This window comes from Camellia sinensis, chromosome 14 (genome assembly GCF_055761805.1).
Source record: "Camellia sinensis isolate YWXY chromosome 14, ASM5576180v1, whole genome shotgun sequence".
Lineage (NCBI taxonomy): Eukaryota > Viridiplantae > Streptophyta > Magnoliopsida > Ericales > Theaceae > Camellia > Camellia sinensis.
Window position 1 is genome coordinate 115,692,712 of NC_138974.1, and position 72,089 is coordinate 115,764,800.

The 72,089-nt window shown below is 37.6% G+C and overlaps 2 protein-coding genes and 1 long non-coding RNA gene across 4 annotated transcripts; 2 read left to right on the forward strand and 1 right to left on the reverse strand.

Moving 5' to 3' along the window:
- Positions 1–41,038: 41,038 nt before the first annotated feature.
- On the forward strand, positions 41,039–44,895 carry LOC145807993 (uncharacterized). Of its 2 annotated transcripts, none has more exons than XR_014351452.1 (2): positions 41,039–41,199; positions 43,717–44,895. XR_014351452.1 is itself a non-coding variant. In XM_082907201.1 (2 exons), the coding sequence occupies exons 1-2, from the start codon at positions 42,080–42,082 to the stop codon at positions 44,052–44,054; spliced, it is 1,428 nt and encodes a 475-aa protein (XP_082763327.1). In that variant the 5' UTR covers positions 41,571–42,079; the 3' UTR covers positions 44,055–44,895. The 2 variants fall into 2 exon arrangements, 1 of the variants encoding a protein (XP_082763327.1); XM_082907201.1 differs by lacking the exon at positions 41,039–41,199 and adding an exon at positions 41,571–43,169.
- A 1,135-nt stretch (positions 44,896–46,030) lies between these two features.
- LOC114287095 (uncharacterized) lies at positions 46,031–53,094 on the reverse strand. The gene is made up of 10 exons (XM_082905221.1): positions 52,718–53,094; positions 49,474–50,432; positions 49,244–49,384; positions 47,750–48,605; positions 47,450–47,536; positions 47,048–47,351; positions 46,868–46,952; positions 46,690–46,779; positions 46,315–46,566; positions 46,031–46,199 (listed from the first exon to the last, which is right to left on the reverse strand). The coding sequence occupies exons 2-10, from the start codon at positions 50,428–50,430 to the stop codon at positions 46,056–46,058; spliced, it is 2,916 nt and encodes a 971-aa protein (XP_082761347.1). The 5' UTR covers positions 50,431–50,432; positions 52,718–53,094; the 3' UTR covers positions 46,031–46,055.
- Positions 53,095–53,418: 324 nt separating this feature from the next.
- Positions 53,419–55,972, forward strand: LOC145807485 (uncharacterized). The gene is made up of 3 exons (XR_014350620.1): positions 53,419–53,465; positions 53,642–53,695; positions 55,750–55,972. It is a non-coding gene; the product is annotated as an uncharacterized LOC145807485 (long non-coding RNA).
- Positions 55,973–72,089: the final 16,117 nt, after the last annotated feature.

Genomic DNA, 72,089 nt, shown 5'->3' on the forward strand with positions numbered 1-72,089 from the left:
CTAGAAGTTGCACCAATGTCAAATGACCAGATAGCTGCTTAGGAAGGCAAATCTCAGATTTCATGTGGAATTACAGTTGGTGAATCCTGGAATCGTATTGAAAGCGGGCATGGAAATAAAGTTTGCGAACATGTTAATTCAGGATTTCTACTTAACTTTTAGGTCCTGTCTAGATTATGGATTTTGGGAGGGTTTTGTGAAGGAAAATGAAAAGTTGAGCGAAATGTTAATGAAATATAAGCTCTTTTTTTATTTTTTTATTTTTTTCTCTCTTTACTTTTCTCTCAGCATATAAATGATCCAAACACAGACTTATGCAAGCATGTGATTTTGGGGCTAGAGGGAGAAGGTATTTGCCTTTCTATGTATGAACTTGTTCCTTTTCTTTGCCTTGTGATGGTGCTTGAAGCATTGACATGATATCTGCCAAGTTTGCCCCTTCATCCCTGCTGTTGTACAGTTGGTGATGCTTTATGTAGGCTTCTGTGAAAAGCTAATGATCTCAAAGGGAGTTTTATGTTAAGGGAAAGTGATCTATGTAAATAGAACTTGCAATTTTGCAGACAGGTTGTTGTATATGAAGCCTGATGTACCATGTTTCTTTCCTGCATTCTTATGTGTTCTTACGTAGCCTCAAGTTTGATAGTTAACCTCAGTGTTTTGAGTTATTTCTGCCTGCAGCCTGATTGACATCCATTCTAGGTTTTATGACTACGTTTTGAGTTATTTCGGAGGCTCCAGCTTGAATGAGGAATTTCCGCACGGTGTGGTGATTCCTTGTATGGAGACTGGCCATGAGGGCGGCATGAAAAAAATTTCAGCTCCTGTAGGAAGGATGAAGAGTGAGGATATACCTTGCTCTTGTTTCTCTCTCCTCCTTTCTCATAATTACCTAATCGCCAATTTTTTTTGTTGATAAATCAGAGGACAAACCTAATCTTCATTAGCTATCTGACCATTTTAAATCTCATGACTTGGATGGAGGAAGATGAACTCTTCATTAGTACACAGGATTTTTTATGAATCCTTGAAGCCATTAGTTCTGAACATGTATTTTGTTGTCACTATTGACTAAGTATCTTTATGGCCATTTCAGGTTGAAGGTTCTCAAGAAATGGCCTCCATGACAGGTGCTGTCCCGGCTGTGGAACAAAGGGAGGAATATGATCCTTTGGCTACACCAGATGTTGACAAGTAAAACTTGGTTACAATTTGCCTCTAGGGCATTCCAAGATGCACATCAGTATTACCACATGTACTCCAGCATTCTGGTAGTGAAGCAGGAACAGATTCAAAGGGAATCTATTTAGGTGTATATTTCGGCTGGCTTCTCAGAGCTTTACCTTCCAAAGAATTTATTTATTTATTCTGCGGATCAAAAAATAAATAAATAAAGATTTTGAGGAGAGATTTTGATTTTTTTTTGTTGGTCATTTTACCAATTTGCATTCTTGTTCTGTGTTCTTTTCTTGGAAAAGAGTGGGATGTAATATGCACTAGTTAGCAATGTTTATGGTCTATTTGGGTTCCTAAGATTTTTTAGTTCAAAAGTCATTACGAAAGTTAAAAAAATTTCAACTCATACAAAAAAATTACAAGATTTATTCTTATTTATTCTTTTTTTTTCAAGTTAAAAAATTATTTATAAATATTTAATTTTTTTATCTCATATTTTAGTTATAAAGTTATTAAAAATAATAAATTACAAATGTATCTCTTAAGATTTGCTTAAAATACAGAATGATCTTTGTGATTTGAAAAATTACAAATATCTCTTTGTCGTAATTTTTTATTTAATAGAATTAATTGAAAAAATAAAATTTTACACTATTCTTCTATACAATAATAAAATTATCTAAATTATTAATTGAAATATTTTTTTGATATCACTAAAAAGTATTAATTTACTTGATAATTTATTAATAAAAATAATCATTTGTTATGAAATATGAAACTCAAGTGGCGGATGTAATTTTCAGAAGCAGACAATTTATATTTTAAATAAATCTCAAAAGATATATTTATAATTTACATTTATTAAAAACAATTCAATTTTTATTGAAGAAGCTTTAAATATCTACTTGATTTTGGTACTCGAGACAAGAAGCACCATGTGTACTGGTGCTTGATATTATTTAGGAGAATGGTAAAGAGTCACAATTTTAAACTCACAAATAATGATATACTAAAGGAAATTGAATCTTATATTATTGAGCAGGTAATAAATAATAAAATTGATATCTACCCTCTTGTATTATTATGTGTCAAATTGTGAAAGCTTTTCGTGAGTTTTAAACATTTTTTATTATAAATTTCTTAATCATTAATTTTAATGTTGTGATTGAATTATAAATTTGTAGAAGAAATTAAAAATAAAAAATTAAAGCTTCCTTTAGGTAGTGGGTTAACTTTTTAATTTTTTGAATTTTTTGAATTTTTTATTCTGGAGATATTAGAAGTCTCGTTTGGATTGAACTTTTTTTTTTTTTAAAACTTTTTATGAGAGAAAAAATGAAATAATTTTAGATGTGATATCTTGTCCTATTAATTTTTTTCCCTTTTTTTTTTTTGGGTGGTTATTTTAACCAAAAGCCTCCCAACTTTTCATGCCAAACGAAGGCTAGACAACAAGGCAGAGAAGTTAAATAGATTTTCTTCGTTATTTCCTTTTTCTTGATAAATTGTATAGTTTTGTATAAGTTTTAGGCTTCGTTTATGATGCGGGTTGGTATTTTAGCTTTTTAATTCTTTTGTTATTTTAATCTGGGATTAAAAATTTTTGCTTAGAATCGACTTTTTGATTTTTTTGACTTTTATAAAAAAAAAAAAAAAATGATTATAGTTTAGATATGATATTTTACCTTATTAAATTAAAAAACCTATTTTCTATTTTTATAACTATTTTCCCAATCCACCCAATCCATCATGCCAAACCAGCTCTTGCAACTTTTGTTTTGTTTTGTGTTTACTTTACTTTTAGAGCATAAGGCTGAATTAGCTATGATTATTAGCACTCGTAGAGATGTAAAAATGGCCCGAGACCTATAGATGGCTAGAAATTGGCCCAAAACTCGAGGCGGGCCTGGCCTATTTCGGCCTGGGCCTGAACCCAGCCCAGTACCTTGGGCCTGGGCCCTCCATTTGAAGCCTGGCCCAACCCGTTAGCCCAGCCTAGCTTGGCCCAAAAAATTTCGAACCCTGCAAATGGTATGTACTTGATCTATAGTGATGCAATTGCTCTACCATCATTAATAATGTACACCTATGTTATTTAATAATATAAATTTTTGTAATATTTTATTTCGTTTTAAAATAAAAATTATTCATTCAATAAATGTTATATAATTAATGTAATATTGTAATATTGAAAGTTTCTGTAGACGTCCCCGAACGCCCCGGGAGAATGAGTCCCGTTCTGTTCATTTGGGGTTACTACAGTTCGGACTCGACTTGTGTCACGGTTCTTAATCTGAACCAAAGAGTCCAAATCTGGCAAATCGTTTTGAGAAACAGATTTTTGAAAAAGTAGTGCCAAACATGGACTGCTTTGCCAGATACAGATTCGCCACCTAAATATTTTTAAAATGGGGAAATTTAGGAAACCCTGACTCGGTGCCGAAGGCCACATGTCCGTCATCACCGGAGTTGTCTCGGCTCGGGAGCTTGGGTACGATCGGGGAAGGTCAGCTATGAGCACCCCCTTTTGCCCGGTCCGAAGACCGGCCTCTACTAACCGTGATATCCAATTTTGAAAACGCTATGTGTTCTTAAACCAATTATTAGCCTAGAATTACTATGTTATGCGCGCAGCAAACAAGTATAGACTAGATTGCCTAATTTGGAAAGAATCATTGCATATCCGTTTGTTTTGAAAATGCTTTGAAATTTGCTACTCGCAAGTAGGCTAAAAACACAGATTTCAATGAGTTTTTTCCAACTCAAACAATCCAACCTTCACCCACAGGCACTCAAAACATTTTAACACATAAGCATCTAGCCACATGTTAAGCATGCTGACATGGCAACATTCACACTCATGCGATATGCTAAAGCGGAAATACTTACATCGTACTCCGTGCCAAAACAAAGAACTCGTTAGCAAACATGCATGATCCAAGTCCATGTTAAGTGTCTAATGCAACGCATACAAAATGTTGCTAGAATAGGCTCGGCTATCCTAAACATGTCATGTGAAAATGCACAATTATCACATATTCAGTTTGGAATTTGAAATACGAATGCAGTTAGTGTGATGTACCGAGCCTAATGCATGTAATACAAAATGCATGAATGCACGCATGCATAGCATAAGGTATGCTGAATTTAAACATGTCCTAATACTAACCATTAAAGCGGGTAAGTAAAAGGGAAGAAAGAAGTGGTAGTTGGAAGACATTCACACACTCACCCACACTTTATTACAGATTTGCCCTCGCTCGGAGGGACCGAATAAATATTACAAATTAATTAACTACGCAAGCTAATTAATATTACAAATTGCCTAATTTAATTAACAAATTAAATAGACTAAGAAAAATAGTAAAACGCCTCGAGAAGCACGCCGCCATGCACAAGCTGCCTCTGTTTTCTTTTTTTCACTCCTCTGGAGGCTGTCAAAACCTCAGGGTTATATCCCTGGGCACTGGGGAGTACCACCGGCTGAGTGGGATCATCACCGGCACTGGTATGTGTCCATCGGCACAAAATTGAAGCTGTCGGCAGAGAAAATGTTGCCGGCCGGCACCTTACACTGCCGGTCGGCAGAGTATTCCTGCAGAACCTGCAACTGACAGCAACAGAGGGCAAGGCAAAGCATGGCAGCACAATTCAAGGCATGTATGCAATAATCATGTCCCTTATCATGTTTGCGACTCAAAGGGGCATGTGCCTCGATTCTCGGACCACCAATCACGCATTTCCATGCATGATGGCCCAAAGAACCAAGTATGCAACTTTGATTTCAAATGTATGCAAACCAATCAAACAAAACTCCCAATCCCTATCACCCAAGTCAAGGGACAAGGAATGCATGCAAGATGCAATGCAACCTAGGCATACAAGCTAAGGATGCAACATGGCATAGCAATGAACTCATGCAATTATGCAAGCATACATGTGGCAATGCAAATGGATGGCAAGATGGGCTTATACATGAATAGGCAGCTCTAATAAGGCCTAAAACAGTGGCCATAGTGCTAAAAAGTGAGGGCTAAATGGCATGCACACACACATGCACATAAGGACCAACACTTAAGCACAAATCAAACAACATTCAAGCACACTTGAAAGAGGGAATCATGGACAATTAGCATGCAACATAAGCATTGAAATCATGCCAAAACATGGTGCCAAACCAAGCAATAAATCAAGCCAAGCATGCAACGAATGGCCCAAATGCTCAAGGCAAGTCAATGGAGCATTGGACTACACTAAGCAAGACCAAACATGGCATGAACTCATTGACCAAAAACAGAGTTTTGGGACATTAATGTAAGGCCCGAAGGACCACTTAGATGGCATCTAAATGGCTCAAAACAAAGGCATACACAAATGGTCAAAACAAGGAGCATGCAACACATGCTTCCAAAGCATTAAAGAGGCATGCAAGGCAATCAAACAAGCATGGAAATGGGACTGAAATGGCATATAGGATGGTCCCAAATCACCAAATCGATGCAAAGATGTCATGCTACACATGCACAAACTCAAGGCTAACAAGCCCAAATACAAAGGAGCTATATCAAGCATGCCAAAATCAACCCAAACCACCTAGGACAGACCTAGAACATGGCAAGATAAGCACATAATCTTCACAAGACTGAGCCTAAAACATGCTCCAACAAAGGCTAACAACCTAAGACATGTTAAGGCATAAACAAGGCATTACATGGCAACTATGCTAAGCATGCATGGAGTTCCAAAACCAACTTTAAATCATGTTATATCATGGATATATAAGCATGAAAAATAAACCAAACATGCTCAACACACACTCAAGCATAATGCTCTCTCAAGAGGCCAAAACATGCCCTTTTCAAGGACAACAAGGAGAGGGGGTGGCCCTCTCCTTCTTGGGACTTCAAAGCATCATCTTCACCACTGAAATCCCTCAAGATTTCAGTGGTGAAGAGACCTCAACACCAAAATCCCGGAGCTAGCACAAAATGGCTCAAAATGAGGCCTTTTAAGGCCTAAGGGTGGTCAACAACCCTTAAACAACAAAACAATCTTAATAAACAATAAAGAGGGCCTAAAAACAGAACTTTTTATGTTATACAATAAGTACAAAAACAGCTCTAAGATAGGTATAAAATCAATGCAAAAATGGGGGAAAAAGGGACTAGATTCTCACCCTTGATGACCCCTTTACAAATGGTGCTCCAATGGCCTCCTTTAGCTTGAATCCAACACCAAAATCTCAAAACAAACCCTTTTGAACCTCAGCTCCAAGAGGAAGGTGAAACACTAGGTGTTTGTGTGCAATAGTAAGACACAAAACACCTAGTGCACAAATGAGAGGGAAAGAGAGATAGAGAATGTATCTAACTCAAACCCTAGAACCAGAGCTTCTCTCTGTGTTTTTCCCTCTCTAAAATGTCTAAAGCCTCCCCTCTTAGCCCCAAGAGAGAGCCTCTATCTATCTCTCTTGTAAAGCTTACAAGACAAGCTTTGCAAGAGGGAGATCCCTCCATACACGTGTATGGAGGGGAGCAAAAGCAAGACAGCTGTCTAAAAATATCTGCAAAAGCAGATGAACAGCAATCGGCCGGCCAAAAATGCCATCTTGGCCAAAAAGAGTGCCGGTCGGCAACAAATAGTGCTGACCGGCAACAAAGAGTGCCGGCCGGCAAACTACATTGCCGGTGGCATCAAACACCAGCCGGTGGCCTCTAGCCACTGCCGGTGGTGGGTGGGGATGGTCTACAAGCCTCACCCTGCCTCTCAAAGGCAAGATGCAAGTGTTTGGTGCAAAACCAGACACTAAACGGTTGAGTTCGGGGATCCCGAGGCAAGGCGCGCGAGCCGAGACCTCCGGGAACTCCAAACGAACACAAACATGGATAATCACCGAGTGTTCAAACGGTGACGTCCAAGTCTTGAGGACGGTCAAAAATGGGGTGTCTACAGTTTCATTTTCATATATATATAATTATTCATTTCGAACGAAAAAATTACATAATTGCATACTTTTTTAGTTCTAAGTTCATAATTAAAAAAATATAAGTAATACATAATTAAATTTAAATACCACCATGAAATATAACCAAACAAAACATCCCATTATTCTTAATTAAAATACTCTAACATAATTTTTCTTTTATTTTTTATTCTTAATAAATAATCTACATAGATAATATATTTATCGTTTATTTTTCAAAAAAAAAAAAAAAGCCCAACTAACCTCGGGTTCTTGCCTTAGGCCCAACCCATATTATGAGAGGGCTTGGGCTTGGGCCTGAGCCCCACTTTTTAGCCAATAACCCGACCCGGCCTGCTAAAAAAATGGGAGCCCATGAGGCCCGTTTAGATGGGCACGAGTCCACTCCTAGATGGACCAGGCCGGACTGAGCCATTATTACCTCCCAAAGCACTCGTAGACTTGCTTGTAGAAATCTCGAACATCTCAAAACTTACATTTACGCATCATCTTCTCGAGGGGCGGTCCAACCCTTTTGAGGGGTTTAGCAAAATTTTAATACGAGGCCTTTTGTAATAATATTTTATTAATACTCCATCCGTCTTAATATATTAGTCTTTTATTTTATTTTTTATTATCTCAAAATATTAATTTTTTTTCAAAAATTAAGGATAAAAATAATATGAATTTCATATTTTGTCCTCCTTTTAAATTCATTAATAACATAAAAAGTATAATTATGCCAATTGATATTCTCTAAAAAATATACTATTAAAGGGTAATTTTAGAAAATATTTTTTTTTAAAGTGTAATAACTGTACTATTAAAACAAGTTGAAGACCACTAATAGACCACTAGTGACGTGGCACCGACGTGGACCCCACTACTGACGTGATAGTTTGATCTCTATTTTTTTTTTTTTTCTTACACTGCCAACTCTAATGAGTGGCATTAGTGGTGCAAATTTAGAGCACTGAATCAGTTCTGAACTTTTTTAATTGATAATTTTTCTTTTCTTTAATATATCTTTTTTAATATCAAGTTTTTGGAATAACTAGATTTATATTTTCTATTAGACATTTATAATTTATAAATAAAACTAACACAATGTACAAAAAATATAAGATTAAAATCTATTAAATTATAAAAGTATAGAACAATAGAACCTCATTTATAAGTCAAAGTTCAACAAATGGTTATCCTTTGCATGCCTCATCAAGTAGATGAATCACCCAAGATCCAACAGTTCTAACATTCACAATTAAAAATAATTTTTTTTTTACTATAAAACCATATATAAGATTAAAAAAAAATTAAAATAAACTTTACCTGTGACACCAATAAAGGTTTCACTCCTTGTCAAATGTATATAAAGGAAGCAATTTTATTTTTTCACTTTATTTTTTGTCTTGTCAATATTTCAGAAGAAAAAAAAAATTCTGAGAGATTGCAATGAATTATTTGAAGACTGAACAATGAATTGCTATGAAGAGAGAAAGAGAGATGCTTTGAAGAGGGAGAGAAGAGAACCGTGAGAAGAAAGGGTTTGAGACAACTTTTTAATAAAGAATAATGAGATTATTTTATCAAAGTTGCTGGGTAACTCGAATGAGAAGTGTTCGAATGGCTCGAAATTGTTTTCCCTCCCAAAATATGATGCACGTGGGTTCCACGTGTTATGGTTTGGAGATATAACAATTCAAAAATAAAACAGAAAAGAGAGAAGAGAACAAAGAGAGAGGGAAACCAGACGAGCACAACGACCCTCGACCTGGGTGTCCATTGACGACCACGACGACCACCAACCTGGTGTTCACCGATGACCGTCGCTGACCACCGTCCACCTCTGTTTGGAATCTCCATGCCGAATGTATTCATAGGAGATTAGGTAAGTTCTTGTTCTGATTTTTTTTTGCATCTGAGATGCATTTGTGATGTCTGCAATTTTTTGCACCTGTTGAATTTTGTGATGCATGTGTGATGTCTGTAATTTTTTTTTTGGTTGTTCTAGAATCAGACCCTTTGTTAAACATCTGTCATGGTATTGATGCATTTCAGTTGTTTGACGAAAGTCCACATAAAAAAATTATAATTTTGTTCATGAAAAATACCCAAGTTCCAAGTGATAATAGTAAATTTTGATTCTTTTTAGAACTGGAGAACCTTGTCTTTATGCCTAATTTTATGTTCTGTTGGAGAACCTTCATGATCTGGGTAAAATATTAGGAAAATTGTATTATGTTTGATGCATGTTCTGTCAGAAAAATTGAAATTTTGTTCATGAAAAATCTCCCAAGTTGCAAGTGATAATAGTAAGTTAAGTTCTGATTATCTTCATAACTTACTACCATCTCTATATGAAATCTTGTCCTTATGCTTGATTTTATGTTCTATTGGAGAAAAAAATGGTTGTTTTGTTTGATTATTGAGGCTATTTAGTATAAAAAAATGTGAGGGTATTTGGAAGTACTTGTTATAGAGGGTTAGGATTTGCATTAGATTATCATCTAGGCTGGTTTGGGAAGTGAAACAAAATATGAAATCTTGTCACTACATTTACTTACACTTTATTTTCTGTCTGGTTACTGGTTATGCAATCTGAATTTTGGTTTCAAACTACACACTTCAATGGACATTGATTCAAACAATCCTTCATTGAATGGGACTAAGAAAGTTGAAGAACCGGAGAACAATCATTGACAAACCACCTGCATTATGTAAGCTTGCAGTGTCAAACTTGAGACATTTGGGCTGTGTTTGGTTAGCTTCTCCAAATATATTTCCACCTCTTGTTTTGAGTGTCTTGTTTGTTTAGAGTTTTCAAAAATTAATTTCACATCCACTTTTGAAAATTCTTTTCAAGATCAGAAAATTTTGGCTAACCGATCATCCCCCCGAACGTCTAGCCAGTTGACCGGAACAGTGCTATTTTTTAATTTTTTTTTTCAATTGGCACCTGTTATTTTTTATATTTTAAATAAATAAAAAATTTCAAAACTTTTTACAAATTTTTATGAGCTTTGAATAGAATTTTTGAGTTATGTATGTGGTTATGAGTTGTAAATTTTGTATCAAATATCATATGAGAGATTGCAATGAATTATTTGAAGACTGAACAATGAATTACTATGAAGAGAGAAAGAGAGATGCTTTGAAGAGGGAGAGGAGAGAACCGTGAGAAGAAAGGGTTTGAGACAACTTTTAATAAAGAATAAAGAGATTATTTTATCAAAGTTGCTGGGTAAGAGCATCTCCAACCCTGAACCAAAATTTTCACCAAATCTAAGTAAGAAAATGACTTTTTCCTCAATCTGATATTGAGTGCTCCAACGGTGCATCAAATCCCGTGGGTCAACCGGTTGGTCGACCGGTAAGGGTAAATTTTTTTTAAAAAAAAAAAACCCTTTTGAACTGTTTGAACCCACCGTTGTGAACCCACCGTTGTGGACTGGGGAAGGGGCGACCGGTTGGTTGACCGACCGGTCAACTGGTCAGCCAAATTTTTTTTTCCCTCCATTTTTGTTTCCAATTCTTTTTTCTATTTCTTTTTCCCTCCGTTTTTCCTTCCATTACATATCTATGTCTGGCGTATGAATTATGCTCTCACATAAATCCATTATCCATATGCCAGACAACTCCACAAAACTGATACAATCATAACTTGAACAAAATAGAGCATCATGAATACCTTCAAATCCATGATATTGACTTCATTTTCATCCTCCTCTTCTTCTTCCTCTTCCTCTGATGATGAATCTGATGATGAACATATCGTCACACTTGTAGGAGCTTATGAGCAGAACAATACTAATATGTTTCAGATTCTGAAGAGTGATTGCTCAAAGAAGGTAGGTGGTTCTGTTGTAGGTCATAAGTATATACACAGAAATAGAAGGCAGGGTCACGACAAATTGTTTGGAGATTATTTTGCTGCAAATCCTATGTATTCGCCTATCGTATTTCGGAGACGTTTTCGAATGCGTCGTCCTTTATATCTACGAATTTTGAATGCAATCCAAACACACAATTCATATTTTCTTCAAAAACAAGATGCTTTCCATGTACTTAGATTACCTCCCCTACAAAAAATGACTTCAGCGATGAGAATATTGTCATATGGTGTTGCAGCAAATGCAGTTGATGATTACATATGTATCGGAGAAAGTACTGCAATTCAAAGTTTGCAACAATTTTGTAATTCAATGATTGAAATATTTGGTGAAGAATATCTGAGATCTCCAACACCAACTGACATTGCTAGATTACTTGCTATTGGAGAGGTTCGGGGGTTTCCTGGCATGTTGAGAAGTTTAGATTGCATGCATTGGGAGTGGAAAAATTGTCCAAAGGCATGGCAAGGTCAATATGTAGGCCATCAAAAGAAGCCAACCATTATTCTTGAAGCAGTAGCATCTTATGACTTATGGATTTGGCGCATGCATTTTTTGGAATGCCTGTCTCACACAATGACTTGAATGTGTTGGACCGATCGCCTTTGTTTTCTAATCTTACCAAGGTAAAGCTCCCCCTGTTCATTACACGATTAACGGACATAATTACGATATGGGTTATTACCTTGCTGATGGTATATACCCTCAATGGGCAACACTGATTCAAACAATTTCTTCTCCCCAAGGAGCAAAGAGACAACATTTTGCAATGATGCAAGAGTCTGCCAGGAAAGATGTAGAGCGGGCATTCAGAGTCCTTCAATCTCGATTCGCAATTATAGGCGGTGCTGTACGTTTTTGGGATTTGAAAATGCTTGCCAACATAATGAAGACTTGTATTATTTTACATAATATGATTGTCGAAGATGAGTGGGAGGAGCACCTTGACTTCAATTATGAAATTTCATCAACCAACACACCAGTGCAACTTTCCTCTACTCCTACGAATGACTTCCAAACATTTTTGTCTCGTCATTTAGGTATTAGAGATAAGGATGCATATCCCTCCGTAATGATTTTGTAGAACATATGTGGCATCTTCATGGTGAACACTAAATTCATCGCAGCAATACATGTAATTTTGTTTCAAGTTTTGGAATCAAAGGTTGTCTTGTTTGTAATCTTCATGTTTGTCAGCACTATATGAACTAAGTAATTCAGAAGTTATGTGATGAGCTGCTGTTGGTCTGATTCAATCTTTAATATTCAGAATTGTGCAGTGTTCAATTCTACCCTGAATACGTCTCCAAATATCACATAAATTTAATAATCATGTCTTCAAATTTTTGTTGATGTGCCAGAAATCATAATATCACATCCATTTATGCACATTTCATAATTATGTCTTAAATGATAATTACTGATGTTGATATACATAATCATAATTTCATAATTATGTCTTAACTGATAATTAGTCTTCTTAATTTAATAATAAAACCTCAAAGTACTACATAATCATTATTTGTGCATAATCATAATTTCATAATAATGTCTTAATAATAATAAAACCTCAAAGTACTGCATAATCATTATTTGTGCATAATCATAATTTCATAATAATGTCTTAATCATTATTGATGTGCCATTGATTTTCTAATGTTGATCTTTCCATTCATTTATTACCTCACTTGACATGCATTCGACAGACAGAGTAAAAAAACACTTAACAAGCCTTCAACTATTTGTCTTCAATTATTTGAACATGAATGTGGATAAATGCATCCCACCTACAAATCATAATGTGTTCAATTATTTGTGCACACACTACACTACATACGTTTGAGCCACCTACCTTTCATTAAACACATACCATCTACCAGTCAGTGACTTCATTCCATCTACCATGCCTCATTTTGCACACACCTTGACTTGTTGAGTATTAATTTCCTCACCACCTACCTCAAGAATGAAGCCTCTATGTCAACTAACAGACCACTTCATTCCACCTCTATACCAAGGGAAACATCTGAATACCTCTCAGCACTGAATACCTTCATTCCACCTTCATTTCACTTTCACTTTTACTTTCATACCTTGGCCACCTTCATTCCACTTTCATTGAATACCACCTTCATTCCACCTTCATTCCACCTTCATACCTCTGCCACCTTCATTTCACTTTCACCGAATACCTCTCCCACAGATTGCATACCTCTGCCACCAAGGGAAACATCTGCATCAACAAAGGCAGGAACAAGCACAAGCAGGCAGCATCCAAAACAGCATCGAAACAGAGTAAATTTTGGCACGAGGCAACCGGTTGGTCAACCGGCCCTCTGTTTTTTTTTTTTTTCTTTTCTTTTCTTTTCTTTTCAGTGTATGCTGTCATTTTTCAATTTTAAAGCTGTATTTATTCAACTTGATTTTTATTTGTTCGACTTTAACCTTCTTAGGAGCATAAACTTCATGTTTGAATCAAATTATATGTTCAATATTTGAAAAATTAACATGATGCCTATTTTTCTAGGACTAACTTCTATGTACTGGCATATGCCTCATTTAATAGTTTCAGTATGCACTTCAGGAAATTGAACATAATATGACAAATGATTTAATAATTAGTATGCACTTCATTATACAAATTACATGTCATTACTATGCCTCAAAAACAAATATAATTTTTATTCTAGAATGGACATCCAAACAGATATAACAGAAGATTAGTTTTTTCTTGATAATTCAAACATTATTTTTATTTCTATTTTTATTTGCTAGTGCATGTGTGTTATATCAGTATGCATTCACAAAATACTTCTCCAGATCACATTTGACTTCTCATGTTAGTATGCATTCAAGAAACTCTCCTGAAGTTCACATTTGGCTTCTCACTACCTATCATGCACACTCACACACAGAACAAGATAATGATTTAAATTACACCACCAAATAAATTTGAAGCACTAAGGATTATTATTGTCATGTTAATTTGAGTACAAATTGCCAAGGGATTTACAAAAACAAAAGTTGAATTTTAGTACAAATTGGCAAGGGATTGGCAAGGGATTATTACTGTCATGTTAATTTGAGTACAATTTCAGACCTGATTTAATCTCATCATATGTAATTATGCACTTCAGTATGCAGTTCAGTTTATTGAACATGTAATATGAAAATGCACATGTTAGTAGGCATAATACAAGTTGGTCATGTTTTTCGATTTTAATAGGTATTGTAATATTAGAACTATATTCATTTCAATTCTAAGTTAATGTTTTCATAAAGAACACCAAGCCACCTGTAATTCACCTTTCATATGTAACACATATTCATTAAAATTCAACAGATATTGACATCATGCCTAGAACTAAAAGAGCGAGACCACAAGTTGGTGAAAGTTCCAACCCTCCACGACGCGAAGAACATCAGCGTCAAAATCAGTGATATCCTACTGATGATTTTCTCAGTGAAAGTCATGCACTAGCCTTTCCAAACTTCGCCAGCCAACCGATTGTAACAGGGAGGAGGGTAAATCTGCCATCTCAATATGATGCACTATTAGTTACTAAAGCAATGGAGTGGCAAAATTTAATTAATTTACCCCAAAAGATATATCCGCGGCTGGTATCTCTATTTTATGTTCACCTAAGAGGTAATCAAGAAGAAGATGGAAATTTCACTATTGTCATATGTGAAAGGAAATGGTATACAGTTTGATATTCCTACTTTGGCAAGCATTATTGGAGTTGAGTTAGGTGATGAAAACATCCATTTTCATACTGAGGCTGACTTAGCTAAAATCGTTGGTAATGCTACTGACGTATATACTAGTATTTGTCGGAACAGATTTACTGGGACTAGTTTACAAGCAAGACATTTGAAACCTTATCTTCGGATTTTCCACCGGTGGATTGTAGAAAATGTCACTCCAAAAAAAGGACATCATGATGCAATCCCATATTTTAATGCCTATTTGTTATACTGTTTTGAAGTTGGTCATAAGTTAGATTTGTGTTACATAATTATGAAAGAAATGATAATCGCAAATCAAGGTCAATTCACGGGCCAGTCATTACTGTTTGGGGCACTGTTGACCAAAATTTTCAAACATTTCAGGGTTCGGCTTGTAGATGAAACAGAGATGAAAATCAGGTCACCCATTAATTAGTATACAATGACTCGTGCTGGTGCAGTCTCTAATTTAATGGGAAGTGATAATGCTACAGACGATTCAGAAGATGAAGTCCTACCAGATGATGCTCCACAAGCTCCTCCTGCCAATGTGATGCCATCAACTGAACAACCTCAATATTGGACTGAGTTTTTGGCCATGGAAGAACAATGTTATAATGAACGCGTTCAATGGGAACAGCAAATGGCTAATCAGGTCAATTCGTTGGGTATTCAGTTTGATACATTTGCTACTGCCCAGAATTCATTAATTCAACAATTTGGTGAATTCCGTGTGGATATTGAGCATCGCGTAGATACGATTGAGCATCGGGTAAATGACATATACCATCACTACTACCATCCTCCTCCACCACCACCACCACCACATAATGACTGTTGATGTATTTCACATTATGTATTTGTTTTAGTTTTAGTATTTTGTTCTTTTAACAACCTTTTGTTGGGTCAGTTTGTTAACGAGGACGGCAGTAATTAAAACCAATTCACTTATGACATTGGCCTATTGATATATATACTTCATATTGTGGTTTTTCATTTTAATGCCTATTTGACAAAGGACATTATTATGTACATTCTGAAAATGCTACAAAAAAGGTCATTAACCATTTCTGATTTTGTGGTATAAATCTGGTTATAGTACTGATTGGCATATTCATTGACATATCATTTTAAAGAAGACAAGGTTAATTAAAAAAAAAAACGACATTGAAGTACAAGCCAAAGATCTCCCTATTCAAAAAAACATGGCAACAATTAGACATTGACCTTGAAAGATGGCAAAAATACATGGCAAAAAATCATAAAACTAACAAAACTAACCAAACTAACCAATACAAGTTAGATGTAATAATTTTAAATAATAAAACTAATGGATGAAACCCGCTAATACAGAACCTTTCAAGGCAATCTACTAGTTGATCGAAATAAAATCTGTCGTTGAAGATCTTCGTAGTACGCCCTTTGCATAGGATTTAAAATTGTTATGTCCATTGACATTTTTTTATGATCTTCATTTCGTTGTTCTTTTTCATTCATCATGGATAGGAGTTTTAGTTGTTCCTCCCTATCTTCGGCCCTTCTTCGACGCTCTGCAGCCTTTTGCTCACGGTCTATCGCCTTTTGTTCATCTCGCTCAATAGTTCTAGCGGAGATACTTGATAACACTTCAACAATTTTAGATTGGTTGGCAGCCATTTCATCAAATCTACTATCATGCGTTGTTTGATTCTTCAGCTTCTCTTTCGCTGCCTTAGTACCAATTGGTCGTGTTGATGTGTTAGATGGTTGTTCATGCACCGCATTATTCTGGTTGGATTGAGAAGCGTCAAATTCAGTTGGCAGATTGAAACATGGATCAGCATGTTGCGTGGTTCTTTTTGATCGAAATTCATCTCACTTACAACTTCGGCGCAAAATATCCCAACATGTATCAAATGTGAAGTGTTTTTTCTGTATTACATAATACATCCACTTCACTTCAGTGACCTAAATAAAAAATTATAAAGATTTCAATAACAAGTATATATTTAGAAAAGAAAATTGATATTTAATAACACAAATAAATTTTACCATATCTGCCTCAGTTGTTCCACTTTGTTTCCTTAGTTGAATTTGTTCAAGAAAACCACAGAATTTATTAATGGCCTTTTGCATGACAGACCAATGGTGAGATAAAGAAATACGATTTCGATTTGATTCACTGCTCAATTGTGAATTAAAATAAACCAGTACTCGTTCCCAAAATATAGCCATAGTCTGACAATTACCAGTAATGGGATCTTGAGAGACTGCTAACCAAGATCTATATAAAGTTTTATCTTCTATAATTGTGAACGCTTTACCACGAGAAACACGAGAAGTTTCTGAAATAAAAGGATTATCACTGTTCTGCGTGTTCTTCTCTCTTGAAGATTTCGACATAAAACTAATATCAGTGTTTTGCTTCAACATTTGTGATTCTCCAAACATTTCGAAATCTTCCATACTTTGAAAAAAATACAGTATACTTACTAAAAAATATTCTAATGATATAAGCTCAAACTCAGAATCAGATAATTTATTGAGATACTAATAATTAAAATTTCAGGAGAAAAAAATATGTATTGACACAAAAGAAACAAAACTCACAACATATAAACTTAATGGTATTTTGAAAATGAAATACTCTGTCTTGATATTTTGAAAATGAAATACTGTCTTGATATAGAAATCAGATCTATTTTATATAGCCCACTTTCAACGGTAAATTTTTAAAATAGTCTGTTCATCCACCGGTAATTTATTATTATAACGGCTAGTTCTGTAATATATATGTAAAAGGTAACAATTTTATTTATATTTTGAAGAAAATTAAAATTTATATCACCCTCTATATTATTCATAATCCACAAAGTAAACTATGTCAAAATAACCCAGCTTAAACAACATGAAATGAAACTAACCAGTTCATATGCTACCCTCAAAACTGTAGCAGATGCTAGCCGAAGGACTCAATCTGATGGACCGGTGGGTCAACCGGCCGGTCGACCGGCCGGTTGACCGGTTTCTCCTAAACGGCCACGGTTCAAACCAAGCAGTTACCAAGCAGTTCAAAGAGGTCAAACCAACCTTGACGCAGAGGGCGACCGGTTGGTCAACCGGCCGGGCAACCGGCTGGTTGACCGGTTCCTCCCTCCAACGGTTGCGCACAGTGTTTTGGTTAAATCTGTATACTGTTCTCACTTTGATGATTTGTTTGCTGCATTCTGAATTTGATACCGGTTTGGTGAAAGTGTTGGAGCATAAAAAAGTGATTTTTTCACCAAATTTTAAATTTGATGACAGGTTTGGTTCAGGGTTGGAGATGGTCTAACTCGAATGAGAAGTGTTCGAATGGCTCGAAATTGTTTTCCCTCCCAAAATATGATGCACGTGGGTTCCACGTGTTATGGTTTGGAGATATAACAATTCAAAAATAAAACAGAAAAGAAAGAAGAGAACAAAGAGAGAGGGAAACCAAACGAGCACAACGACCCTCGACCTAGGTGTCCATTGACGACCACGACGACCACCAACCTGGTGTTCACCGATGGCCGTCACTGACCACCGTCCACCTCTGTTCGGAATCTCCATACCGAATGTATTCATAGGAGATTATGTAAGTTCTTGTTCTGATTTTTTTTGCATCTGAGATGCATTTGTGATGTCTGCAATTTTTTGCACCTGCTGAATTTTGTGATGCATGTGTGATGTCTGTAATTTTTTTTTTTTTTTTGGTTCTAGAATCAAACCCTTGGTTAAACATCTGTCATGGTATTGATGCATTTCAGTTGTTTGACGAAAGTCCACATAGAAAAATTATAATTTTGTTCATGAAAAATACCCAAGTTCTAAGTGATAATAGTAAATTTTGATTCTTTTTAGAACTGGAGAACCTTGTCTTTATGCCTAATTTTATGTTCTGTTGGAGAACCTTCATGATCTGGGTAAAATATTAGGAAAATTGTATTATGTTTGATGCATGTTCTGTCAGAAAAATTGAAATTTTGTTCATGAAAATCACCCAAGTTGCAAGTGATAATAGTAAGTTAAGTTCTGATTATCTTCATAACTTACTACCATCTCTATGTGAAATCTTGTCCTTATGCTTGATTTTATGTTCTATTGGAGAAAAAAATGGTTGTTTTGTTTGATTATTGAGGCTATTTAGTATAAAAAAATGTGAGGGTATTTGGAAGTACTTGTTATAGAGGGTTAGGATTTGCATTAGATTATCATCTAGGCTGGTTTGGGAAGTGAAACAAAATATGAAATCTTGTCACTACATTTACTTACACTTTATTTTTTGTCTGGTTACTGGTTATGCAATCTGAATTTTGGTTTCAAGCTACACACTTCAATGGACATTGATTCAAACAATCCTTCATTGAATGGGACTAAGAAAGTTGAAGAACCGGAGAACAATCATTGACAAACCACCTGCAGTATGTAAGCTTGCAGTGTCAAACTTGAGACATTTGGGCTGTGTTTGGTTAGCTTCTCCAAATATATTTCCACCTCTTGTTTTGAGTGTCTTGTTTGTTTGGAGTTTTCAAAATTTAATTTCACATCCACTTTTAAAAATTCTTTTCAAGACAAGAAAATTTTGGCTAACTGATCATCCCCTGAACGTCCGGCCGGTTGACCGGAACAGTGCTTTTTTTTAATTTTTTTTTTCAATTGGCACCTGTTATTTTTTATATTTTAAATAAATAAAAAATTTCAGAACTCTTTACAAATTTTTATGAGCTTTGAATAGAATTTTGAGTTATGTACGTGGTTATGAGTTATAAATTCTGTATAAAATATCATATGTCACATCAAAAATTCTCCATTCAATTCAAAACTCTTTTCAAAACTCATTCACCAAATAAAGTTTCCATACTCAAATCATAATTCCAAAATTTACAAACTCAAAATGCAACTATATTCTCAAATCGTATTTAGAAAACTCTATCAAACGCTACCTTGGTTCCTTAGGCATCACCTCAAACAACTCAGTTAACCTTGCTAGTCAATATTTTAACCCTCTATTTAGTAATTCAGTCCAAAATTTTGATTGTGGACAACTTGCAGAGAAACCTTCACATAAGTTTCACATAAATCTTCAAAAAAAAATCTTTTAGTCAAGTAGTTTGTTGGTTTAATGCATTCAAAAGTGCTCCCCTACCTGCAACATTTAGATTGCAAACATATTTACCAATCTTTTAGTCAACTCAGTTACCCTGTAATTGACTGTAAACATATTTACCAATCACATTTTCTTACCTCATCAGTCTCAACTAAATGACTAGCCTTTGAGAGTAAGTGCCCCACCACATGTTAGGAAAAAATTCAGATTTGCATGTCCATGCCCCAAACATACACGTTGAAAGTGAAGCTTTTGCAGTATTGAAAGTGGCAACATATATCCACAATCCATAACAACACTACATTCAATTAAATTCCTAACATCTAACAACTCCATTATATCCATAATTACATTCATCAAATTTCCCAAAAGCTAACAGTCAAGTGTCTTACATAATAAAGTACAAAATGATACGGAATACAATCACATAAATCATAACTTTGAAATTCTTGTCCATCCTTTGAAGCTTTCTACCATGGTTATGAATTTCATTTTCCATCTCAGAAAGCCTTGTCCTTACATCATTCAATTCTTCTATTCGTATAGCTTTACGAAGTCCAGTATTCGAATGGACTGTTGAGGTAACGTCCTCATCATCATTGTCCGCGAATTTGAAGTATTTGCAGTGTTCTTTGTTACTCTACAATACATGACAATCAATTATTCAAATTACACAAATAATTTCCGAAAGACTAAAAGTTTAATTTCATAACACTTACATATTTTGATGGGCAAACAAAAAATAAGTGCCCTTGATTTCCATTCTCATTGATTCGTACAATATACATTTCCGCTGTTCTCCCACAATCACACATTCTTGGTTTTAATCTAATGTTGCTATTGTTAATAGAAGAAGAAGCCATTTTTTAATTTGCATAAACAATACAAAACCCATTTCAATTCTCTTCCAGTTTTCTTGATTTCAAATACAAAACAAAAAAGAAAGACCATCTATAAATTTGAATTCACTATCAGGTTGCTCCTTAAGGGTTTTTGATTTCCATCATACAACTCCACTACTATGCCTCTGGACATTCTTTGCATTTGGCCTATTTAACACCACTCGCAGGTAAGGTCATTTATCATGTATTAGATACCATAGAGAGAGACTTCTTTGCCTAAATAGTAAATGTACATCCACATTCTCAAATGCACCATTATCATGTTGGGCCAAAAGATTTAGCTGCAAAAGTTCACCATTCACAAATTCACAAGACTTAGCAGAAAAAGTTCACCATTCACAAATTCACAAATTCACCATTCACAAATTCACAAGTTTTAGCAGGAAAAGTTCTTGGGGCAACATTCAACAGCAAAACCACAGCAACAAATGGCTAGGGAAAAACTCAGCAGCAAAACAAGATTTAGCAGCAAAAATTCTTGGGGAAAAATTCACCAGCAAACCAACATTCAGCAGCAAAAACTATTGGGGAAAAATTCACCGAAAAAGGAGAATGGTCTACCAATTCCAACAAATACCAAAGAACATATATACATAGAATACATCAGACAGTCAGGCAAAAGGGCAAAGCACAAAACCCTAAACTATTTTGGTATGTCTGAACCATTCACTCAATCATCAAACCTTAGTTTTGTGATCCAGAGTTTACCTGAGATTTAGATGTATTCTGGTCAGTAATTTGGCGTATACACCTTTTCTAGTAGTGAGAGGAATCGGCTGTGAGAGTAGTATCTTGCTGACCACCGAGTCGGATGAGAGTAGCTCGAATGAGAGGAGTATCCCGTTGACCACCGAGTCGGATGACAGTCCTTTCCACAATACAACAACTTTCCGGCGTCGTTTGGGAGGAGAGAAGAGGTGATGGACTCAAATGATTTGGAGAGGTAGTCGGATAAGGGAGGGTTGAGAATGATGAGAAACAGAGAGATAGAGAGACAGTTTAGGTCTAGGACTGAGAAAACAGAGAGATTAAGAGGGAAAATGTCTTGTAACTCAAATTTTGTGGCTTAAAAGTGGCTCAAATTGCCAAAACGACGCCGTTTTGGTCATTTTTATGTTGTTCTGTACTCAAAACGACATCGTTTTGGCCATTTGAGCCACTTTTGAGCCACAAAATTTGAGCTACGTAGCATTGTCGGATTAAGAGAGAGGTCTTATGGGGGCGTGAGCCCACACTTTCGGACCATTCGAGCCTTCACTTTCGGGCTATAAATCATTCAACTCTCCTACGTAATTCAAAATAGGAAAATGTTTGGTAATTCAAAATTTTGTGATTCAAATGGTTCAAATCTGTTAAAACGATGTCGTTTTACATTTAAAATCTGTCAAAACGACGTCGTTTTGAGTGATTTGAGTCATTTGAGGTACAAAATTTTGAGCTACTTAGCATTGTTGTTCAAAATATTAATGACTCGAATGGTTTGAAATTTCAAAACGACATCGTTTTAATTTTTTTTTTTATTTTTTTATCGATAAGATAATATTTTTCGTATCATTCGGACTATTCAAACTCGACGCATTCGAGCTGCATGCCATTTTTCTAAATCATTCTTGTTATTTTATTGACTTTTGTTTTGCATATGAAAAAGTGTATTTGATGCTTTAATTCTTCCGCCCTTTCTTTATAGAATAGCAATTAATATTTTACCATTTGGCACTGCCAGCAACTAATGCGCCCTTTTCAATTTCGTTACGTGACTCAATTGGTATATTGATTAGTATATTAATATATATTATAATATTATTATTTTAAAGTTATAAATTTTACTTATTATATAAATTATAAAATTTAAAACTTTTAAAATTATGATACATCATATGTTAGTATATTAATTGGTACAATATTTTTTTTGGGGCCTTGTGTATTACTATTAAAGGGAGAGGCTTTTATCTAGTCCATGACTAGAGCGTATTGTTGAGCTTGTGGGGCCTATTACGATTTCCATTTCGATAATTCGAGCTGTTCAATATGTAGAGCTCGTTAAGTATTTCATATTTACAAAAAATTAATTTGATCGGAAATCGATAGCTCTTTGATCGAAACACATTTTGGTTAAAAATTTATTTTTAAAATCATATTTACTATTGACAAAAATGTATTTCGATAAATGGACCGTCGGTATCCGATCAACGTGATTTTTTGTAGCCATGAAATAGTCGACGAACTCTACACATTAAACAATTCAGATTATAAAAATAGGATCCGTGGTAGAGTACGCTCCAATCCACCTAATGAATTGAAAAGAAACTTGTCCTTTAATTAAATAATAAACTTATATATATGCCAACAGATATATCATAAAAATGGACCCTTCATTATTTTAGGGCCTAAGAGTATCTCTAACCCATCTTTCATATCTTCAAATATGGAGGATCTTCTCCCAAAAACAACTCCAACCCATCCTCTATATCCTCCTTCCAAATGGAGGAGGATGAATTGATCTCCAAATATAGAGGGAGGATGAAAAAATGGAGGAGACTCTAAAACACTACTCCCTCTATATTTCTTAATTATATTCGAAATAACTTTTAATATGTAAATTTAATTTTTATAAAATGACATCAATAAAAAGTATAAAATCATACTTTTAAAATGAGTATAATATTAAATATGTTTTACAAAAATTTTAAAATTAAATATTTATTAATAAACAAAAATTACTTTTTGATTGGAGTTTGAATGAAGGAAATGAAGGTTTGTGGTTGGAGTTTGAATGAATAGTGACCTCCTCTATATTTACTTTTTGAATAAAAAATATTATTTTCATCCTTTTGAGAAGAAGATGTGGTTGGAGATGCTCTAAGGCGAGGGCTTTAGTGGCCTTGTACTTCGGCCGACCCTGACTGCAACACCAATGTGAATGAGGTTGGATTTTTTGGTAGCTTTCTTATTTGATTTGTTTCATTTTTAGTGATTTTATTTATTTATTTTAAATTTTGATATTTATTTTTTTATATATTTTTAGGTTCTAGTCAAGTAATTGGTATAGATAAGTAAATAAATAAATAAATAACTTCAAAAAAAAATTAACTAAAGACAAAAAAGTTAAAACAACTACATAAATCTATACTGAGATTTAAATTTACACAAATTTAAAAAAAAAAAAAAAAAAAAAAAAACTAAATCCTAAAAAAACACAAAAAAGTTTAGAAAAAAAAAATAGATTTTTTTAAGTTGGAATGCCAAACCACACCAAAGTTTGAACACATGACAATAGTTTTTATGCTCGAATATGGTGTTTGAAATACATATCGATCGAATTCATGTTTTTTTATGCATATTGAATGCTGTGTCTTGAACTAGTATTATTATTTGTTATATACAGGATATAATTAGGATTTTATCAATATAGGGCCATTAAGAAGCCATTGGAGTGGGTTCGAGCAGGCTATTTAAACAAAAAAAAAAAAAAATAGTTTAAATAATTATTGAAATATATTTAATGTATAGATGACTTAAATAATTATAATTATATTTTTTAAAATTTAATAGCCCCATTGTCCTACATTGGCAAAACAAGAATGGAAGAGGTATTTCACTCTTGTATAAAAAGAAATAATGATAGTGAAAATAAAAATTAAATAGAACATGTACGGGGAGGAAATAATTCTCCTCGTATAATCCTGTTGACCAAGTCCACGCTCCTCCGTACGACGTCGTTTTGTCACCTGAAAACACAAACGTGAGCTAGCCGGCGGGTGTGTGCCGGAAACCTCTCCGATGCCTAAGTCAGAAAACTTGACAAATAGACAAAGCTCTAAGTTCTTAGAAAGATTGTGTTCAATTACCTCCTCCAAGGTGATGCTTGTGAGCTTTTATAGGTTTCCCGTGGCACAATCCTAGTAGGACTTGTATTTCTCCATGTAGAGTCCTCCTAGGATTCATTCTCCTAAGGATAATGCTTATCCTTTTACACCCTCCCCCACTGCTTAAACCAAGTGGGATGGTTTTCTCTATGGCCGAACTTCCATTTGACCGAAGTAAAATTGGCTATACCGAGCCGCAGAGGGCCGAACTATCCTTAGCTCGGTCTTCTCCTTTAACTCATTACTTCGGCTGCCCCTGTTCAACCTTGGTGTGCTTAGATCAGACTTCCAAGTGACAAGTTCTGACCGACCTAACCAGATTGTGTCACGACCGGACTAACTCTGAAACCGGTCTTCCCAGAACATACTGTGACCGGACTAACTCTAAGACCAGCCCTACTCCGAGTTGTCTCTGGACCGGAGTAGCCTTACTCTTCCTTGGGCCGGAATAAACTCACCTCCTTGGGCCGAAGTAACTTTGTCTCCCCCAAGGCCGGAGTAACCTTGCCCTTTAGGCCGGAGTATTCAGTACGGCCTTTTTACCTAGTCCTCTGCGTTTTGGGCCTCAAAACCCAACTCGAAGCTCGGCCCAATTTTCCCAAAAATTACCCTCTCAATTGCCCCTTAATTCCACCTGTGCAACATGATTGGGATTACCAGCCTTTTGGCCGAGCTAGAGTTTGTTACGCTTTTTCAGCCGAGCTAAAAAACCCTTTTAGCCTTTCCAGCCGAACTAAGTTTACCTCGGGTATCACTATGTCCGGTCAAAACGTCCCTTCAATCATAGTGTCTGTAACGCTTCCCATTCCAGTGACACGTGGCAGGCTCTGATTGGCTAAGGACGGCTGTCACGCCGTCTTCGTGCTTTGAGATCTCGAGACGGTTCCCGCCCAAACTTTGGGCTCTCTAACAAAAGTGAACCCTGAGGCTAGGGTATCTTCACTTTTACCACCCTTCATACTCTCTCTCTGCTTTTTTGGCTGCTCGAGTTCTTGAGCTTACTGTGTTCGTGCTTCCGTTGTTGCCACTGCTTCATCTTCAACTTCTTCTTCTCCAAACTGGTAAGTTCTGAGAAAACTTGTTGTTGTTGTTGTTTTTTTGCTTTCTTCATTTCTGTTTTTTCTATCTGGGTGAAGCATGCTCGTGTATTCCTTGTTTTTGCTTCTGTACTTTCATGAAAAAATGAATAGAACTTGTATGTGTATGAACTGTTATGTAGAAAAACAAGCCTTAGATCCAAAATCACATTGCGACCGAACTAGGATTCTGTTTGCCCCTAATACGTAGACTTCTGCAGTCAATAACCGAACTAGAACTTGTAGGAATGTCAGTAGTTTCCTCTGAACCACCCTAGCCAAGATAAGATTACCGAACAAGCTTGCATATACCGAACTTGGTACTTCGGTCTCCAACCGAGCTAAGACCTTGGGGCCAAGCCGGCTTTCTTAGTTCTGAAACCGAACTCAGAAAGCCGCCCCTAGGGGCTCAGCCGGAGTAACTTTCCTCACATCGCAACCGATTTAGGCCTTGGGACTAAACCAGCTTTCTTAGTTTTTTAGACCGAACTCAGAAGGCTGCCCCTAGACGTTAAACCGGTCTAAACTGCTCGAAACCGAGCTAAGAAACCTTCTGATGAGCCGAGGTAGAACCAACCCACTGAGCCGAAGTAGGATTTGTATATCTTGCTTATAATTTGTAGCGCGGTCCAACGATCTGTGCTTAACCCCTTTGTTTTCTACTTTGCAGACTTAGGTTGCCCAGGCACTCCTGCGTGTGCTCAACCGAGCTACTGAGCCTAGTTTTTGTACCGAAATAATTTATTCATAAATTATACGACAAATGGGAAATTATAGATATTTAGTCGAAACCCCTGGTGGCATGGCCGAATTTAGGCAAGATTACCAGATTCCTGACGACGTCCATCTGGCGTTGGCCGAAAAAGATGCTACCCCCTGGAACAATGAAGGCTTCGTGCCTTTTACACTTCAATCCATAATAGAAACCGGACTACGGTTTCCTGTCCAACCGCTAATCTGCGAATTTCTCAGACAGACTAGGCTATGTCCCACCCAACTATCCACCAATACATATCGTATTATAATGGGGATAGCCGCTTTAAACCACCAAACCGGACTGAATCTTGGTCTGGCCGAGATCTTTCATCAATACTCTATTGGCTCAAAGAATGCTGGGTGGGTCTACTACCTTAGAATTCGTCGCCGTCGAGAGAAGATAATTAAACACACTCCGGATAAAGATCTGAATGATGATGATTTCCTTTGGGTCTCTGGGAACTTTGAGGACTTTCAGGCTCAAATTCCTGGCCGACCTATAAATTGGAAAATGGGAGAGCCTGGTAATTTTACTTCGGTCTTCTGCTTTGTAAGTTATCTCGGTTGTTTAGTTTATTAGCCGAACTAACACTTCTCTTTTTTGCAGATTTCGCCCATCTCCATTCCTTGTATAGCTATCCCAACCTCGGAGTTTTGCGATCCGCATTTCGGGTTAAAGAAAGGGATTGGGCCAAGCTTCTAAATTTCGAACCGACCTACCGCTACAGCGGTCGACGGAAAGCAAAGGTAACCGATTTTCTTCTCGAGGAAGACCCAGAACCGGACCCAACTTTGCCCGAGATAAGACTTGTTCCACTAACAGCTGAAGAAGAAATGGCAAAGAAGAGCAGAGTTAGGGCCCTCCTGACCGCAACAACCAGGGCCGAAGTAACACCAACTACTGAGGTTCAGCCCGCCGTCGTAGCCCTTCCTTCACAACGGCCTTCTTCATCTCGCCCTTCAAAACGCGCCCGACCTACGTCAGCCGAACAGCAACTTGTTGACGAAGTCGAATCCGTCCCCCAAAGTCCTCATCCTGCCTCCCAACCAGAGCAAACTGACCGAGCTCGTTCTCCGAAGTGGGCTCCGCCTTTGATCTTCAATGACCGGAACATCAAAGCCACTGATTCGGTTGTGGCTGAAAAAGACCACCAACTGGCCTTTAACCTGGCCAAAAGTGTGTGCCTCCCCAAGGACATGGAGCACCACTTGAAGCAACTGAACACCGAAATGAAATCAATTCGGTCTGCTTCCAAGTCCATGATCTTGGTAAGTAGCTGTCTACTTTATCCTGTCTAAATTTTTCCAACTTTCACTTCGGCTGAGATGAGATTTTTGTTTTGCCAGGCCTTGCAAAAGAACAATGTCACTTATAGGAAAGTCCAAGAGCTCCGCAAAACCACAAGGCAGGCAATGGCGGAAGCCGAAGCCAAGTCGGCCGAACTACTACAAGCCGAAAAGAGGATGGCCGAACTAGAAGCAGAAAACGGCTGTCTTGCCGATCTAGTTAATTCGGCGGAAGCGGAGAAGCAGAAAGCTGCTATCGTTATGAAGGACAAGTATTTGCGGGAGTTGGTGAAGCTTGAGAGGAGGAAAGACGCCGAAATAGGCGAACTAAGAAAAAACATGGTGGAAGCCGAAAAGGAGGGCTATAAACAAGGTTACAAGAAGGCCGAAGGCGCCTACGTCAAACAATGTGACGCTGCAAAGGAGCTGTTCTTCAAATGCGGCTGGAGGGCGGCAGTGGAGAAACTCGGTCAAGATCAACAGACCGAGGTCTTCAACCCTCCAGATTATTTTATACCGGAGTCCCTGGCGGAGTACGCGGCTGCTCTGCAACAACAGTTTTTGGAAGACTCTGACTCTGATGATGCTTCTGATGAAGATACTCCGGCCGAAAATGTGGACCAGCCAGTTCAGTCGGTGCCCACTGCTGAAGACCTAACTGTTGATCCTCCCAGTGGAACCGTAGCCGAAGTGGCTCACCCTAGTGTGAATGAGCTCCCTCCGGAGACCGGTCTTCAAGTTGATGCTGATGCGGTTTTCGACGCTGAAATTGATGAACTTTTCTCTTGATTTTTTACTTTTTCTCCTTTGTAACCGAACTAGGCCCCCTTGTAATGACTTCTCTTTGAATGAAAATTTTACTTCTCTTATTCCGGTTATTGTGTGTATGCTTGCGTTTGTAATGTCTTCCATTCACTCCAAATGTTATTTCGGTTTTTGGTTGGTTAAACTATACTTACCAGCCAACCACTCCTTAGCCGACATAATTACTTCGGCTGAGGAGTATTAAGTGTTGGTTTAATCCAGCCAACCACCCTTCAGCCTTGCACTTACTTCGGCTGAAGAGTAACAAGAGTTTGTTTATTCCAGCCAATCACTCTTCAGCCATGTACTTACTTCGGCTGAAGAGTAACAAGTGTTGGTTTATTCCAACCAACCTATAGTATTTGGTTATTCCGACCAAATGTCCTGCAGCCTGGATCCTTATCCTGGGCTTAGGAAGGGTGTTGGTTTAATCCAGCCAACCACTCTTCAGCCTTACACTTACTTCGGCTGAAGAGTAACAAGTGTTGGTTTATTCCAGCCAACCACTCTTCAGCCTTACACTTACTTCGGCTGAAGAGTAACAAGTGTTGGTTTATTCCAGCCAACCACTCTTCAGCCTTGCACTTACTTCGGCTGAAGAGTTACAGGTGTTGGTTTATTCCAGCCAACCACTCTTCAGCCTTACACTTACTTCGGCTGAAGAGTAACAAGTGTTGGTTTATTCCAGCCAACCTATAGTATTTGGTTATTCCGACCAAATGTCCTGCAGCCTGGATCCTTATCCTGGGCTTAGGAAGGGTGTTGGTTTAATCCAGCCAACCTCTAAGTTAGTTTTTCCAGCTAACTTAGAATAACATGTTTGCAATATACTTTACTTAAGTCTTGAAAGCTAATTTTTACAAAGAGTAATTTGTGCCAAAAAGAATTTCTGATTTTATTGAAGGAAGAGAAAATTACATGTTTGAAAAAGAAAGGCTAAAAGTAAAATAACTTGAGATTGGCCGTATTCCATGGCCTAGGGATTGCCTTGCCATCCTTGTCTTCTAGGTGGTATGCCCCTTTGCCGGCTAACCCAACCACCTTATAAGGACCTTCCCAATTTGGGCCTAACTTGCCGTCTCCTGGGACCAAGGTGTTTCCCATTACTTTGCGCAGTACCCAATCGCCAATTTTGAATTGTCTTGGATGAACTTTTTTGCTGTATTTTTTGATTAACTCTCGTTGGTATGCGGCGATGTGGACCAACGCTCTTTCTCTTCTTTCTTCTGCAAGGTTGAGTTCCAAGGCTATGGCTTCTCCATTTAAGTCTGGATCAAAATTTTCGCTTCGAATTGTGGGAAGGCCAACTTCTAGTGGGATCACTGCTTCCATGCCATAGGCTAAGGAAAATGGTGTTTCTCCAGTTGATCGCCGAGGTGTGGTGCGGTAAGCCCATAAAACATGAGGAAGTTCATCCGCCCATTTGCCTTTTGCTTTCTCTAGCCTTTTCTTTAGTCCATCCAAGACGACTTTATTTGATGCTTCAGCCTGCCCATTTGCTTGAGGATACGCCGGTGTGGAATTGTAGAACTCTATCTTGTATTCTTCACAAAAGCTTCTGAAGATTCTGCCGTCAAACTGAGTTCCATTGTCTGAGATCAGTGCTTTTGGTATGCCAAACCGCGTGATGATATTTTGCCAAACAAACTTCTTCACATCTTTTTCTTTGATTGACGCCAATGCTTCTGCTTCTACCCACTTTGTGAAGTAGTCTGTTGCTGCGAGAAAGAATTTTCTGCCTCCGGGTGCTGTTGGAAGTGGTCCTACTATGTCTAAGCCCCACATTGCGAAAGGCCATGGGCTAGTTAAAGGTAGGAGTTCTCTTGCTGGTTGATGTATTTGGTGTGCGAATTTCTGGCATTTTTCACACTTCTTCACGTATTTCTCTGAGTCTGCTTGCATATATGGCCACCAATATCCTTGTGAAATAGCCCTGTAGGCGAGCGACCTTCCCCCTTGACGACTTCCACATACCCCTTCATGTATTTCGAACAGGAATGCTTCTACTTTGCTGGGATGAACGCACTTGAGGTAAGGCCCAGAGAACGACTTCTTATATAATGCCAAAGATGGAGATAGCCAAAATCGTTGTGACTTTGCCCTTATTCTGTTGGCTTCTTTTTTCTCTTCTGGTAGGATGCCGTCTTTCAAGAACAGGATGATGGGATCCATCCAAGAAGGGCCTAATTCTGCGCAACATACTTCTTCTGCTTCGGGGTCTTCTATGCTTGGTCTTGGTAAGAAGTCGATGAGTAATGGATGAGGGATTGATGTATCTGCCATTGAGGCAAGGCCTGCTAGCTCGTCCGCTCGGCTGTTTTCCTCCCTGCCAATTTGTTCTATCCTTACCACATCAAACTTCTTGATCTCCGTTCTGACTAGCTCTTGGTACTTGGCCATTCTGTCATCCTTTGCTTCGTATTCGCCAGAAATTTGGTTTACCACTAGCAGTGAGTCACTGTACACCATTAGTTCGGTTGCTTTCATGAAGTGTGCCGACTTGAGTCCTGCGAGAAGCGCCTCATATTCTGCTTCGTTGTTGGATGCTGGGAAGCCAAGGTTGATTGCTTGCTCTATAACCAGGCCGTCTGGAGAGATGAGGACTATGCCAAGCCCTGCACCATGTCGGTTGGATGCTCCATCCACAAAGAGCTTCCACATCTCCCCAACGAATAGTTTCCAGCAGGTGGAAGGGTCAGACGATGCCGTGGGGTCAAGGATGGTGATTTCTTCAAAGTCCATATTAGCTGTCTGCCCTTCGTCCTCTGTTTGAACTGCTGGTGAGCCTTTGTTTGGCTCCTCCTTGTCGTCCTTAATGTGGTCTGCCTTTGTACTTGATGGACTACCTTCCACTAGGGGTTGCGCTATTCCGGCGTCAACTTCCGTCCCTAGTTCGGTCGATGGACTACCTTCCACTAGGGGTTGCGCTATTCCGGCGTCAACTTCCGTCCCTAGTTCGGTTGAGTCAGTCAGGTCGACTGGGCAGATATGATGACTTCCAGGAGTAAACTCTGCGACGAAGTCTGCCAAAGATTGAGCTTTTATTGCGGTCTTTGGTTGGAACTTGATATCGAATTGTCCCAACTCTACTGCCCATTTCAAAATTCGCCCACTGAAGTTCGCCCTTTCAAACAGAGCTTTTAATGGAAAGGCTGTGAGGACGACTATGGTGTGGGCGTGAAAGTAATGTGCCAACTTTCTGGATGCCATCATTAATGCTAATGCTAGCTTCTCTAAGGGCAAGTACCTTGTTTCGGCTCCCAACAATGTCTTGCTTACATAAAAGATGGGCAGGTGTTGTATTCCTTCTGCACGAACCAACACTGCGCTAACTGCGTGCTGAGAAACTGCCAGGTATAAAAAGAGTTCTTCGCCAGGAACTGGAGTTACAAGTAGTGGTGGGGAAGACATGTACTCCTTCAAGCTTTCCAGAGCTCGGTCGCATTCTTCATCCCACTCAAACTTGGCTTTTAAAGCTTGGAAGAATGGTCGTAGTCTGTCTGACGACCTGCTTATGAACCGGTTTAGCGCAGCCGCCATACCAGTGAGATGCTGCACTTCTTTGACTGAGTTTGGTCTCTCCAACTCCTGGATTGCTTTGATCTGAGAGGGGTCTGCTTCTATACCTCGGTTGGTCACCAGGAAGCCCAAGAATTTGCCAGATCCAACTCCGAATGCGCATTTGGATGCGTTGAGGCGCAACTTGTGTTTCTTCAGGATCTGGAACATCTCGCCCAAATCTTTCAGATGGTCATTCTTATCCTTGCTTTTGACCACCATGTCGTCGATGTAAGCCTCCATTGTTCTGCCTAACAATGGTTCGAACATCTTGGTGACCATCCTTTGGAATGTCGCCCCTGCGTTCTTTAGGCCAAAGGGCATGACCTTGTAGCAATATAACCCCCTTGGTGTTGTGAAGGATGTGACCTCTTGGTCTGGTTCATACATGGCGATCTGGTGGTAGCCTCTGTATGCATCCAGGAAGCTGAGACGGTTATGCCCTGCCGTTAGGTCCACCAGTTGATCTATCCTTGGTAGAGGGAAGCTATCTTTTGGGCACGCCTTGTTGACCGTTTTGTAGTCGACGCAGACACGCCATTTACCATTCTTTTTTGGCACTACGACGGTGTTGGAGATCCATCTTGGGTAGTGCACTTCCCTTATCGCTCCTGCTTCCAGCAGGTTGCCTACCTCTTCTGCCACTATTTCGGCGTGGTGGAGTGCCGATCTGCGTGTGCGTTGAATGACTGGTCTGGCGGATGGGTGGACATTGAGTTGGTGACTGATGAAGTTTGGATCAATGCCTGGCTTGTCGTAAGGTGTCCAGGCAAACACTTCGATATTGGAGGTCAAGAATCCCATGACCTCTAATCTCTCAGCGCTAGACAACGATGATCCAAGCAAGAAGAACTTATCCGGGTTCTTTTCATCGATTTTTACCTCCACCAAGTCTTCCACCGCTTTCTGATCAGCCTCTTTGCCGACGTCCGCGAATAATTCATTACTCTCTGGTTCTTCCACCGAATGAACGTATCCTTTGGCAGCTCGGCTTCCATTTGCTGTGGCGAAGCACTGTTTTGACATGATCTGATCGCCATAGACTTCTTCAATTATACCGGCGTCATTGGGGAACCGCATTACCTGATGATATGATGACGCTACCGAACGCATGGCATGCAGCCATGTTCTGCCCAGGATGATGTTGTAGGTGGAGGGGACCTTCAATACCCAGAACTCCACCTGTTTTGATACACTTCCCGCTCTGACTGGAAGGATTATTTTGCCGACAGGCCACTCTGGCATGGAGTTGAATCCGATCAGGGGAGAAACTGCGGGTGCCAAGTCTTTGTCTTGCAGCTTTAGTTGTTTGAATGTGTCGTAATACATGATCTCGCATGAACTACCCTGGTCAATCAGAATCCGCTTGACGTCGAAATCCTTGACTCGGAGAGTGACAACCAGGGCATCATTATGGGGGCAGTAAATTCGTTCCAAGTCCTTATCCGAAAAGGACATGACGTTTGTTGCCTCTGTCCTCCCCTTCTTGATGGCGGGTTGGGCACTTAATACTTCCCTAAAGTGTTCAGCCTTCTTGATTGAACCTCTAAGCTCGCATACGCGCTCAGGTTCAAAAACTCCATGAATTACATTGATAATGCCTTGTGGTGGTGCATCGTTTGGCATTCTGTTGGGTTGGTCATTATGATCTTGGGGGGCCGGTTGCGCTCCTCCTTCAATGTATTCGTCCAAGTGGCCTGCTGCCACCAATTCTTCTAAATGCTGTCTTAGTGGCGTGCAATTCTCAGTTCGGTGCCCCTTTTCTTTGTGGAAGGTGCACCGTGATCTGTCGTCGTAATTCTTCTGAGCTTCCCCAAGCTTGGCTGGCCACTTGACAAAAGGCTCATCTTTGATTTCGCTCAGAATCCGATATATTGGTTTTTTGAACACCGTTGTTATGGCAGTGCGGATTCTCAACCATCTTTTGTCTGGGTCTTCTCCGTTATCACGTCTGCCACGTCCGTTCTTGTTATTTCGGTCAACCGTGTTGACCTTGGCAGGGGTTTTCTTTTCTGGTGTCGCGGTCGTACTTGATTTTGCTTTAGCACGCGCGCCATCCTCTTCTACCCTGATGTGCTGATGCACTCTTTCCATCAGGGCCTCCATGGTGAGGGGTGGTGTCATGGTGATCGAGTCCCGTAGTCGATTCCCTACTGGTAGGCCTCTTTTATATTGCGCAATGGCCAGATTGGTGGGGCAGTCTCCAATCTGGTTGAATGTCTCCCAGTAGCGACTGTTGTAAGATCTGAGGGTCTCTTTTTCACCCATGTCGATGGAGAGTAACTGGTCTATCTCCACCGGTGTCTTAGTATTTGTCCGAAACCTTGTAACGAACGCTTCTGCCAATTGGGCCCAGGAGGCTATGCTACCCTCTGGGAGCTTTTCGAACCAAGTCAAGCCCAGGTCGCCCAGACTTGATGGGAAAAGTATGCACATTAAGGCCTCGTTTCGCCTGTACACGGCCATGACTTGGCGAAAGTGGCTCAAGTGTGAATACGGGTCCGTCTTCCCTTCATATGTATTGAACTTCGGCTGAAGGAAGCCTGATGGTAGGGGAGCGTTTTCGATCGCTGGGACAAACGGCGAAGTCTGTAGTCTTGCCAATGCCTTGTCCGTTGGTTCGTAGGCCGGTCGTGGTATTGGCATTCCAACCTCGACGCTTCCGTGCGTCCGAGGAGCCAACCGTTGTAAGGCCGAAACTCGGTGTGGATCCCTTGCCCTGGCATCCTCCTTGCATCGTGCTTTTTCTTCTAGCACGGTTCGTAAGTCGGATGACCTGGGTAGCTCGGTTTGTCTGGATCTGGTTTGGTGTGAATGTGAAGGCCAATACGTGCTTCCTTCAGTGTATGATCTTTCGGATCTCGTCCTCTCAGACCTGGAGTGACGAGTTCTTGAAGATAAGGAGTGAGTATCGCCTGTCCTGAGGCTTCTGCTCTCTCCTTGGGAGGGTGTAGTATTCCTACTACGACTCTCTGAGTGGCGAGGGGGCGTCTTATGCTTGCGCCCCTCTCCTGTCGCCACATCTTTAGTCTTCATCTGGCGTTTTAAAGCCTCCATGTCCGCCGCCATCCTTCGAATTAGTTCATCCTGTTCCTTTACGCGATCTTCCAGGGCTTGAGGATCAATCCTCCTCCTTTGCCTGTCGGGACTTTGGGAGTGACAAGGGCTGCCATTCCGCCTTCCCCTGCCACTCCTCCTGGAATTATGTTGTTGGGGCTCCAGATCTGCCATAGGAGGGACGGCAGGTAATCCTTCACGCCTTGCGCCCCCTTCTGGAGTTAGTCCGTCGACGGCGGACTGCGGCAAGTCTTCAATGTGTGCCATTGAATGAGAAAAGGAGAAGCTTAGTCAAGAGGTTTTTGTTCTTGTCTGTTCTTCCCACAGACGGCGCCAATTGTACGGGGAGGAAATAATTCTCCTCGTATAATCCTGTTGACCAAGTCCACGCTCCTCCGTACGACGTCGTTTTGTCACCTGAAAACACAAACGTGAGCTAGCCGGCGGGTGTGTGCCGGAAACCTCTCCGATGCCTAAGTCAGAAAACTTGACAAATAGACAAAGCTCTAAGTTCTTAGAAAGATTGTGTTCAATTACCTCCTCCAAGGTGATGCTTGTGAGCTTTTATAGGTTTCCCGTGGCACAATCCTAGTAGGACTTGTATTTCTCCATGTAGAGTCCTCCTAGGATTCATTCTCCTAAGGATAATGCTTATCCTTTTACACCCTCCCCCACTGCTTAAACCAAGTGGGATGGTTTTCTCTATGGCCGAACTTCCATTTGACCGAAGTAAAATTGGCTATACCGAGCCGCAGAGGGCCGAACTATCCTTAGCTCGGTCTTCTCCTTTAACTCATTACTTCGGCTGCCCCTGTTCAACCTTGGTGTGCTTAGATCAGACTTCCAAGTGACAAGTTCTGACCGACCTAACCAGATTGTGTCACGACCGGACTAACTCTGAAACCGGTCTTCCCAGAACATACTGTGACCGGACTAACTCTAAGACCAGCCCTACTCCGAGTTGTCTCTGGACCGGAGTAGCCTTACTCTTCCTTGGGCCGGAATAAACTCACCTCCTTGGGCCGAAGTAACTTTGTCTCCCCAAGGCCGGAGTAACCTTGCCCTTTAGGCCGGAGTATTTAGTACGGCCTTTTTACCTAGTCCTCTGCGTTTTGGGCCTCAAAACCCAACTCGAAGCTCGGCCCAATTTTCCCAAAAATTACCCTCTCAGAACATATAATTAATATACAAACTCTTAAAATATAACAACAAATTCTCGGCAAATACATGAGAATAAAAGCAAATGATTTAAAAGTTACAAAATGCATAATCTATTATATGTTGGTTCCTTAGGAAGCATATAATATTCTACTAGAGCTACAAATTAATCTAGAATTAAAATGGTAAAATCTGGTAATGTGCTGAATTTGAAGAGTTATATTATATTCAATTTATAAACTAAATTGCCTAAGAAAAACAAAAACAAAAATTATAAACTAAAAATTACAAATGTAATTGTTGGGCACTTTGATTGAATTTTAATTTTTTCCTAATTTATTCGCCTTGAACCAAATTAAAAGACAAAAGTAAGAACCATTGTTCTCAATTTTAGTCATTCTGAAGTATGGAATAAGACATTGCAAGCTAAGGAAGAAAAATAAAAGCAAAGCAAGATCAACTTTAATAGACTATCTAGCTCATTGAAATGAGATAGAATGATTGACATGGTGATTTTTTTAATTTTTCTATGGAGTGACTATTTCCTTAAAATGGTGAAAGATAATTTTATTTGTAGTGTCTTTGTCATTGTTTTTTTAGTCTAACCAAATATAAGAATTGATATTTTGATGTAATAATCATTTCATTTTACTCAATTTTAGTCTTGAACCAAATTAAAAAGCTAAAGTAAGAACCACTACTCTCAATTTTAGTCATTCCGAAGTATGGAATACAACATTGCAAGCTTAGGAAGAAAAATAAAGCAAAGCAAGATCAACTTTAATAGACTATTTAGCTCATTGAAATGAGATAGAATGATTAACATGGTGATTTTTTAAATTCTTTAATGGAATGACTATTTCCTTAAAATGGTGAAAGATATTTTATTTGTAGTGTCTTTGTCACTGTTTTTTTAGTCTAACCAAAGATAAGAATTGATATTTTGATGTAATAATTATTTAATTTAACTCAATTTTAGTTTCGAACCAAATTGAAAGGCAAAAGTAAACCATTGCTCTCAATTTTAATCATTCCGAAGTATGGAATAAAACATTGCAAGCTGAGGAAGAAAAATAAAAGCAAAGCAAGACCAACTTTAATAGACTATTTAGCTCATTGAAATGAGATAGAATGATTGACATGATTTTTTAAATTTTTCTATGGAATGACTATTTCCTTAAAATGGTGAAAGATAATTTTATTTGTAATGTCTTTGTCATTGTTTTTCTTTTAGTCTAACCAAATATAAGAATTGATATTTTGATGTAATAATCATTTCATTTAACTCAATTTTAGTCTCGAACTAAATTAAAAGGCAAAAACAAGGATCACTGCTCTCAATTTTAGTCATTTTGAAATATGGAATAAAGCATTGCAAGCTAAGGAAGAAAAATAAAAGCAAAGCAAGATCAACTTTAATAGACTATTTAGCTCATTGAGATGAGATAGAATGATTGACATGGTGATTTTTTAAATTTTTCTATGGAATGAATATTTTCTTAAAATGGTGAAAGATAATTTTATTTGTAGTGTCTTTTTCATTGTTCTTTTAGTCTAACCAACTATAAGAATTGATATTTTGATGTAATAATCATTTCATTTTACTCACTTTTAGTCTCGAACCAAGTTAAAAGACAATAGTAAGAACCACTACTCTCGACTTTAGTCATTCCCAAGTATGGAGTAAAACCTTGCAAGTTGAGGAAGAAAAATAAAAGCAGGCAAGAACAACTTTAATAGACTATTTAGCTCATTCAAATGAGATAGAATGGAATGAAATGAAATGGTGATTTTTAAAATTTTTCTATGGAATGACTATTTTCTTAAAATGATGAAAGATGTTTTATTTGTAGTGCATTTGTCATTATTTTTTAATCTAACTAAATATAGGAATAAATATTTTGATATAATAATAATTCCATTTAACTAAATTTTAGTCTCGAACCAAGTTAAAAGGCAATAGTGAAAACCACGGCTTTAGTCATTCCTATATGGAGTAAAACATTGCAAGTTGAGGAAGAAAAATAAAAGCAAAGCAAGAACAATTTTAATAGACTATTTAGCTCATTGCAATGCGATAGAATGAAATGAAAGGGTGATTTTTTAAATTTTTCTGTAGAATGATTATTTCCTTAAAATGGTGAAAGATAATTTTATTTGTAGTTTATTTGTCATTATTTTTTTAGTCTAACCAAAATAGAAATGGAGATTTTGATGTAATAATCATTTCATTTCGCTCAATTTTAATGAAACAAATACTACCTATGTATTAATTTCACTTTTCACCATTGTGGTTTGCTCTATGTGCATATTGTCTCCTATATTATTTGAAAATAATCACATAATTCTTTTATAATTTGTGAACTAAAATACACATTGTTAAGCATTCTATCTAAGTTGATAGTATGTGTAAAGCACATGTCAGGTCATAAGAAGGTTATTGCTCATTTTCAAATGTTAAGATGGAAAATCCCACATGGAATAAAGCATAAGGGGCTAAAGTGAATTTTGTCTTCCCAAAAAATGACGAAAATGTTCGTAGTTTGCACAATTAGGAACATTTTAATCTTTTTGCTTAAGTTGTTAACGTACTTGACGACACACTTTATTTAACAAATCACTAGGGTTATATGCACATGGGTCAAACCACAAGGGGTAAATTAAAATTTGCCCAAACTTTAAAAATAGATTTTTTTATTTTATTTTATTTTTTCCGTTCCATTCTTAAAAATACCTTATGCTATGTTTGGTTCACCAAAATAAAATAGAATTGAATGATCATTTTAATATAATATCCAATCTCACATTTGATTCACTAAAAAATGATATAAGAAAAAATGTAGGGTAAATTATTGTGTGAATTAAAGCATTAAAAGATCCCAATATAATTATGTCAAAACTATGAGTACGCCTTACTATAATTTCACCAAATCTTAGGTGAGGTTAGTTTAATTTACCCCAAAATGTATTGCAAATGATATTATCATTTATTATTATAATTTTATCATTGTTAGGAAATAGTCATTACATAAAGAGATTAAAAAATGACCATTCAATTTCACTAAATGAACCAAAAATTTGTGTTTGCATTAAAGTTCTAAGTAAAAATTGTGTCAAGGGAAATGAAATCAGAAGGAAAAAGTGAAAGAAAGTTAAAAGTTTGAGACTCATAATTTGAAGTTCTATGATTGTACCAACAATGACATTGCTAAATGTTTTTACTTTTTTACTTTAGACCTCTCACTTCTTTGAACCTCCACCCACTTAATTAAATCCTTCCCATTTTCTCTTTGGCAACCCTTTCCTCTTTTGGTAATGGGAATGACTGGTGGGATTAGAGTTTGGGAAATTAAAGTTAGAAAATTAGGAATAAGGGTAAAAATGTAATTTTATTTGGAGAGAGATGGGGTCCTAAGGAAAAATATAAGGGTAAATAGCATCATTCTAGATAGGGGTGCAACTCGGGCGGGTTGGGGGTCTGCCCAAGCCCGACCCGAATTGTATTTGGCAGTGCCCAAGCCTGCCCAAGCCTGCCCAAGCCCGACCATGAACCCGAGCATTGCTGCCCAAGCCCGGCCCGAGCTTTGTATTTTGAACTCGGGTTAGCCCGAATTGCCCGAGCCCAGAAACCTATAGGTACATCTAAGGGTAGACATAAAAGATGCTAATCTAATGGTAGAAGACTAACCAAAAAAAAATAAAAAATAAAAATTAAGACTAACTCTTTTACTTAATAGAAGACTAACCAAAAAAAAAAATAAAAAATAAAAATTAAGACTAACTCTTTTACTTAATTTATATATATTATATAATTTATTAAATTATATATATATTATACATTATATATTATATAATTTATATAATATATTAAATTCAATTCGGGTTCAGGTTGCTCGGGTTGGCCATTAGTTCTGCCCAAGTCCGGCCCGAATTGCAATTCGGGGATCAAAATTTTGCCCAAGCCTGTCCAAATTACAAGATATAGTTGCCCAAGCCCTAAAAAAACTCGGGCTGGGCTCGGGTTGCTCGGGTTGAGCCCGCCCGAGTTGCACTCCTAATTCTAGATTATATGTCAACTTTTAACTTATTATAAACTTAATCATGTAGGCCCAATTCATTTGCTATGTCATTGTTGTTGTGAAATTTAAATTGTGGGTGTGTAGCATTTAAAGTTTTTATTTTCTTTATTTTTTATTTTATTTTTGCCTTTCCTTTACAAATCATTTCTCAAATTTTTAATCCAAACACAATTTAAATTTATAATTAAATTCTCCATTATATACATAGAATGGAAAGAATCAAATTTCCTTATACTACTTTACTTTTGTCTTTTGTTTTAATGCAGAGGACATTATTGCAAATTTTGGGTGAACAAATTAAAATAAATAAGTACTAGGAATATTGAGTAAAAAGAAAAAAAAAAAAAAAAAAAAAGAGTAAAGTATATAATTGACAAACCAAAGGCTCAAGAACTCTTTTTATTTAGGGAAAATTGGCCTAAGGTCCCTCCTCTACTTTTGATATGAGGAGAGGTCCTTTATAATATGTTTTGATGGCTAAGATCCCTCAAATTTATTTTAGGTTATAAAGTACCTAAATTACCCTTCCTTTATAACATAAATTTGTTTGAATATTATATGGTTGAGTTAACTGATACATTTTGGAAACCGAATTTGAAGGGGAGATTTTGTCGGAGTTTTCGTCGGAGATTTCAGTGGAGATTTTATGGTGGATATTTCGTCGGAGATTTCAGTGGAGTTGACGAGAAAGATTGCTACGATCGTGTAGATTTTGTTGGAGATTTCGTCGGAGATTTCAGTGGTGTGATAGTGTATTGATCGCGTAGATTTTCAGTGGAGTTGAATCAGGTTTGTTTTCGATGGAGATAGCACATGCATTTTGATATTTGTTTTGAATTTTTGTGTAGAGAGAGGCCAGCTTGATAGAGTTGATTTTTATTTTTGGAATTAATTTTTTATTATTTGTTTTTTAATCAATTTGAAAGAGTGTTGACAGTGTGTTGATCGCGTAGGTTTTTGAGTTGAGTTGGATTAGGTTTGTTTTCGATTTAGATTCCAAATGTATTTTTATTTTTGTTTAGCGAGAGGCCAGCTTGATAGAGTTGATTTTTATTTTTGGAATTAATTTTTCATTCTTTGTTTTTTTGATCAATTTCAGATAGTGTTGACAGTGTAGGTGATTTTGATGTTTAGAGTTCATTTTTGGTACTCTGTTTTTTATCAACATGCTGATGAATTATAGTTGTGTTCTATGTTTTTTCAAACCAGAGAAATTTCATTTTCTGCACTATTGTTTGTGTAGTCCAGAGGAAATTATAAGTGCATATGGACATATTATTAGAAGTTTGTAATGGCGATAGAATATGAGAAAGTGAATGTAAGTTCATAAATTTCTCTATACTTGTATTTGTAGTTCAGAGAAAATTGTAAGTTTGTTACTCACTTTCAGTTTGTAGTTCAGAGAAAAGTATTTTTCTGGACTTGTATTCTATGTGATTTTTTTTCTATAATTGTGTTTAATTGTTAGCAGTAAATTTCTCTGTGATTCATTAAGTTTCTGTGATTTTGTTTTTTATCATCTTGAAGGTGAATATCAGTTTGTAGATGTCTTTGGAGTTTTATTTTAAGTTCAGAGAAAATTATAATTTTTAGAAATTTCTCTGGACATTTATGTTGTTATTGTGAAGTGTTTGTGTGATTTTTTTTGTTGTTTTTTGTTTCAGTTTTAATGGACAGTGCAGTGTTGTTGCTGTGCAAATATGGGAATGATACTATTGTCATTAATGTTTCATGCGAATTGAATTTTGAGGAATTGGTTGGCATTTTGTGTAAAACATGGGAGAATTTGAAACCTGAGACTATGTGTATTTCATATTCTATTTTGGGCCATCCGAATTGTATGGTTCGAAATAATATTGATTTTCTGAATATGTTGAGGGTTGTTTGTGCACGCGGTGTTGATATAGTTGATGTTTCAGTTAGTAGATGTAGTACTTCTGATGAAGAGGATGAAGTGGGGTCTAATTGGGTAGATGTTGTGGATGGTGAGTGTGATAGGCTGGTGGATGTTGAAAGGAATTCACTCTCTAAGTTTTGTTCTCACCAAGAAAAGGTGTTATTGTCGGCTAGTTGGCGGAATAATATTACGAGTGTTGGACAAAAGTTTGAGGGTGGTGTGGTTGAGTTCCGTACTTTTTTATGCAAGTATGCTATTGAGGTTGGTTTTCAGTTTACGTATGTTAAAAATGACAAGCTGAGGGTTACGGCAGAATGTGCATATAAGGAATCAAGGGGATGTATGTGGCGTGTACATGCTTCTGTTGAAAAAACAAATGGGTTCTTCTACATAAGGACTTTGAACAATGAACATACGTGTGGTGTGGCGGTTCGTACGAGTAAACATTCGAGGATGACTTCCAGCTTGGTTTCTGGGCTGATACTTGAAGAGGTAAGTGCAAAACCTTTAACTCGTCCAGTGGATGTTGTGAAAGGAATGAAAGACAAGTATGGGGTCTCAATTAGTTATAACTGTGGTTGGTTGAGTGTTGAGAAAGCAAAATGTAGTACATATGGGGATTCTTGTTTGTCATTTGATCAATTACGGTGGTATTTTGATGAGGCATTGAAGAACAATCCAGGGAGTCGTTTTGAGTTAGATTTTGAAGATAACAAGTGTTTCAAAAGAGTGTTTGTGGCTTTTCATGCATGCATTGCTGGTTTCAAATATTGTCGGTCATTGCTTTTTCTTGATGGAACATTTTTGAAAGGACGATACAAAGGAGTTATGCTTGCTGCAACGGGGAAAGATGGGAATGAAGGTAATTGTAAATATATCTATTTTTATCTAAGTATGTGAATTTTCTATACATGTAGGAATTGAGTGAATGTGAATTTTCTCTGGTTTTGGCCACTGTGTGGATTTTCTATTGTTGTGGCCACTGTGAGAATTTTCAATGGATTTTTGTCAGTGTATGAATTTTCTCTGGATGTTGTCATTGTGTGAATTGTATCTGTAGGTGGTCACTAAGTGAATTTTCTCTGTATATTATGATTGTGTGAATTTTCTCTGTAGCTGGTCACTTATTCAATTTTCTCTGGATGTTGCCAATGTGTGAATTTTCTCTGGATGTTGGCAGTGTCAAACTTCTCTTGTTGTTTTATTGTTCTATTTTTCTCTGTTGTTTTGTAGGTGGTCACTAAGTGAATTTTCTCTGTATATTATGATTGTGTGAATTTTCTCTGTAGCTGGTCACTTATTCAATTTTCTCTGGATGTTGCCAATGTGTGAATTTTCTCTGGATGTTTATTGTTCTATTTTTCTCTGCATGTGTGTACCTAATATGCTTGTTCCTATTTGTTTTGTAGGTTTTTTTCCTGTAGCTTTTGCTGTTGTTGATGCTGAGAATAAAGACAATTGGTGTTGGTTTCTTGAACATTTATATGGAGTATTAGGATCAGAAAGGGTGATAAGTTTCATATCAGATCGACATTGTGGAATTGTGGAGGGAATTGCTAGGTTTTTCCCTAACTGCTTTCATGGATTTTGTCTGGAACATCTAAAGAGAAATTTGAGGGATAAGTTGTCATGTGGAAACACAAATTTGGTTAGGGAGACGATTGTGTCCAAGTTTTCAGAATGTGCATATGCTCCAACAAAGGCATCATTTCATTTCAAGTTAAATGAGTTAAAAAGTGAGGGATGAGACATTGTGAGTGTTTTCTTGAGAAGTTTACCATATGAAAATTGGAGTGATGCATATTTTGCAGGGAAACGTTATGGTGAGATGTATTCAAATGTTGCTGAGTCATTCAATTCATGGATACGAGAAGCTCGGCACTTGCCAATAACAAATTTGGTGGACATGATACGGTTGCAAATCATGAATATGAGGTCTGATAGGAGGCTGCTCTCTAGTAAATGGAATAAAATTTTGTGTCCTCGTATGGATAGTGTGTTGGAGAAGTCTTTTTTGGACGGGAGGACATGGAATGTGAGTTTATCATCTGATAATGTCTTTGAAGTGCATTGTTTTCCTTCGGTTATGGTTGATCTTGGGTTGAGAACTTGTTCATGTCGAAAATGGGAAATAAATGGGTATCCATGTCAACATGTTGTTGCTGCAATTTTTAGGAGTGGAAAGAATTTGAATTCATTTGTTGAACCATTTTTTCATGCTGATATGTATCGTCAAGCATACTCCTTTTCGATTGGCCCAGTTCCAACTGTTGAAAAACCTGTGTGTAGCATTGAAGATGCTATGATTTTACCTCCATTGAGCAAGAGACCTGCTGGGAGGCCGAAGAAGAACAGAATTGCTTCTACTGGAGAGTTTAAAAGGGTGATTAAGTGTAGTCGTTGTGAGAGTATTGGTCACCATAATAAGAGGACATGCAAGGAACCTTTGTTAAATAGTTGAGGATTATACATTTTATTGATGGAATAATACATTTGATGATTACTTTGTGTATTTTGTTTTGTGAAATTTATTTTTTGGACAGTGTATATAATAATATCAATCAAATTCATCCAGAGAAATTTTTCAATATGAGTTAAAGTGTGTTTGTTGATATATACTATAGGCAGTGGGTTTGTAGTACCTGTCAAATTCATCCAGAGAAATTTTCCTATGGCAGAGAAAATTCTGTGTGTTGTGTTTTGAAGCTTCATATTCATCCACATAAATTTGACAATGGCAGACTAAAGTACTGTGTGGATTGTGTTTTTTCAATTTGATAATTGTTTTGTACTAACACAGTGCATTAGAGATTGAATGATCATATAGGCACCTTCTTTGGTGAGATATGAGTTAAATTTATCTGTAAATTTCTGGTAGCTTCATATCAGTCATTTCAAGAAATGTGCACAGCAGACAGAGCATTCAAAAAATTTCTCTGAGTTGAGAATTTCTCTGGACCAGGAAAGAATTTCTCTGGACTCACTTGAACTCAGAAATTTGTGTCAAAGCCAGAGAAATTTTCATCCAGAGAAATTTTTCACCAACAGAGAAAACTATATGGACATTGTGGTCTGAAATTTGAAATTCATGCAATGAAATTTTCCAGTGGCAGATAAAATTACTGTGTGCTTTGTGTTTTGTTGAGTTTGATGATTGTTTTGTACCAACACAAAGTTTTACAGATTACATGATCATATAGGCATCCCCTTGGGACGATACAAGTTAAATTTCTCTGTGAATTTCTGGTAGTTTATACCAGAGAAATTTCTGCAGACAATTTTCTCTGGCAGACAATTGTTGAAATTTACATTAGTCGAAATAAAAAAAAAAAAATGAAATTTAGATTAGTCAAGAAAGGATATATACATATACGTCAAGGATCATCATTCCTTCAATGTATGAACAAGAAAGGATATATACATATATGTGAGACAATTTTCTCTGTGTGGATATGTACATTGTCTTCCTTTCACTAGTTTCACTATTACATTTGTGGTTCTTCTGGGGGTATTTCAATTGGTTCAGTCCATGACCTGCCAACTTCGGTCACAAATCTCTCTATGAGTTCTGCCCTCATCAACCTTATCTCTTGTGTGGATAATTTGGATTTGATAGGTTCATGCTTGCTATATTGTTTCATTATATAGCAGATGAAGAGGCCACAATCCAGACTGCATACAAATTATAGGTATGGTTAGTTTTAAGAAACATGCAACTGAAATTATCTTATTTATAGATGTATGAAACTTACGAATCGCTTTCTTGTTGTGGAGCATTGTTGACATACTCAAAGTCATAACTTGTGTTTTGTGAGTTAATTAATTTGAAAGAGGGTTGTGATTGAGCGTCTCTTTCAAGACAAGCTTTCAGAAAATTCTCCACGTAATCTTGCTGCAAAAAAATAATTTTTATATAAGAGAGAAATTTACGGACAAGTCAATGGGATTCTATGAAAATTATCATCACATAAAGATGATGATGGATCAGAGAAATTTGCACTCGTTACCAATTGTTTTGCATCTTTGACATATTTGTCTTCTGCATCATCCCTCCTTGGCCTCAATGAGTTGTAGAACCTCCATAAATTGTCTTGTTTGTCCAGGACAAGCAAGGTCCAGTGATTTCCATGTGTGGACTTCTCATTACCTCCAGTATTTATTGGGAAATGGAGGAACCTATAGTTCCTCCATGCTGTTTCAATATGCTTGTCAAATAAGGACACTCGAAAACTTTGATTTTCTGTCATGTTGATGAAATTCTGTGCTCAGAGAAAATCAAAAAATGGTTTTGTTAGTGACACAACTGACTTCAAGAAGTATATTAAGAAGAGAAAGTAGAAAGTAAATTCCAGAGAAAATCAAATAAAATAGTAGTAACATACTAAGCACATGGATGTGAAAAAAAATGAGGTTGGTTGTTGTTTCTCTCTGATTTGGTCAGCCAAAAGGATCTCTCCATAGCCATCAATGACCTGAAAAATATGATTTATAATTGTAATATTGTTTTATAAAGGCTGATGGAACATTGCAGAGAAATGTTGATGAAAGGGAAAGACTTACATTGTTGGCAATTTCCTTTTGCTTTATGAGGTTTCCAATGTCTTCAAAGGTAATGATATTCAACTCACTTGTCCAAATTAAAGCTCTACAAGATGACAAAGAAGGGATTGAATTGTTGTTAATGCAACATAAGTTTGTAATTTGTTGTTTGTTATGTTCTATTTTGTTTGTTGTACTTACTCAAGCCCAGACACATTTGATATGTGCTGCAAGATGTCTTTTATATGATCTTTTATCAATCTTGAAATGGGAAGAGTTTGTGGAAAGACCCAAGATTTTGTGATGTTTATAGGTTGAGGCAAGACGTATGCATCAGCATCAAGCACTTCTTTGTCCTTTGTGCTTTGCTCAACTTGTTTTGCAGCTTGTTTTGAAGCTCTAGTCACTTTCGCAACTTTCGGATATTGGAATTCTGGATCATGCTGCTTTTCCTTCCTTTCTTTTGCCTTTAAATTTTTTATCATTGAGGTTGGATCTTTTTTGACTGTAGGCAGTGAAAATATTAGGAAAAGTGAAATTTCTCTGAAGCAACAGATGATATTTCAATATGTAAATTTATTTAATTCAATATTTTGTAGTTACCATAGAGTTTCTTCTTTTGTTTCGGTTGTTGTTTGTGTGGGATTTGCTCTTGTTGGGTTGTTGGTTGTTGTTCCAGTTGCATTCCAACTATACACAGTGAAAATCAAACAAGCCCCAAAAATGGAATAAGAAAATATACAGAGAAATGAAATGAGCAGTAGAAATATAACTAATGTGTTGAGAGAGATATAACTTCCAGAGAAAATTACCAATGACAGAGAAAATTATAATAAATAGAAATTTCTCTGAGTTATGATGGCACAAGGACATAACTTTTTGTGGCTCAAGATTTTCACTGACCTTGTGGTTGAAGTTGTGTTGGTGTTCGGTATGGTTGTGTTGCTAGTTGGACAGATAGTTCTTGAACTTGTTCATGCAATTTGGCATTTTCAGTTTCAAGCTCCAAATTTGAACACCTCAACTGTTGAATTGTTTTTGCATCGTCTGCTTTTTCAACCTCCAACATCCTTAGTTTCATTCGGATTGTGCTTTCTTTTTCTTGAAGTTCTGAGTTATGTGATGTCAGGATTCTTATTGAAATATCCTTTTCAGCAAGTAATTCCATCCAATTTCTGTCTTCTTCTTTTTTAGATTGAGACAGTGCCTTCAGTCTTTGACGTAGATCAGCAATTTGGGCATCCTTTGATTCCTCAAATTCTTCAGGCTGATGCATTGTTGAGCCACAAATGCCATCATGTTGTTGGTCCATCTGCTCGTTATTTTCTTCTTCATCACTTTCATCCTTGTTCTCTTCTTCTTGTTCATCTTCATCTTCATCTTCATCTTCTTGTTCACTTTCTTTCTGTTCATTTTCTTCTTCATCACTTTCTTCATCATGTTGTTGGTCCATCTGCTCATTATTTTCTTCTTCATCACTTTCTTCATCATTTTCTTTCTGTTCATTTTGTTCTTTGTCTTCTGGTTCTATTTCTTCACTTTCTTTGGTGGTTTCTTCTTCTGTGCTGCTTGCTTGATGTTCTTGTCCATTGCTGGTTTCTTTGGTGGTTTCTTCTTCTTTTTGTTCATTCCCTCCATCTTCAGATGGATCTTGTAATTTCTCCTTGAATATAGCAATTGCCTTTTTTAATTCTTTTTTCGTCTTTTTGCCAAGACAAAACTCCTCAGATGGGTTTTTGACTAGCTGCTTGTTATCAATCTGTAACAGGAGACTCTTTTATTAGAGAAATGTTACAAAATTCACTCAGAGAAAAAATTCAAATAAGGAAAATAAAATTCATCTAAATGATACTAATTGGAAACAAACTTCAGAGAAAATTGTATTGGGCCAGAGAAAATTAGAGGCATGGAGTTAATTGTATGGGGCAGAGAAAATTATGAAACAGTGAAATAAACAGTGTTTACAAGTTAATGTTTTACTATATTTGTGTCAGAGAAATTTGAATTCCAGTGAAAATTCATTAGAAGGGTAGAAATAAACAGTGTTAATCAAAGATGCAAGGCACACAAGTTATGGGCAGAGAAAATTACACACAAGGAGATAAAATTTGATGGGCCAGAGAAAATTATGTGACAAAGAACATAATTCAGATATTAGAGAAAATGAATCAGGGCATATAAGTTAATGTGTTACAATTGTGGTCAGAGAAATTTGGATGGGAGAGAAAATTGATTACAATGGCAGAAATAGACCAGTGGTTAACAAAGAAGAAAACAGAAATTGATATTTCAGAGAAAATTAATCTTAATCAATCAATGCACAAGGAGGGAAACAAAGCAGTAGTCAGAGAAATTTTTGAAATTTCACTGAGATTTCGGTAGCAATAGGAATCTAACCTGTCGAGGTGCAAGAGAGTGGACTGGTGTCTTCTGCAGCTGTTTCGTCAAGGTTTGAAGGTTCCACTTGGCACATCTTGGGAAGTCTGTTGTGTTACTGTCTTCTGAGTCAATGATAGTTGCATGTTCACATAGCCAATACTGTGATGAAAATGAAAGTAAATAAAATTTTGTAAACGCACAAATTTGTAAGTATGATAACTGCAAATTTGAATGGATATTATACTTACCAGCAATGCAATGACACACCCCGTAACTTTTTCTGGAGTTCTATGCAATGCCATGATAGAATCAATCAATGTTGATGTGATTGCTTCCGGCCAATCATACTGTTTCATTGATTCAAGAGGTTCCACATACTTTATAAAAACCCAACCTATTGAATTCCCACTTGTTGCAAAAAATAGGGTGAGACACAAGTACAATGTAACAATGATTGCTACATCTTTGAAGTCAGTTGGTTGCTTGCCTTTCATTGCTTTGACCAAGGCATTTTTAAGAACAGGACCAGTGAGCCTTGTGTCCTTTTGGAATCTTCTCCTGAGGAATGCAGATTTTGGCTTTTTAGAGTATCTTAATGACATGGCTCCTTTACCTCCTTCCAAACCAAAAATCAAGGTCATGTCATTTGTTGTAAAGGTCAGGTTCTTCTTCCCAACTGTGAATGCTTTTGTTTTTTCATTGTAACATTGGATTATGGCAACTACATCATCATCGGATTTCCTAGATTTCTTTGGATCCATCCTTCCAGTGGTTAGAGCTTGAATCAAATACCAGAATGGGGTCTTTTGAAGCTCTAGAAGATGTTTTGAACTGAATTTAAGTGTTTGAAAGAAGGAGACGACAGATGAGAGGTTGGATCGGAATTGAATGCTGTAGTGAGCTCTCTTTCTGTGGAGTTTAACAGGTTTTTTCCCCCTTGAGCTTGAGTCTTTTGAAGTTGGGGTACTCATCTGGATGCTAGTTGCTTCATCAGCTTGGACTTGTGTGTTTTGGGAAGGAGTTTGTGGTGTTTTAGTGCTGGTTTTTGATCTTAGATGATAAGAGGACTGAGAGAGTTGTTCTTGCTTCCTTGGTGTTTCTAGTGTTTTGCTGCTGGTTTTTGATCCTAGTCCATAAGAAGACTGAGACAGTTTCTGTTTTTTGCTTGGTGTTTCCGGTGTTTCGCTGCCTTTACGTTTTGCCATTTCTAGACAATGATTAAAGCATAGAGATGTCAACATTAAATCCCAGAGAAAAATGGAAATGTCAGAGAAAATTACAGATAAGGGAGAAAATTGGAGATGCCAGAGAAAATTACAGATAAGGGAAAATTACAGAAAATTTGACATGTCAGAGAAAATCAACACAGCATCATAAACATGGGAGAGAAATTTTCAATAATTGTTTAAATTACAGATAGAAGTAAACATACCAGAGAAAATGAATGATAGAAAAAAGTAAACATGGCAAGTGAAAGAAAATTTGCATTCCACAATTAGCAAAGATAAAATAAACAAAGTAATGTAAACATGGCACTGAGAAGTATACCATATTGAAATCAAGAATTGAACAAAATAAACATACCAGAGAAAAATGCACATTCTGGAAAAAATTACACATTCTTGAGGAAATTTCCATTCCAGAGAAAATTTCAATTCATAATATTAAAATGCAAGAAAAATTTACATACACAAGCAGAGAAAATTAACCATGATAGAGACACTCAATGGAGGAAAGTGGTGCGATGTGGTCAGAGAAAATTATAAATACCAGAGAAACTTAGACAGGGGCAAGAGTGTAATTGACATTGCAGAGAAGGATACATATTCCAGAGAAATTTACAAAGCAGAGAAATTCAGAGACAAAATGACAAAACATATTCAAGAATAAGATTAAAATTCAGAGAAATAACTGTTTCTCAAAGTACATATGGCAGAGAAAATTCCAAGAAGAAACATTCATTCCAGTCCACAATATTAAAATTCTAGAGAAAATTTAAAATGACAAAGACACAAGGGAGGAAAGTGGTGCGATGTGGTCAGAGAAAATTGTAAATACCAGAGAAACTTAAGACAGAGGCAAGAGTGTAATTGACATTGCAGAGAAGGATACATATTCCAGAGAAATTTACAAAGCAGAGAAATTCAGATACAAAATGACAGTAACATATTCAAGAATAAGATCAAAATTCAGAGAAATAACTTTTTCTCAAAGTACATATGGCAGAGAAAATTCCAAGAAGAAACATTCATTCCAGAGAAAATTATAAATACAAGAGAAACTTAAGACAAAGGCAAGAGTGTAATTGACATTGCAGAGAAGGATACATATTCCAGAGAAATTTACAAAGCAGAGAAATTCAGATACAAAATGACAGTAACATATTCAAGAATAAGATCAAAATTCAGAGAAATAACTTTTTCTCAAAGTAAATATGGCAGAGAAAATTCCAAGAAGAAACATTCATTCCAGTCCACAATATTAAAATTCCAGAGAAAATTTAAAATGACAAAGACACAAGGGAGGAAAGTGGTGCGATGTGGTCAGAGAAAATTGTAAATACCAGAGAAACTTAAGACAGAGGCAAGAGTGTAATTGACATTGCAGAGAAGGATACATATTCCAGAGAAATTTACAAAGCAGAGAAATTCAGATACAAAATGACAGAAACATATTCAAGAATAAGATCAAAATTCAGAGAAATAACTTTTTCTCAAAGTACATATGGCAGAGAAAATTCCAAGAAGAAACATTCATTCCAGAGAAAATTATAAATACCAGAGAAACTTAAGACAAAGGCAAGAGTGTAATTGACATTGCAGAGAAGGATACATATTCTAGAGAAATTTACAAAGCAGAGAAATTCAGATACAAAATGACAGTAACATATTCAAGAATAAGATCAAAATTCAGAGAAATAACTTTTTCTCAAAGTACATATGGCAAAGAAAATTCCAAGAAGAAACATTCATTCCAGTCCACAATATTAAAATTCCAGAGAAAATTTAAAATGACAAAGACACAAGGGAGGAAAGTGATGTGATGTGGTCAGAGAAAATTATAAATACCAGAGAAACTTAAGACAGAGGCAAGAAAGCAATAGACATTCTAGATTAAGATAGACATTGCAATTAAAAATACATATTACAGAGAAATTTACGGAGCAGGAAAATTTATAGACAGAATTACAGAAACATGTTCAAGAATAAGATAAAAACACAAAAAATTGTTGTGCAAATAAACTTGCCAGAGAAAATTGAAAGAAGAAAATTACATTAATAAAAAATCAGAGAAATTCAAATGCCAGAGAAATTTACAGATAAAATCAAACAAACATGTTGAAGAATAAGTTCAAAATACACAGAAATAAATTTTTTCAAATGCAGGTAGCTTTTTATTACGAAATTGAAACCCTAATTTATGAAAGGTTATTATAAAATGCTATTAACTGTGTTTCCAGAGAAAATCTAGTTGTATTGTAGAAAAACTGACCAGAGTTAGGATGAAACTTGAATGATGAGCTGATATGGTCCGCGATGAAGATGCGACGTGACGAAGATGGACTGAGATGATGATGAGCCGTGAAAACGAAGCTTTAACGTAGGTCAGAGAAATTTGTGAGGAAGGAATGGGAATGATTTTTGGAGAGGATAACGAAGCTGTAATGTCGATGGTGCAGATGATGTTGAAACCCTAATTCTGCTGGTCTCCTGTTCGTGAAGATGCTGGATGTTTGGAATGTAACTGAGACGTCGGAATGAGTTTGGTTCTGTGTTGATTTTGGCGAGGGTATTTTGGTCCACAAAATAATTAAAAACGCGCGCCAAGTTGTTTCAGGGACGTGAGGCATCACTATCTTTTTGTGTGTCCTTTAGCCTCTAAATTGTTATTATTAGGGACCTTAAAAAAAAATCCCCTTTTATTTAATCATAAGCACGTATCTCCTTTATTTATTTTGTTTCTTCTTTTGTTTCCTTTTCTATTTCAATTTCAAGATATTGTCTTCGTTGTTATATTCTAATTGGAAGGACATTAATGTAAATCTAAAAAAGTGAACCAATTAAAAAAAAGAGTAAAGAGGAATACAAATAAGTTCTCTCTTTCTATGTTTTTTTCCCTTGCGTGTAAAGCAGGGATTCCTTGCTAGTGTAAGTATATATACTAAAGTTTTGAGTTCATCATGGAATGGAAGTAAGCAATTGGCATAACAACGCAGTGCATAAGTTCCACAATACTCCCGGTTGGTAGAAAAACAGCTCCCTTTTATTCTTTTCTTTTTTTAAAGTTTTTTGTCACAAAATGTCTGCTGTTTTGTCTGACTAATTCCCATATATGTTATCTTCTATGCCATTATTAAATTTAAGGTGGTATTTGGTTAAAGGAAAATAATAATTTTTTAGTCTCTTTTGCAATTAGGAGGGAGCAGGTGAACTAAAAAATTCGTAATCCGAATCAGTCCAGTCTAATTCGGTAAGTTTGATTTGGTTTTTTTAATCCGTAGTTTAGATTGGTTTGAAAAATTAGCAATCCGTTATTTATGAATCGGTTCCAGATTATGATATACGGTTCCAGATTGAATTTGATTTGGACCGTTTACTATCCCACCCTACCATTATATCATACGCCTTGCTACATACAATCTCAACTTTTTATATATATAACTCAAATAAGGAACCCTTCAAAAAAAAAGAAAGAGGCGCTGCTTTCAATAGAACTACCATTAACTACCAATAATCAATTTATTACTATTACAAATTGATTTGGGTTGCTGTTGTTATTGAGTTGTGTTGATGTTTTTCTTGCTTTTTTTATGTATATAAATTATTTAGTAACTATTGTCGCAATAAAATATTTGTCAAATGTGAGTTTTTTTTACTAGATGTCGAACTTATATTTATTTGTTAGATGAACTTATATATTTATGGATAAATTATAAATATACTCCTTGATGTTTACTTAAAATACGAATTGTCTCCTGTGGTTTGAAAAATTACAAATACCTCACAGTTAGATTTTTTTATTTAACAGAATTAATTGAAAATGTGAAATTTCTAACTATTCACCTATACAATAATAAAATTATCTGAATTATTAATTGAAATAAAATTTTAACATTATTAAAAATTATTAATTAACTTGATAATTTATTAATAAAAGAACCTATTTATTATGAAATTAGAAACCTTATAGGGCATATAATGTAATTTCTAAAACCACTAGGGGTAATTTGTAATTTAAGTAAATCTCAGGGGGAGTGTTTGTAATTTACCCTATATTTATTTGTTACATGAATTTTTTAGAACAATGTTATATGAATTTTATTGTGTGAAACTACAGTTTTAAACTGAACCGATCTGTATTTAAATAGTTTGGTTCTGATTAGTTCTAATTTTTATAGAACCGTAGTTCACGGATTAGTTTTGGTTTCATCTCAAACCAGTCTAATCTGGACCATACTCACCCCCATTTGCAATGTATTTTTGTTTGAAATGAGCTTCTCTCTAATCCAGAGGCATTGTCTGGGATTGTAGGGCCCGCCATGGGCCCCGTTTTAATGATATGTGCCTTTTATTTTTTTAGAGTCTTCATGTATACCATTCATTAAAAATAGCTAAATTGATTCGATAATTGTAACATCTCTATTTTATTGTGTTAACTCTAAAAAAATTAACGACAAATGTATTTTTAAAAATAGATCATTTATTTTTTAAAGACAAATACAATAAAATGAAAATATTATAATTATTAGATCGATCTAATTTTTTTCACGCATGATATACACAAAAAGTTCTATAAAATGAATAACTTAGATTATCGAAATGAGATCCGAATAATACATCTCTAGTCCAGATAAGAATCTGAGAAGATTATATTCTTTTTTATTTTATCATTTTTATTGAATCTAACGTGAATCTAGTCTCATTTGAAATAATCACACACTAAAAATGCAGTGTTTGACTTTCTAGAATGAAACCTCGAAATACCCATTCCTATGTTTAGTTTGGAAATAGAATTATCATTTATTAATTTAAGAAAATAATTAGTTTTTTTGAAAAATTAAAGAAAGATTTTGCTAATGATAGTTATAAGTGCTGACAACAAGAAACATATAAGGACAAAATATTTGTAATTTTAAAATACCTTTTACATATTTTAAAATGCATCGATATATATATATATATATATTTAAATAATTTTTTCACATATCTCTTTAAAAAAAAATTTATACATCTTCCAGTACTAATAATAACTCTAAATTTGTTTTAACATTTTTCAATTAAAAAGTTACTGAGTTAAACACTACCCACATCTCAAGGGAGTAGGTAATAATATTTTTTTTAAAAGAATTTTGGTCGAACCTTAAAATTATATTATCCTTTTATTATGTAATATTTTACCATTTCCCACTATACTCTACTAAATATTTATTTTTAAAATTATTTTTAGTTTTTTAGTTTTTTTTGATGTGTGAGAATGTGGGTTCTTAGATGATAAAATTATCCAACTTGATTATATTTGTTCAGGGCATTCTTATTAATAACAAGGATGGAAAGGAAAAATGATGACAAGGCGGCTCACTACCACGCCCAATGGTCAATTAACATAGAACCAGAAGAAAGCCAAAGCCTGAATACTTCTGATGATGATGATGATGATTTAGAAAACACAAAGAGCAGCCACCAAATGAGAAATCACAATCACAATCACAATCACAGTCAAGTCCTAACTTTGATTTTGATGATATTTCAGAGGAGCCATCAAGTGAGGAACCAGGTGAGACAGCTTTTACATTTTTTCTAGACAAAAATATTTTAAAATTTATTTAAAATTTAAATTGTGTGAATTAAATTCATTATTGATATGTCTCATAACACATTTATTTTATTTTATTTTATTGTTGGGAAAGATCAAAATCAAACATTCATAAATACCTAATAGAGTCATACAACCATAAAACCTACAGGAAGCTTTGTCAGCCTTTATACATGGCTAACTTAACTTCATCATGAGCATATTTAACCTTCTGTCTAGAGACCTTAGATGAACATACATAATCAAAACGATTACAAAAATAAACTCTTTTTTTTTTTTTTCTCTTCTTTTGATTGGCAAAAGAGAAAACTTTATTGATAAATATTTGAAATCAATAAAGAAAGCAGATGGGTGCAAAGAGTATCATAGCAGAACAAAACAATCCCAACTAAGTTGACACCGAAATGCCCACCCAATAATATGCTAATACACCATTAAAAGTTGGTGAGAAACCAACAAACAGAGGGTAATAACCAAAAATACAAAACCAAAGTCTACAGTTATTAATAGCAGAGCAGTCCATAGTTCACTATGAAGCACGGGTACTCCAAAAATAGTGCCGTACGAGTACCGGGTACTTACCGGGTGCGGGTACGCGTACCGGTACAGCGGTACGCGTACCGGGTACGGCAAAAGAGGGTCCGGTACGTTTAGCTTATTCGGGTACAGCACGGGTACGCCATGGGTACGGCGTGGGTACGCCATGGGTACGCCAAGGCCAATTTTTTTTTTTTTTTTTTTTTCTGCCCTTGCAAATTAGCAATTATTATTATTATTTTTTATTTTTTTTGGTGCCCTTGCAGATCAGTAATTTTGATGTTTCTCTGTTGTCCTGTTTGTCTGTATAAATTGTAGAAGCATATCAACAAATGATTTTAATGTTTTTAAAAAGCAATTTGAACCAGAAAAAATAACAAGGCCTATAAAGGGTAGTTCTGTGTATGACTATGCATTATGCTTTTGCTTTAGATCCTCCTAAAATTTCTTTATAAAATCTTTAATCATAACAAACTTTTAAAGTTTATGCACAAAATATTAAAAATTGATACTGTATTAGTTGATTAGTAGTTGTTGGAAATGATGTAATTTTATGTATTATGCAAATTGCAATTGACAACCTGCACCAATTGAGAATTTTTTTCCTTTATTGTTGGTAATTAACTTTCAATCTTTCTTTGGTCTCCTTTTATTTCTTTGGTCTCACCCTATAAAAATAGCAAATTGATGAGCAAAACGAAAGATTTTAAAAATAAATTGTGATCACAAATTCACAGTGCATAACATATCAAAGTGAGAGATTTCACAAATATTATTTTTAACGCTTAATGGTTTTAAATTATAGGAAAATGAGTAGTTCTTTTTTTAGTTTTGATATTTAATTTTAATTTGTAGGTTGGATCCTTTAATCAAAATTATATTTTAAAAAAAATAAAAAAATATCGGCGTACCGTAGCCGTACCCGTATCGTACTTTTTTTGAGTTTTGCCGAATCGGCGTACCCGCACTCGTACCCGTACCGTACTCGTACCCGCACCCGTGCTTCCTAGATAGTTCATAGGCAACTCATTAGCCCAGCACATCCATCAGTTCAAATAAGTAGCCAACCACACTTGTTATTAGATGCATCTTCTCACCAACTGAATATCCCTCACAATATCACTGACGGAATAGAGGCATCCAAGATTATGTGATTTCAACCAAAGTGCTAACCTTACTTTAATTAGGTCACATTACTAAATTTGGTTGCTTATCAGAAAAAATGCACTCATTTTTGCTTTTCCACATAGACCAAATTACAACTGAAGGAGTAGCTCTCCAAATCTGTATTTCCTTCTTTCTGAAATTCCAGCTCATCCGCCATTGTGGCCAACACTCGACTGATCCTTGTGTTACCCATGGTAGCCCCACCAATCAAATATGCATACCCAGACTTGCCACACAAATGGGCAGAATAACAGAGTATGATTCAAGGACTTCAATTCAGATTTGTGTTTATTATCCCTCGAGACACCTATTCTACCGAGAAAATCAGCTGTTTTAAGTGTTCCTTTCCAGGCTAACCATGGGTAAACACTTCCAAGCACGCCCGTGCTTCCGCCACTTTCACTGACGATGCAACAAAAGTGAACAGCTTCTTCACCATAGGATTTCCATTGTTGTCCAATGATACCCATGCTGCACCAGCTTTACGTGATTGCTTCATCTATGCACCATCAATTAGGAATCTGCTAACAATAGGATCGTGTCGCCAATCTGCATTGTTAGCAATAACATATATAGGAAGATTCAACAGTAGACTGAATATTATTGCTCGTACTTAAAAATTGTTTGTTTGATTTGTAAATTCAAATGGTTTATCCAGTCAATCATCCAAGCCGGGTGCACAAGTTGATGTTTAAAGACTGCCTTATTCCAATGAATCCAAATGCCCTATAATACCTTAATAGCAGCCACAATAGCCTCCTCATCTGGTGCATTATGAAACCAATTTTCTATCCATTATTGTGTCCACATGCTTTGTCAAATATGTTGTGACAAAGGACAGGAACCTCCTACAGCCATTAAGTAGCCTGTTTTAACCGAATACTGACCATCCTTGCAACCTTTCCATACAACACATTAAGTTTAGTCTTTACTTATACACTTACCTTCTAAATAGATTTATGAATATTTTTTCTGACTATGTATCTTGTTATTTCTTGCTATTCATTTTTTACACAAAATAAGTTGTCAAAGTCATGTAGCTCACTAGTGTAAAAGTACTAACATTCATGGTTACACTTTCTCATGTATGGTTTATTCAAATCACTCAAAGGTCTGAGGCTTAGGGATGTGTTCCTCCAAAGTCTTGGTTCGAAATCTCCCAAGTATAAATAGTTTCTTGGGATTAGTACATGAGAGGGAGATTTATGATCTGGATTGGGCCGTGGTAATGGCCGGGCAGATTTGGGCCGAGCACAGTTGGGCCGTGGTAGCATGGGCCTGTCCAGAAAGGTTTTGCTCGGTTAAGGCAAGGCATTGTTGGACCGAGCTACTTGGCTTCAGGGTGCAGAAACCAGTCGAGTGATGGTTCGGCCGAGATGTCCGCTACCTCACTGGGTTCCACGGTTCGTGGGTTAGCCCGGCAGGAAGGCCGACGGCTAACCAGCATGAGCTGTCTCGAGCTCGGCTTTGCCGGAATGCACCCGAGCTCTGTCGTCATTGAGCTTGGTGAGCAGAGCGCTCTGGCTAGCAACATAGTACGGCCTTTGGTAGTCGAGATGCTGCAGCCCGGCTGACCAAGCTCTCAGTGGTGTGGGCTGGCAATTTGGTTAGGTGATGTTCAGCTAGATTTGCGCTGACAGATGGGATAGCGGCACCACGTGTCGAGAAACTAATGGGAATAGATTTGGGGCGCAGAAAGTATATAAGCGAGTCTGCGCCCCCTCATGCTGAGACAGATGAACATTTGGTGAGATATACACAAAACACTCAATCCTCTTTCTCTCTCTATCCCTGTGTGTGTCTAACTTGATTGTCGGAGGGGTATTCCGGCCACACACCGCCGGGTAGCTCACCGCTATTGTGCTCGCAAGTCGATTGGACAGGCAGGAGCTTGGAAGAAAGGAGTACGGGCTTGCAGGAATATTTGCTCCCCGTACAATTGGCGCCGTCTGTGGGAACTTGACAGACAAAACCTTGTCTTCCAGGCTCATCTGATCGCAGTCAATGGCGAACAATGACGAGATTCCGTTGTCTGTCATCGACGGAGTTACCCCGGAGTCGGGCAGACGGAGAGAAGGACATCCCGCCATCATTCCTCCGATGGCGGACTTGGAGACTTCTCCAGGAGGACATTCAAGAGACGCACGGGATAAGCTCGGAAGAAGCTTTGGTCATTCACGGAGTCCAGACGGTCACCGGCAGCGGTGAGAATCGCATGCCAGACGACTGGAAAACAAGCTAAGGGACCAAGATGCCGTTATCCGGCGAATGGCGGCGGAGATGGAGGATCTTAAGCGGCATGTCAAAGGGAAGGGTGTAGCTGGAGTGGGAGACCACAGTGAGCGCACCCAACCCCGCCGTTCAGGTAGTCAGAGCCAACGGCGTACTCCGTCCATCTCAATCACTAGAAGTTACAAGGTTGGAGATTCTGACGCGCACGTAGAGAAGTCCAGCGCGCAAGACAGCACCTATCAACCCTTACGTCCGACGACGACGTCGAGGTATTCTTATTCCGCTCGTTCAGAGGATTTACGGGCAGTCTTGAAGGAACGGGCTCGTCGACGGGAGGCTCAGAGGGTACCGGCGTTCTAACAGCTATTCTATGGGGCTCACGCCAGTGAAGAGGTCGGAATGCCTCCACCCCGCCTCGCTGCGCCTCTCCTTTTAGACACAGACCTGGTGAGGTTGAGGGCCACTCCTTTCTCCCTGGAGATAGAAACAACACTGCTTCTGACGGGCTTCCACCAGCCAAAGTTCACGCTCTACGACGGAAAAACTGATCCATATATGCATGTAAGCCACTTCCGACAGGTCATGGCCGAACATAGGCGAAATGACGCTCTTATGTGCCTTATCTTCCCGTCGAGTTTGGGCGAGCTGGGATTGAAATGGTTCGAGGGGTTGCTGGAGGGAAGCATCGAAGGGTGGCAGCCGTTGGCAGAAGCCTTTGTGACGCGCTTCAAAACCAACACTAAGACGCCGAAGGAAGTTGACCCCCTTCTTAGTGTCAAGATGGAGCCGAGCGACACGCTCAAGGTGTACAACTCCAGGTACTGGGAAACCTTCAATGAGATCTTGGATTGCCCGGTCAACCTTGCAATTACGCAGTATAAGCGTGGTCTCCCGGTCGGACATAGACTACGGGACTCGCTTACTATGCACCAGCCGACATCCATGGGCTAATTAATGTAGCGCATCAACGAGCACATCCGAGTAGAAGATGATGCGGCAGCATCTACTGCAAAGTCAACTCCGGTAGCAACAGACAAGAGGTCGACTGGCAAGGTGCACGTGGTCGGTTAGGAGACCAACTGTTCAAATGATCGCGCCGAGGAATCTAACCGAGGTCCAAATCATCGAAACCGAGGTAGGGGTCGACGGAATGACCGAGATGAATACCCCCGCGACGACGTAGCTGATGCGAACAGAAGGTTGAAAGCCAGGATAGGCATCACCACGATCTTCAAGATTCCAATTTATCGCATACTTAGTGAAATCTGTGACGAGGATCATGTCCGATTTCCTGCTAAGTTGGGCGACGGACAGAAGGGTTTCAATCCGCGGTACCGTTGCACATTTCACCGGGAGCGCGGCCACCAGACAGAGGACTGTTTTCCTTTGAGGCAACACTTGAAAGAGCTAGTCGCAGCCGGACACCTAGACCTTTACATTGACGGGGGCGTGAAGGCAAATCAAGTCCAAGTTGATCCGCGTGGACCGGATGACTTGGAGGCACCTCCTCAGGGCATTGTTAATGTTATCCATGGCATTGTGGAACCGGCGTGTGTGTGTGAACTTCGAGGTATGATCAAGAAAGCGGAGCACATGAGGGAAGTTTTGTCGGTCCAGCCCGCGATCAAAAGGGGCAAGACCGAAGAAAAAGACGTAATCAGTTTCTCTACAAGGTACCTAGAGCGCATTCAGACGCCGCACAACGATGCCTTAGTGCTCACACTCCGCGTGAAAGAATTCGATGTCAAGCGCATCTTGATCGATCAGGGAAGCTCGGTCGAGATCATGTATTACGACGCATTCAAATAGCTCAAGCTCCAAGATACAGACTTGGCTTCGGCAACTTCGCCACTGGTTGGTTTCAACTCACAACCTGAGTGGCCTTTGGAAAAAATTATCCTGCCGGTCAAAGCGGGATTCGTGGTCAAGCAAGTGGAGTTCTGGGTATTGCAGGTGCCATCCACTTATAACCTAATCCTTGGAAGGGGATGGCTTCACGCTATGCAAGCCGTAGCGTCGACCTTCCATCAGATGATGAGATTCCCCTCTGCTACGGGGGCAATTGAGGAGATTTGGGACGATCAAGTCATGTCAAAGCAATGCTTCGTGGCAGTCAACGGGAGCCGAGCTGCCAAGGGCTTCGTCCAAATGATAGAGGGACCGGAAGACCGAGGAGTCCTTGACGATGTGGGCACTAGGGCCGAGGACAAAGCCGTCGAAGAATTGGTCAAAGTGCGAATTGATACAGAGAGTCCGGAGAGGTTCTTCTTACTCGACTCAAGCCTTACCACACAGGAAAGGACCGAGATGGTTGAGTTTTTGATGGCCAATATCGAAGGCTTTGCATGGTCGCCTTATGACATGCCTGGCCTCGATTCGAGTTTTATTTGCCATCACCTAAACGTCTTCCCCAGAGCCAAGCCAGTCATTCAGCGAACAAGGAGATCGGCGCTGCATCACGTCGAGGTAGTTACAGAGGAAGTGAAGAACTTGCTTGAGGCACGAGCTATTCAGGAAGTGCACTACCCTTGGTGGATTTCAAACACGGTTGTTGTATCAAAGAAGAATGTGAAGTGGCGAGTTTGTGTCGACTATAAGACCGTCAACCGAGCTTGCCCTAAAGACAACTTTCCACTACCCAGAATAGACCAGCTCGCGGACTTAACGGCTGCACATAGCAGGCTCAGTTTCTTGGATGCCTACCGCGGTTATCATCAGATTGCCATATATGGCCCCGACCGCGAGATCACCTCATTCACTACACCGAGGGGACTCTTCTGCTACCGAGTCATGCCTTTTGGTTTGAAGAATGCTGGGGCAACTTTCCAAAGGATGGTGACCAAGATGTTCGTTGTTCTGCTAGGTTGGACAATGGAGGCTTATATTGATGATATGGTGGTTAAGAGCCGGCATCAAGCAGACCACTTGTCTGACTTGGCCGAGATGTTCGCCATTCTCAAACAACACAAGCTACGCCTGAATGCGTCCAAGTGTGCCTTTGGCGTGGGATCCGAAAAATTCTTAGGCTTCCTAGTCACGAACCGAGGCATCGAGGCAGACCCCACACAAATCAGAGCCATACAAGAATTAAAGCAGCTGAGCTCGGCTAAGGATGTGTAGTATCTGGCCGGAATGGCCGCTGCGCTTAACCGATTTATAAGCCGGTCATCTGATCGCTGTCGCGCCCTTCTTTCAAGCTCTGAAATCAAAGTTCTCATGGGATGAAGAATGTGACCGGGCTTTGCCCGAGCTCAAGGAGTATCTGTCTTCAGCGCCACTGTTGGTAACACCGAAGCCTGGCGAAGAACTCTACCTTTATTTGGCCGTTTCACAGCATGCGGTCAGTGCGGCGCTTGTCCGATAGGAAGGAATCAAGCATCTCCCTATTTTCTACGTCAGCAAAACCTTGCTACCGGCAGAGTCGAGATACTTGCCGTTGGAGAAACTTGTGTTGGCGTTGATGATAGCCTCCAGGAAATTGGCGCACTATTTCCATGCTCATACCATCATCGTTTTGACTGAGTTCCCCCTCAAAGCTTTGTTCGAACGGGCGGATTTCTCTAGTCGAATTCTCAAATGGGCGGTCGAACTGGGACAGTTTGACGTCAAGTTTCAGCCACGCACTGCCATAAAAGCCCAGACATTAGCAGACTTCGTTGCTGAATTCTCACCTGGAACTCATCCGGTATGCTCGGTCGATATTGCCGCGGCAGATGAGGAGGTGAATGCAGGCCAGACCGCAATAACACAACTAGGCGATGACGGCGACGCGGAACTTGCGCGGCCCGCCGAAAAACCTTCGGTTAATACAGTACCACAGCCCGGCGATGCGATGACGGAGTCGGGTATCGCCGACCAACCTACTCCGTCCGGTACCGCATCACCAAGGAGGGAAGAAATAGAACCACTCAACACAGCGCCTGGAGCAGGCATAATACTGCAACTCGGCGATTCACCTACGGACTTAGGCATTACGGATCAAGTTGCCGAGTCCGGCGCCGAATTGCCGAGGGGGGCTGAAGTGGAATCGCTCAGCATAGAACTTGAAGCCGAGCAGCCGAACAACCGTGATCCCATCAACCTTCAGGCCTCTCAGGACCCCTCAGATTGTTGGAAGCTCTTTGTTGGAGAAATATGGAAACTTTTTGTTGATGGAGCCTCGAACCGTCACGGTGCCGGGCTAGGTATAGTTTTGATTTCGCCAGACGAGCTGACTATCGAACATTCTATCACCCTCGAATTCCCCGCCTCAAACAACGAGGCTGAGTACGAAGCGCTTTTGGCCGGGCTCAAGAGCGCGCTTCAGATGCACACATCCGATCTCATGGTTTACAGTGATTCCCAACTTGTGGTTAACCAAGTTTCTGGGGTTTACGAAGCAAGGGATGACAGAATGATGAAGTACCAAGCTCTGGTCAGAAACCACATCAAGCGATTCCAGGCAATAAGGGTCAACAGATTGGCCGAGAAGAAAACGGCCGAGCAGATGAATTGGCCGGCCTTGCTTCCATGGTCGATAACACATCTCCCAACCCTCTCCTGATTGAATTCCTTTCGCGGCCCAGCATTGAGGAAACCGGGTAGATAAAAGTACTCTGCGCCGTGCTAGGTCCGTCATGGATGGACCCTATTATCCTCTTTCTCAGAGACCGGACCCTTTCAGCTGAGAAGAAGGAAACACATAAAGTCCGAGTGAAGTCAGAGCGGTTTTGGCTCTCTCCGTCAGGCGCTTTATACAAAAAGCCTTTTACCGGTCCTTATCTAAAGTGTGTGCACCCGAGCAGCGTGGACGCCTTCATATACGAAATTCATGAAGGCATTTGTGGCAGCCACATAGGGGGCAGATCTTTGGCCTACCGAGCTATTTCGCAAGGCTACTGGTGGCCATGCATGCAAGCCGACGTGCAGAACTATGTTCGCAAGTGTGAGAAGTGCCAGAAGTTTGCCCACCAAATTCACCAACCGGCTAGATAACTTCTTCCCCTCACCAGCCCTTGGCCCTTTGCGATGTGGGGGCTCGATATAGTGGGGCCACTCCCAACTGCACCAGGCAACCGGAAATTCTTCATCGCGGCCACAGACTACTTCACCAAATGGGTTGAAGCAAAGCCTTTGGCAACAATCAAGGAGAAAGACGTCAAGCGGTTTGTCTGGCAGAATGTGGTAACACGGTTTGGCGTCCCAAAAATTCTGATCTCTGATAACGGCACCCAATTTGACGGTCGCCTATTCAGAGGATTTTGTGAAGACTTGAAGATTGAATTGTACAACTCTACCCCGGCTTACCCCCAGTCTAATGGTCAAGCCGAAGCATCAAACAAGACCATCCTTGATGGGTTGAAGAAGAGGCTTGAGAAAGCCAAGGGAAAATGGGCCGAGGAACTCCACAACGTCCTTTGGGCATACCGAACAACCCCGTGGTGATCTACCGGGGAAACACCTTTTGCTTTGGCTTATGGCATGGAGGCGGTCATACCCTTGGAAGTTGGAATGCCCACCCTCAGAAGTGAAAGTTTTGAGCCCGAGCTGAACGCCGCAGCCATTGCCCTGGAATTGGACCTCGTGGAAGAACGCCGGGAAAAGGCTCTCATCCATGTGGCCGCCTACCAACAAGAGCTCTCAAGGAAATACAACAAAACGGTGCACCCCAGACCGTTCAAAGTAAGTGACTGGGTCTTGAGAAAGATCATGGGCAATACCCTGGTGCCAGGTGAAGGCAAACTATGGGCAAACTGGGAAGGACCCTACAAAATAATCGGTCTGGTGGGCAAGGGGGCATACCTCTTGGAGGACCTGGAAGGCAGAGGAATACCTCGGCCATGGAATGCGGCCAACCTCAAACTGTACTATTTTTAGCTTTTGTTTTCTTTTTGTGCAAAGGAATTTTTTGCCTTACACTTTAGAATGTAATATTCTTTTTGTCAATATATAGAAGTGTCTCATCTTTGCCTTAGCATTCTGATTGTTGTTTTTCAATTTTGAGATTCTCAACCGTGATGTTTTACTCCGGTTGATTTTGAGATTAAAACCGAGATGATTTACTCTGGTTCATTGAGTTGATGATTTTCTCAACTTTTTAGTTTAAAACCGAGATGTTTTACTCCGGTTAATTGAGTTGATGATTTGCGCAAACTTTTAGATTCTCAACCGAGATGTTAACTCCGGTTGAATGAGTTGATGTTTTGCTCAACTTTTAGATGTTCAACCGAGATGATTTACTCCGGCTCATTGAGTTGATGATTTGCTCAACTTTTTAGTTTAAAACCAAGATGATTTACTCTGGTTCATTGAGTTGATGATTTGCTCAACTTTTTAGTTTAAAACTGTGATGTTTTACTCCGGTTAATTGAGTTGATGATTTGCGCAAACTTTTAAATTCTCTACCGAGATGTTAACTCCGGTTGAATGAGTTGATGTTTTGCTCAACTTTTAGATGCTCAACCGAGATGTTTTATTCCGGTTAATTGAGTTGATGATTTGTGCAACTTTTAGATTCTCAACCGAGATGTTAACTCCGGTTGAATGAGTTGATGTTTTGCTCAACTTTTAGATGCTAAACCGAGATGTTTTATTCCGGTTAATTGATTTGATGATTTGCTCAACTTTTAGTTTAAAACCGTGATGTTTTACTCCGGTTAAATATAGTTGATGGTTTGCTCAACTTTTAGTTAAAAACTAAGATGTTTTATTCCGGTCAAAGGAGTTGATGATTTATTCAAATTCGTGACTTCAACCGCGATGTTACTCAAGCTGGCTAGTCTTGCCGAGGTCTTTTGTTCGGTTGAAGCTATTTCGCTTGAAGACCGTACAAACACTTGAAGGAAATTGAGTTTTTTCATTGATGAAAAAATAAGTACAAATGGTGGGGCACTTAGCCCGGTTACATGTTCAGGCAAAAAGAGAAAGAAAACTAAACAAGGGGAGAAAGATCAGTGAATTCGTCCCCGGTTGGCTCCAGGTCGATTGTTGCTGTTTGGTCTTGGGCGGCGGGCTGCTCTGGACGATTCTCTTGTTGAGCATTATCCTCGGCTTCTTTTTCTCCTCCTTCCTCGGCCTCAGCCTGCAATGCACTGAAGATATCGTTGGCGTATGGCACAAGATAAGTCGGCAAGAAGACAGCTGGAGGAGAGTCAAATATATCGGTCCCAAGTCCTTGGCCGAGCTGTTCACAAGCAGTCTTCCAACCCGCGTTGAAGTAGATATCTTGGGTGGCATGAACCTACTTTGTGTAGCTCTCCTCGGCCTCCTTGAAGCCGGCATTATTGGCGTCCTCCAGTTCCTTCTCCCTTGACTGTTTCAAGGCCTCCAGCTCGGCCTTTATTGCATCTCTTTCCTGCTCGGTGGCACCTAGCTAGCCGAGCAATTTGTTGTTGTCTGCATTTGCGATTTTAATTGGACTTCCCACTAGTCCCTCGGATTAGCCGGTCCAACGGAATACCAAAATAAATAAATAAAAGCTTAATTAATATACTTCAAAAATTGTTTTAGTTATGTCAATTAGCTATGAGTTGGATACTTTAGTATTGTATTACAGTTAGAGCTTAAGTGATTTCTAATAGGTCAAGTTTCTACACGAGTCTATTCTCTTACCTCTCGTCAATGTTATAGTATGAGTTAAGATATAATAGAAATAAAATAATACAGTAAATAAAAAAAGAGCGCTGCTAGTAGCATTTACCTAATTTCTTTGCACCCTCCAATTCTCACTTTTTTTTATTACAATTATATCCTAAAGTAAAATTATATTAAAGGACGACTTTTAATGGAACACCCACCCACCAAGTGAAAACAATTAGAATGACACTCTACAATATTGTACACTCACCTCCATCCCGATCTATACATATTCCTTACTAATCCAACCCTAATCGTATTCTTCTTTATCACCATCATAAACCCACGTATTCATCTTCAATGAAAAACATTTTAAACCACCTAATCAGTTAAGGTTTTGTTTGGTGGTTTCAAATGTGTTCGGTGTTCCAAATCAGTTAACGTTGCAAACAATCTTATTACATATTTCAAGTTTCTATATTCGTGGTCGTTTTCACCATTCGTTGATACTTATAGAACAATGAAGGAGGATGACAACAACTTTGATGAGGTTGGTGTTGCATTGGTAAGTTTATCTATTTGGATTTACGATTCTGGGTCATTTTTGGTTCAATACTAGTTTGCAAACTATTAAGGTTTTGTTCAATAATACAGTGCTAAACAGAAACATTTAGTTCAGTAATACAGTGCTAAACGTAAACATTTTGCTCGGCATTAGTATGCCGAATGGTTTCATTTTGTAAGATTTTCCCTCTATTTTTGTTTTTTCTGAAGGTTTTTCCCTCTAAAACCCTCTATATCGAGGGTTTTACCCCGAAATAAACGAAAAAATAATATGTAATAAGGACTTGGAGGTTGCTTGAGAGAAGAAGAAAGAGATCGTCGAAGAGATTTTCGACTGAGATACCGTCGTTCACGATGACAAGGAGAAAGAGACCATCGTTTATGAGAGAAGGAGAGAAGAGGGATAATCGATTCGTCTGTCAATCGTTTGTTGTTCTCAATCGTTTCTCAATCGTTCATCGTTTACTAAGAGAAGAAGAAGAGATGGTGTGCAAAATTACGTGAGTATGCACTTAAGTGTGATAATATTATGAATACAGGTAAAATTGGTGTTAAGTGGAGTGTTTAAAGAAATCTTATTAAAAAATAGGATTTAAGGTGAGAGTTCAAAGAAATGAGGGGTCCAAAGAAATTAAATAAGTGCTAATAACAACCCTCTAAAGAAAAAGTCAAGTCTCCCCCTTCCTTTTTTACCCCTCCTCTGTGTTAGCTATAGTTAGAATAGTTAGAACATCTCTAATGGGATGGTTAAAAATTTGTTAAAGTGTGTTATATAATAAAAGAAAAATGCTTGAGACCTCTAATTAGAGGTACCACTAGTGATGTGGCAGTGGGTGGGACCCACTGCCACATCAGTGCTGTGTCTTGGGTTTTTTTTTTTTTTTTTTTTTTTTTTTTTTTTTTTATCTTTTTTACCTCATTAGAGGTGTGTTTAGAGTCTCTAAATTAGAGCTCAATTTTGTGTCAAGTGTTTGTTAATTTAGAGAGTGAGTGAATAATGTGTGTTGAAGTATCTTATGTAAGTAGGGTTTACTTGCGTGTGTATAAATATGTAAATATATATATATATATATATATAATATTATAAATAAAAAAATGATTATAATATTTGGAAAAGTGTGTTATTGATTGGTCTCTCGCTCCGTTTGTTTTGATGTAAACTATTTTTGTGAAAAATGTTTTACTTATTTTTTTGTTACTTGGTTCAACAAAAAGCAAGTAAAATATTTTTTAAAAAAAATATTTTTACATTATTTTCTCAAGAATGACTTTTAAAATTTTCGTAAGTTAATTTTTACAAAGTTATCGCTCACTTACTACCTTTTCAATACATTTAGCCTTTTCAAATACATATTTTAGCTAACTAAAAAATCATAAATGACATTTTATTGAATCAAAATTTATCTATTAGGCAATAAAATATTTTTATTTCAAGTGTCAATCAAACATCAAAAAATTAAAAAAAAAATTCTGTGTAAAATTAATTTATAAAAAAATATTTTTTTATATAAAATTTTTTACGTCTAAATAAACGAAGTTTTGACAAGCTCATTGGAGTATGTTATTGAATCCCACAAGTTATTAGAGAGTCAGTGGAGATGTTCTTAACATTTTAAGTAGAGGTTATTTTGGAAATTATTGTTTCAGTTGATATTTTGACTTTTGATAAAAATATATGTAAAAAAGTAAAAAATAAAAAATAAAAAATAAAAAATTAATTTTTTAATAATAATTTTTCCGACAATTTAACAATTTTAATTTACACCAAAAAAGTAGTGTGATATTTTTTTTTAACACAAATTGTATATTAGAGGAATAATTTACACCCAAACAAAAAAAAAAAAAAAAGTGTTGGCAGGAATCTCAAAAGAATTATTAAAAATTTTACACTATTTATATGAGTGTAGAACCTACATTGCATGATCCCAGGGGCGGAGGTAGTATAGGCCGGGGGTCATGTTCCCCCCTCTCCTAAGTTTTGCAAATTTTTTTTTTTTGTTTTTTTTTGTTATTGTCATGTATATAATGTATTTTCTTTTTTTTCTTAACATATTCTTTGGCTAATGATTTATTATTGTTCACAATAAGTAGTTATTTTGATACTTTGGAAATATTATGTGGTATTATTTATGTAATAGTTTAAATCAATAGTATAGCAAAAAAATATTGTAGATTGGATATAACGAATTCATTATTTTCAAATAGTTGACATACAGTGTGATTTGTGATTTTCTATGCTTTGAGCATCACGTAGCTCTAAGACTGTTTAATAATTTTCATTCAAAACACATCATTTATAAGCAATATATATCATCTCTTTAATATTTTTCTGTTAAATAAAAATTAAATAGAATATATAATAATTTATGCTATAATTGATGTGTTTTTATTTTTAAAAATTAGGAATTTTGATCTATAATTTTGTGTTAAAATTGCAAACTTACATCATCATCCCATACCGAGTTATTCTACACTATTATAAAATTTTGATTTGTTCTTATTAATAATGAATATGTAATTTTTTATGTTTAAATTTATCTCATAAAATGATAATTATCTTAATGTTACTTATGAATTTTTTAGATAAAAAATTATAATTAATAAATGTCCCTTCAACCTAATTTTCTAACTCCACCCCTGTATGAACCCAACATCCATATGATAATTAGTTTTTGGCAAAATTTTTAAGGCCACTGACATTTTTAGACCATCATAATTTTCAAAATTTGTTGGTGGGTCCTATGCCTGCCAAAAACAAAAAGTGATATTTTGAAATTCTTAAATGTACTCAAGCAAAAGGTTAAAAATAATTTTTATTATATATATATATATAGGTAGGTTATTTTGAGAAGATGGTTAAAAGTAGATTTTTTGACTTTTTTTTTTTTTTTTTTGAAAAAACATATAGAAAATGTAAGAGATGATGCGATCCAAAATGAGTTAAAAATTGAGAAGTGACTTTTAACCCACTTTTGAATTGATAATATAATATAATTTTTTGTGTGTGTGTGTACATAATTTGATATTTTTTTTTATTTGCAGAAAAATAGATTATTTTGATGAATAAAATGCTACAAACGATACAACAAAATTATATCAATATAAGGGAGGAAGAAAAATAAAGTAGCCATCGTTTCTAAATAGTACATCCCAATAACTAATCCAAAGCCCAAAACCCCAAAGCATAGATGCAACTCAACAGGTTGAGACAAGTTGAAAGCCTATTCAACCCAAGTCTAGATCCTCTAGATTAATCCCCTCCCCCCCCCCCCCCACCAAAAAAAAAAAGAAGCAATAATGCAAAAACAACAACACATGATGAAGAGAGAGAGAGGAGACCACGAGTACATCATCAACCCTGCTCTCGTTGGCTAGTGGCCACCTTTCCTCCACCCTTACAGACCGTCACCAGTCACTCCCACCTTTCCTCCGATCACCCATTGCATTCCACCATCTTCTTTCTTCTTCTCATCTTCCTCCAAAACCCTAGATCTAGCCCACCACTGAGAGATCAAACCCAACTTTACCACCATCGATGGCTAGAGATGGTGGGAGATGGGTAGCCACTGGTGGAAGGGTCGAATTCCTTCTGATTCACTGGTGTCGGTGGTGGTGACTAAGAGTGTTCAAAAAAGTCGGTGGAATTGGTAAATCGATCCAACTCAGTCCAAACCGTCAATTCAGTCTAATTTTTTTAGTTGCTGTTCTAGTTCTTGTTTTGAAAATGGTGTAACCGTACAATTTGGTTCGATTCTCAGTTCCAAGACTTTGGTTGTAGTTCCGAACTCAACAGGACCGTAAAATATTTGTTTGTTATTTTTTTTATTTTTATATAAAAATTACAGTTCGATTTCGGTTCTAATTTTTCTGTAACTGTAAGAAATGGCTCGGTTCTTAATTTACTCTAAAACCGGACCAATCTGATTCATTTACACCCTAGTAATGACGTCTTTTTTTTTTTTTGTGAAACCCATAGCCGGCAAATTCTACCGACCCA

What these genes read in the sequence shown, in the direction of transcription:
- LOC145807993 (XM_082907201.1), top strand. Translation starts at nt 42,080, where the DNA reads ATGGACAGTGCAGTGTTGTTGCTGTGCAAATATGGGAATGATACTATT. An exon ending in GGGGAAAGATGGGAATGAAG is followed by an intron (nt 43,170 to 43,716) that starts GTAATTGTAAAT and finishes TTTGTTTTGTAG; the next exon opens with GTTTTTTTCCTGTAGCTTTT.
- LOC114287095 (XM_082905221.1), bottom strand. Translation starts at nt 50,430, where the DNA reads ATGGCAAAACGTAAAGGCAGCGAAACACCGGAAACACCAAGCAAAAAA. An exon ending in GGTGTGTCATTGCATTGCTG is followed by an intron (nt 49,385 to 49,473) that starts GTAAGTATAATA and finishes TTTTCATCACAG; the next exon opens with TATTGGCTATGTGAACATGC. An exon ending in ACAAAAGAAGAAACTCTATG is followed by an intron (nt 47,352 to 47,449) that starts GTAACTACAAAA and finishes CACTGCCTACAG; the next exon opens with TCAAAAAAGATCCAACCTCA.